A 72,089-nucleotide genomic window follows, 5' to 3' on the forward strand; every position below is an offset into this window, starting at 1 on the left:
CATATATCTGTACATTACAAATGATACCATTCAATCATTCATAATTAGCTAATCCTCTTATTTTGCATTAATGTAGATATGGGGATAGAAGATTCATAGATGAGAGACATAGGCATAGATACGAGGTAAGCGACATTGAGATAGGTTATGCTTGATCTGCAAACAAGTACACAACCTTAAAGTCCATATTTTGCAGGTAAACCCCGAAATGGTAGCACGACTCGAAAACGCCGGCCTGTCTTTCACCGGGAAGGACGAAACGGGTCAGCGCATGGAGGTGCCGACTCTTTGCTCTCTGTCTCCCACTTTTATTTATTCATTGGTACCGTTTGACACATTTTATGATACAGATTGTAGAACTACCTGATCATCCATACTACATCGGTGTTCAATTCCATCCCGAATTTAAATCGAGACCCGGAAAAACCATCTGCCTTGTTCTTAGGCTTAATAGCTGCAGCTTGTGGAATTAGAGGCAGTTGAAGGGAAGTGTGAGAATGGGAACAAGAAAGTGAACCAAAATGGATATGCGCCCACAAAACCTGCAAACATCATAAGAGATGGTATATACAGTTATTGCTGCAACGGTGTGCATTCCTGAGTTTGGTCGTGATTTTATGTAATATTGATGATTTTGACAAGCTAGGGTAGTTGGATCCCTATATTTTTACAAGGGTCGGGAGTACTTGTTTGTATGGTTTCAGTTTCTTGGAATGGATCTTCAGTTTCTTCCACATGCGCATGTGCTCGATTCCATGATGATAATACTAAATTAATAATAATGATGATGATGTCGATGGAGTTAAATCTCCATGTTCCATTTTCTTCTAAAAACTAAGGGGGAAAAACACGAGCTTTTCCATTTTCAAACCTAATACTAACTCATAATAATTTATCTCAACCAATTTGATAATTAAATTTAATTTTAAATTCTTATGTAGTTTAGATAATCAACATATGTCATCATCTAATTGGAGAGTAATAAACCTTAGATTATGACATATGTCATCATCTAATTAGAGAATAATATATCTTAAATGAGTTTGAATGAGATAGTGACGCGCATTATCATCTAATTGCATGTTCAATTTATTTAATTGAATAAAAAATAAAAGTAAATTGATAGAATATGTAAATGTTGAATACCAAATGTGTAATTATACTAACTTTTCTAACTATCAAGTTATCACCTTGTTAAATGTATTTAATGAGGTTTTGATTAACGACATTTAAAATAATTAATTGGTGTAATAATAAAATTAAAAGATGGATTATTAAAATAAAGAGTAAAATGCACAAATGGTCCATTGATTATAGAATGTTATTTTTTTTTGAATTTTTCGATTATTAAAAGTTATAAATTGGTCATTTGACTGTAAATTGTTGTTTTGTTAAGTCACTCGACTATTAAAAGTTATGAAATAGTTACTTGACTATTCATATGTTCCAAGCTTATCTTTTTTATGTTAAAAAATTGATGGCAGTCTAAGCTAAACTTTAACTTGATTATTAGGATATAATAAAATTTGATTTGTATATAGCTTAAATGATTTGTAGATCAAATTATATTATATTCCAATCAACAAGTTAACGTCTTGCTCAAAAGATCATAAATATTTTAATAAAAAGAAGACTGGTTTAGAAGATATAAAATTGAATGATACTTTTAAACTTTAAATTAATGAAATACTCACCAATAAAACTATACATATAAACAATAAATTATTTTTCAATTTTTAATAGCCTACTAAATTAATAAAATATTTTTCTATAACTATTTATATATTTTATCATAAAATAAAGCCTACTCTTAATTAAATCAACATTTTAGTGTAGGTTACCAAAAAAGAATAAAAATACAACTATGAGGGGACGTTTGGATGAGGGAATGTAGGATTTCCAGATGAATCGAATTCACATTCCCCCGTTTGGTTAGTCGGGAATCTCATTCCCGATAATGTAAGATTATTAATAGTAGATTTTTTAGAGAATGTTATTATCTTCCTTTCCTTAGGTATTGTTGGATTATCAGCGTTTTATACTAAAATGCCCTTAATTTTTTTTTCTTTCAAAAATATCATTATTCTGTCATTGAATAATAAAAATTCTACGAAGGTTAAATTACAAATTTATCCTTAAACTATTTTAGATTTATAAAAAAAATCTATAATTAAAATTTTATATAAAGTTCACGAGGTTAAAATAAAATTTTACCCTTTCATTAAACTTTTTTATATATTTAATTTTGTAAAAAAATTATATAAATTTTATGAATTTTTTTTTAAATATATAAATATTTTTCAACTTGTTAAAAAATAAACATATAATAAAGATAATTTGGTTAAATATATATTTCAATAATCTTTTATTTCTTTAACCAAACACGATAATCTTATATTTCTACTAAACCAATCAAACATAAAATATAACATTTCTAATAATCTTATTTCTGATAATCTTACATTTTTCACATATAATCTTACATGTGAAACAAACACAGTAACGACTTAAAACATGGGTATTTTTTGCCTAGAACCTAAGCAAAGTTGAGGACAGCTGCTGCTTCAGCCGCTACCATCGCTACTAGTGCCGACGCCGCCAACACCGTACGCCGCGCTTTTCAAAGAAATACTTTCAATTCCATTGTCTGCGGTCGCTTTCATTTTGTCTCGCAACGCTTATTCAACGCTGTTTCAACCAAAGCCATGTCGCACTCTCAAACCTTTGCTGCTTCTGAACTCCACCCTCAATCCTCTGCCTCCGGTACTGCTCGCTTTTCTAATATTTTTCTTTATCACTTCACCCCTTTTTATTTTTCCTGGTAAAGAAGACAACAAAATAATGTCTTTTGGCGGCTTTTATGCTCATTGTCAGGCAATAAGCAAGCACTAATATCTTTGTCAGACAAGAAAGACTTGACGTTGCTTGCCAATGGCCTTCAAGAATTAGGGTAAATAAATGAACCCCTTTGTTCTTTAGATACCTGCATGCTTCATTTCATCTTTTATCATGGACCTTAGTTGCTTGTTCTCTTTAGAAGAGAAAAGGAGGGAAAAATATAACCTTTAACATTGACTATTGAAGAATGCCAGAGGAAATGGGGGATTATACTTGAACAAAATGTCATGAATGCGACATCATTTACGTATTCAAGTCTTTAAAACCATTTTTTAGGACTTGGCTGGGTCTATGTTATCGATACGGCAGAAAATGGTAAGAGACAGATCGCTATCTACTCTAATTCGACTCGGTCAGAATTCAGTTAATATTTGAATAGATTCAACTTGAGCTTGAACTCAACTCGAATTCTTAATGAGACGAAGTCATCTACTTGATACCTTACTTGAGAAGCTTGCTATCAACTTGAAAAAATAATATATTAAATTTTTAAATTAAATTATTTTTCTTTTTTAAATACAATATAAGGCTCTTGTATACTTAGTTTAGGTTTGAACTTGAGTATGAGCTTGAACTGAGCTCAAGTTAGAGTTTCAATCAAGTTAAATTTGAGAATATTTTGAGGTCCAAGTTTTTTTCGAATTCAAGTCGAGTTTCAATTTTCGGTTTTGAGTCGAACTTGAAAATTTTAAACTCACGAGTCTAGCTCAACTTTAAATTTTTCAAATCGAGTTGAGCTCAACAATGTTTGAGCTCGACTCGTTTTCACCTTACTTATCAGTATTAATGTGAAATTTAAAGCAACCATTTTGAAGCATTGGTTTGGACTTGAAACTATAGGTACACAATTGTTTCAACCGGAGGAACAGCATCTGCCTTGGAAAATGCTGGTGTCTCTGTAACCAAAGTGGAGCAGCTAACTTGTTTTCCTGAAATGGTAACCTTGGTTCTTATTTTTGTGTTGTCCCATCCTACTTAAATCTTTTCTTTCCTCCATTAATATTACATGGCCTTGTTAGGGCATCTATGACTATTTAAGGGGATAAAAGAAGAATCAGTGGGAGTTATTACGATGACCTCACTGATTATTTGGGAAGCTTTTTTTTTTGCTACTTGACCTTTAAGTCAAGGCCTACTTATTTTCTTTTCTCTTTGAGTTTAGAGATTGACTGAAGTGCCTTTTACAGCTGGATGGTCGTGTCAAAACACTACATCCCGACATACCTGGTGGTATTCTTGCTAGAAGAGACCAAAAACATCACATGGAAGCGCTTAATAAGCATGGCATCAGTGAGTTCTAACTTCTAACCCCGTCGTGAAAAAATGGAACTCCTTAATGGATAAGTGCTTCTTTTCCAAGTATGATATCAGACTTTCCCCTTTTTTCCCCGTCTTTTGAGCTAAAATTGTTTTTATTCAGGTATGTTTGATGTAGTGGTTGTGAATTTGTACCCGTTTTATGATAAAGTTACTTCAACGGGAGGAATTGCATTTGGTGATGACATCGAGAATATTGATATTGGTGGCCCTGCAATGATTAGAGCTGCTGCAACGGTAACTGTTAAGTTAGTAGCGAAATGTTATTTGATTGGTGTGTTAATTTTGTAACACCCTAGACCAGTACGACACACAGTCGACCGATTTAAGGTACTACACGGAACCACCGAAGTGGTTAATCAACTTATTCTTATTTTCTTGTACTATAAAACGACTCTTTACATTTGAGAGCCATCAAAATATACAAATATCTACATACTGACTCTTGACTGACTTTATAACTCAATACAACTGAATTCATGAATATACTTGCCATTTAAGATACTTGTGACGGACTATGCACTGGATCTGGACCTCGGTCTCTCTAAAGCTTCTCAACTAAAACGTACTCTTAACATCCGAAGGCTGAGCTAACTAGCTTAGCGCTACACTAACAACTAAAATATACTAAAAGTTTACCATTTGAAATGCTCAAGCTATCAAGTCTACTGCTATCTGGTCTACTGGTCTGTTCTGTTCTGCTTTAGTGAGTATACTCATATATTCACTCTCTATTCTATGGTAGATATCATGGTGTGGTTGAGGGTTCTGCATCTCGAAGCTCACACACCTGCCGAGAATGTGGCTCCCGAAATTTCTGCATCGGACACCACACTCTCAACTAACCCACTCCTTGAGTGTTGGATCTTGCTTCCAAACTAATCAGCTTAAAATGTCTTGCACACTCTCTAAGGATATCTGGACTGAATCTATACTTTCGACTCTGCTATCTTTTCTAAAGGAATTTGGGTGTCCTGATCGTTTCCCAAGCATTTAACAAGGCTAGTCTTATTTGATCATACTTTATTCTCGTTTCTACAATTGGATTAAACATTAATAAATGTTCTCACTTGTAGTCTTATTTAAGAGAAATTATAAGCTTTTGGGAAACCTCACTTACCTCTATACTTTCTCTTGACTTAAAGCCCACTTCTCAACTTTGGTATCGATATTGGCCTTACAATATCGATACCCCCCCGCTTGCCTCTATACTTATTCGTGCTTTAAAGCTCAACCCATACCTTTGGTATCAATACTGGCCTTATAGTATCAATACCCTCTCTGCAGTATCGATACCCCTACAACTATTTCATCCATTTTAATTCAAATTTAAACACCTTCTATAGCACTTATTCTAGTGTTTTACACCTATTCGATCACATTTATGGTCATACTATGGGTCTAGGGCCTCTCGGGCAACGTTTTGGCTAAAACAGACTGAAAGTGTTAATACTAGCCCAAGAATATCGATACTCCTGCAAAAGTTTCGATACTTTATATAAGTACCAATACTTTTAAACATTCTGTTCTGCCCAGTTTCGAAACTTTCTGGGAGTTTCGAAACTATGACCCAAAGTTTTGATACTCTTGAAAGAGTATCGATACTTTTGCCCAGAAACTCACGGATTTGCCCAAATCGAAGAACAAGTAATGATACTATCCCTATAGTATCGTTATTCTACCTGAAGAAGTCATAAAACACATACGAAAATGCTATATCTCAATCTCAAAGACCCTAGTGAGGTCCCCAAACATTCTTTAAAGTCTTATGTGATTACAAGGATCATAAATAATGTTTTATATCATGCTTATAACATAAATCATGTAATCTACCATTAACATATAACACTAAGCTTCATAACTTACTCTCAAGCTATAACTCATTTCTAATGAAAACTAGAGGTTACTAACTTGTCTTTTGACTTGGAAACTAAGTTAAAACCACTCTACAATACTTAATATTACTCAAAACAAGCTTAAATCTCTAGGTTCCCTTCAAACTCCTAAAAACCTATTTTGAAAACAAATTCTAAAACATGGAGCTTGAAACAAAGCTTGAAGGATTGAGAGAAACATTCTTACCTTGGCTAAACAAATCTAATATTGAAATGCTTGAAACTTGGCTCTTGAAAGAAAGAAGAAATGGAAACTAATGGAAGGAAGAAGAAGAAGAGTGGGTGAGATATTATGGGGAGTTTGGTTATGTAAAATGATATGTAAAATGATATGTAAAATGATATAAAAAGAGGGGAAAGTTTTCAGCTTCAACAAATGGGTAAACTAGACTTTAGGTCCTTCACCTATTAACTCACTTTGAAACTCTCTCTTAGCTTTAACTCTTGGGCCTACCTTAAGTCCAAAACCTATATAACTTGGTCCAACTATCTTGGGAGGTCTAATTGACTTGACTTAAGGGTCTCGGGTTGACCCAAACTACTAACCCGGGTTTCAGGGTATTACACATTTTCCCAAGTTGTGTATTAGCTGTGGAATTATTGTTATGCAACTTCATGTTCTAGTAGATAGTCTTATATACAACCTATTTATTCAAACAACAAACTAAACATGTAATTGAATGAACTGCATTGGTAATAAAGGATAATCCAATCATTTTCTATTTCAAAATAACACGTTTATCATCCCTTGAATTCCTTAAAGGCCAAGATAGGAATTGGTTAAGGTGGTTTGTATGAGGTCCTGTTGGTGTGTTGTACTTTGTATTTTTTTTTTGTTAATAAATTTTTGAGGCGCTCTTTTCCTCCTTTCAATGTCCATTGAAATACTTTGGTATTTTGATGGTTATGAAGGGGTTTTTAACGATGCCTCTCTTTCTTATTAAAAAAATTCCTTAAAGGCCATTTATCATTCCTTAACATACAATAGGACATTCTTTGTTTTAATTATTCTCGATTGCAAAATAACACATTTACTTGAATAGAATCACAAGATGTCTTGGTTGTTGTTGACTCACAAGACTATCCTGCACTCCTTGAATTCCTTAAAGGCGGGCAGGATGATCAACAGTTACGGAGAAAGCTTGCCCGGAAAGCTTTTGAACATGTTGCTTCTTATGATTCTGCAGTTTCAGAGTGGCTCTAGAAACAGACTGCGGGAGGTATTCTCTTATGCTTTAGCTACTTGGTAATCGTAGTTGAAATGGTTGCCGTTTAATAATGTTTAGAAGAAAAGAAAGCTACTTTAACTACCATAAGCTTAGGTCTCAGCTAACGAAGTGTACTATTGCATAAAAAGAAGGCATAATGACAAAAAAACACCCTTAACGTTTGACAATAGTGTCATTTTGACCCCTATCCTTTTTTTAAACACTTTGATCCCTAACATTTCATTTTTGGGGCAAAATTTCCACTGGTTGGATGTAAACAGTTAGTTGTATAATGGTTAACGCTTTATGCTGATGTGGCACGTCGACGTGGATTTGAATGCTGACATGGCATGTCCACATGGGATTTAACCCCAAATAGACGCGGCATGTCCACGTCAGCAGAAAATGTTGGCCATTGGTCAACTAACGATTTCCATCCAACTAGGGGGCATTTTACCCCAAATGAAACGTTGGGGGTCAAAGTGTTTCAGAAAAAAGGATAGGGGTCAAAATGACACTATTTTCAAACGTTAGAGGTGTTTTTTTATCATTATGCCTAAAAAGAAAATATCTCATATTTTTCAAAAGAATCAATGCAACAACTCATTGAACTTTTTCTATCAAGTGCTACCTATAATTGTTACAAATTTAGTTTGACATAGTTCTTTTTTTGTCGGAAGATAAAGTCCCTCCCCACTTTACGGTGCCATTATCCCTCAAAAATTCACTTCGATATGGTGAAAATCCTCATCAGAAGGCTGCATTTGATGTTGACAAGAGTTTGTCTGAGGTCAATGCTGGTGGTATTGCAACAGCTGTTCAACACCATGGGAAGGTGATTTAGTTCTTAATCTTATTTTTTATGCTCTAAACCTACTTATGCTTGTTAATAAGTTAAAACAGTAGATAATTAAGGGATCATCTTGCCTGTTTTTCCTTGTTAGATGAACGATATGAATGATCATTGAAGAGTAATACTGCTCTAGTTAGTTATTCATAGTACTTACACCATTATATACAAGTGATCCATAACTACTTACAACAACCTAACAACTTCAGCAACTAACTAACTGACTACACCTAACTTCATACCAGCTTATACATTTGCACACTAACTACATTCCACATTCTCCCCACTTTTGCCTTCTCCTCCAAGAAACGACTGAACACAAACCTTTGCTCGAAACATCTGAAACTGTGCTGCAGACAAAGGCTTGGTCAAGCCATCTGCAACTTGATGACTAGCAGGCACATAATTAATCAAAACCTGTCTAGCAGCCACTTTTTCTCTAATGAAATGAACATCAAGTTCAACGTGTTTTGTTTTAGCATGATACACTGGGTTTGCAATAATGGCTACTGCACTATTATTATCACACCACACTATAGGTATTTTAGGTTGCAACATTCCCATGTCTGATAGTAGAGCACTTATCCACTTTGTCTCGGCAGTAACATCAACCACGCTCCTATACTCGGCCTCCATAGTGGATCTGGAAACAGACTTTTGTTTCTTAGAGCTCCACATAACCAGATTCTCACCAATAAACACACAGTTGCCTGAGACAGACCTTCGATCATCTGCATTCCCACCCCAATTAGCATCCGCAAAGGCCACAATACTCAGTCCAGCACTGGACGGTGTTATAGCCAGGCCATGGTTAAGTGTGCCAACCAAATACCTCAGGATGCGTTTAACTGCCACAGGATGCTAGGGCATCACAGGTTTCTTTAACCCGAGACAAGTAGACACGCATGCTTTCTTCTCCTTTTTTGAGAGACTGTAGTTTACAGTGAAGGTTCATCACAGCTGTGGACGACCTAGTGGCAAAGATCTGTAATACTGTGTTCCAAACTGCAGATGCAGTTTCTGCTCCAACGAATTGCGAGAGTAAATGCGTACTGATAATCGAGCAACCACGATGCTAACGCACTATCTTGAGCTATAAAGTCTTCATAGTCTTCTTTTGGAACCATCGTCCCATCTTCAGCAGTCAGGCATTCTGGTGGAGGCTTAAACGCATCGGTGAGCAACCATTCAAGCCGGTGACTTCTTACTGTGAGAAGCACTTGCTGCTTCCAAAGCAAGAAATTCGTTTCATCAAGCACAACATTAATCTTTTTGTTAGTGAACATCTTGATTCTGTTCGAAAGTGATTGTGAATCAACAGCAGCCATGAACACCGAAACTTCTTGCAGCAGAAACAACCTCTCCAGGACTTATGGCGATTGATACCGTTAGATGCACGATATGAATGATCATTGAAGAGTAATATGCTCTATGTTATTCATAGTACTTACACCATTATATACAAGGATCCATAACTACTTACAACAACCTAACAACTTCAGCAACTAACTAACTGACTACACCTAACTTCATACCAGCTTATACATTTGCACACTAACTACATTCCACATTCCTTCATAGTTTTCTTTTCCAAGAAAGTATTTGCTTTTACTATTTTTTTTATCCAGCTTGCTCTGCTGATAAACTCAGTTACGGGATATTAGATTTTTCAGTCGGTCTTACTATTTTTTTTTTCAATTTGGTTCTTATCATGCAAACACGGGTAGAATTTATATTGTTGCTTATGTCGAAGAGTGTCTTGTTTTGTTTCTGTCCTTTTCGCTTTGGTGGTTAAGGACATGAAATCCTTCGCAAATTGGAATGCTATGATTATATTCGTTTCCGATTTAGTTCCCAGCTGTGTTATTCCCTAACATAGCCTTGTCTTTTTTATCTTGGTGCAGGAAATGTCGTATAATAACTATTTGGATGCCTATGCTGCTTGGAATTGCGTCTCTGAGTTTAGGAACCTTACAAGTGTGATTGTAAAACACACAAATCCATGTGGGGTAGCTTCTCGTGATGACATCCTTGAGGCTTACAGGCTTGCTGTGAAAGCTGATCCAGTGAGTGCATGTGGAGGAATTGTAGCCTTCAACATAGATGTAGATGAGGCAAGTTGATAAGTTTTTTTTTTGGAATCCTTGTATGCATCTGTGAGGTCTTTGTATCACACGTCGAAAATCATCTTATCCGTATGCTACCTTCAAAATCAAGACAAGGTACCGTTTTTTACGCTGTTTTGGATTTAGGCTCTTGCTAAGGAAATCAGAGAGTTCCGGAGCCCAACGGATGGTGAAACTCGGATGTTTTATGAGATCGTTGTGGCTCCCAAGTATACAGAGAAGGGACTTGATATCCTCCGTTGAAAGTCAAAAACATTGAGAATCCTTGAAGCAAAAAAGAACGAGAAAGGGAAGCTCTCACTACGACAGGTTGGTGGTTGGTTAGTCGGCCCAGGATTCAGATGACTTGACCCCTGAAGATATCCAGTTCAACGTGGTATCCGAGAAGAGTCCACAAGATAGTGAGCTTCGTGATGCAGAATTTGCATGGCTGTGTGCCAAGCATGTCAAGAGCAACGCTATTGTAATAGCAAGGTTTGTTATTTCCCCTTTTCCTCTTGAAAAAAGCTGGGATAATTTACTGAGCCTTGGACATTATTATTATTTCGCAGGACAACTGTATGTTGGGTATGGGAAGCAGGCAGCCAAACCGTCGCGAGAGTTTGAGAATAGCTTTCAGGAAAGCAGGAGATGAGGTCAAGGGAGCTGCTTTGGCTAGCGATGCATTCTTCCCGCTTGGTAATTACGACCTCGAAAAGTTTTTGCGCCTTTATGTTGTTACGAGTATAAAAGTGAATGCGTGCAATTGCTTGGCCTACATAACCTGTTTGCTAACGAATATGTTTCGTATTAATAGCTTGGAATGGAAGAAGCATGTGAAAGAGGGATCGGAGTCATTGCAGAGCCTGGTGGGAGCATTAGAGACGGGGATGCCGTCTATTGTTGTAACAAGTACAGTGTTTCGTTGGTTTTCACAAATGTGAGGCACATTAAGCATTGATGATTTTGCACTTGCATTACTCCATGGATTCAACTTGAGGATGCTGCAATGTTGTGCAATTTATATGGCTGTAAGCTTAACAACTGATAAACGTTGGGTTTGTACTGCTCCTTTTAGTTCACCAAAATAATAGAATGAGATATCTGAAGTTATATATATTGGCCGGAGCTATCACCTTTGACCTTGATGGATCACCGGAGTTGATAAAAGCAAACATAGGTTTAGTCAACAATTTAACATATTTTTTAATGCTTATCTTTTAATATTATATTGTAAAGTTGATTTTTCATATGATATATAAAAATAAAGTAATGCAAATATGTTATAAATTAAAAAATCCGATTAAGTTTGAACTTTAAATGTTAAACTTGGAATCTTTAAGTTATACAAATATAATATTTTTTATGTAAATTCTTTTAAATTTCAGATAAATTCATATATATAAAAGCCAAATTTTGAATTCTTAACTTATGATCATCTAAAAAAGAATAAATATAAATTGTTTTTGAAATAAGATAAAATGTTTGAATCTTCACGTTTATAAATAAACTAAATTAAATTAGGTTTAAATGTCTCATTATCCTCTGAATTATATATTTATATCGAGTTATTCCTAAAATATTTTTTAGAACGTTTTATCCCTTGACTATAAATTATTATCTAGTTTATCCCATTTCGTTAACACCGTTAAAAAATTCTCACAGATCAATCAAAACATGGCACATCACCCGTTAATTTTAATTTTCTTTATCTAAATAAATAAATATCAATTAAAAAAATAAAATTATATAATATGTCCAAAATACCCCTCCTCCTCCACGACCGTCCACCCTCCCATTCCCCAACACCAGCCCGTCTATTTTCCTCTTCTCCATTCTGTACCCTAATCACTCCCCAACTTTCTTTACCCTCTCCATCACTCATTTAACTCCATCAACATAAAAAAAATTGCATCTTTATTAGTCTGCCTTTGATTCCATGTTTCAGTCCAAAAACCCCAATAATTTTGCGAAGCTCGGGAGTAAACTGAGGAAGAAAACATGGATGGGGTGACATCATCAATGGCTGCCAAGTTCGTCTTCTTTCCACCCAATCCACCTTCGTACAAGCTAACTGAGGAAGAAATCATGGCATGGTTTGTATTAATGGGGTTTATGCTTTTTACATGAATGATTGTCGTTGGGGTTAGATTTGTTCTATTTCCTTTTGTATTATCTAATACACTTCCTGAATCCTTTATATGCTTAAAAAAGATTTTAAAAAATCCATGTATAATTGAATCACCAAAAGCCTTACTTACTCGAAAACATGCCTAGAAAATGAATTTTAATTTCCTTTTTTCACAAGTTCTATTATTAATTCAATTGTTACGAGCTTAACAAGAAAAATAAATCAAGAAATTTTACTTACCCGTGATATTAGATTTTGAAAACCCAGATGAGATCAGCCTTGAATTAGAGTCGCAAAGCATCAAATCAGCAAAAGATTCTTCTTCACCTTCATCCATGGCAGAGCTATGGTTATCTTGATTCAAAACAAGATCGCATTTTTCTAAATCAAAACCCCTCGTAATAGAGGAATAGGCGGAAAGGGTTTCTGGGTTTTGGAGAAAGGTGTTTAAGTGGAAATATCCATACGAAAAATCAAAGCTTTAGCAGTGTTTGGTTTGCGAGAATTTTTTTATATTTTCTGGGATTATCCTTTTCTTAAGCCACTGAAGAGCAAGATTGATAGAAAAGAAGGAAAAACGGGTGTTGGTGTTGGGGGATGGGAAGGTGGACGGTGACGGTGAAGGTGAAGGTGAAGGAGGAGGAGGAGGAGGAGGGGTATTTTTGACATATTATATAATTTTATTTATTAGTTAGTTTTTTATTTATTTAGATAAAAAAATAAAAATTAAGAGATTACATTACGTGTTCTGATTGGTTCATGAATTTTTTTAAACAATATTAGTGAAATAGAACAAATGAAATAATATTTTATAATGATAAAATATTTCAAAAAATGTTTTAGTATAACTCAATACAAATGATATAATTAAAGGTTATAAAAATTGTCTTTGTATAAAATCTCTACCGTACTCGATTTAAATTAGTTTATTAAAAGAACACAAAGCAGCCCTTCTAAGATTATGGGTTTAACAAAGCCCAGAGTTTGCAATTTCATGATAAATGGGAATTAATAAACGGAAAGGTAAGAAGAAAGCAGGAATGGGGAAGGGAAAGGTTGTAGTGGAGAAGGTGAGGGGAAAGTCAACAGTAACAAGAAGCTTCTCAAATTATCCACTTAAACTCATTTTCCCCAGAAAGGTTCTCTCCCTTTCTCACATCACAAAAGATTAAATGTCTTTGTTTATTCCTCTCTACTGAAGCTGATGATTGATTGATTGATTCCTCAGGTGGGTCCTTCCGAAACCGATGCTGTCTGGATTTACACCCTCACCTATGGCGGTGGCATTGTCTCGGTACAACTCGATCATCAGTCTTTGTATCATTTTCTTGTTTCTTTTTGTGTTGGGATGAATGTTTATAATTGTTCCATGTTAGGGAGATTCTATTTCAGTTGAATTTACAATCGGAGATGGCTGCACTTCTGTTCTTACTACCCAATCCTCCACAAAGGTTTGATCTTTATCTTCTAATCCGTTTGTCTTTGCGATATACAAACTGGGTTTTGACTGAATTGATTAGTTTCACGTCTGATCTGGTTTAGGTCTACAAGTCATTGGGATCCAAGTGTTCTGAGCAATTCTTGGAGGTAACTATCCTTCCTAAACCCTAAACCCGAGATTGATGAATAATCACTAATTTACACTAAAATCTTATTCGTGTGACAAGTTTTTAGAGAAGGATTCAACATTTTGAGTTCGTTTAGATGAATGCTTGTAGTGGAAACGGCTAATCTTTGCTTTACTGTGCAGTAGGCAAGAATTGGTAGTGGTGCTCTACTCGTAGTCATTCCGGATCCAGTCACATGTTTTTCCACCGCAAGATATTCTCAGAAACAGGTGTTTAGGTTGGTGTCTGACTCAAGTTTGGTCGTTGTAGATTGGTTTACCAGTGGTCGTCATGAAAGTGGGGAGAAATGGGATTTCGAACTTTATCGGAGCACCAACTACATATTTGATGAAGGCAATCGACCTGTATTTCTCGACACTGTAATATTCTCATTATTCCCCTTGGTTATACTGTTAATCTGTTAATGATTATAATGCATTTAAGAAATGGTGCCCTGTGGATAATTTATGTTTTTTCTCTGTGATGCCCTCTTAATGTGTTCCCCTTCCATTCGTTGATTTTGCCTCCTTTTTAAGTTCTTTCTTTTTTATCTTCTCAAATCATAGGTATTGCTAGAACAATGTAGCCCTGTGAATATAGCGGAACGAATGCACGAGTACCAAGTCATAGCAATGATGATAATCTATGGGTAGTTACTTCAATGTCCTTTATTTTACTAAGGTGTATTAAATTCATGTATGCTGAAAGGATTTTGTGACAGAAGTAACTTATTTGTAGCCCAAAGCTGAAGTTTGTTCAAGACCAAGTTCAAGAGAATGTGAAGAGGCTGATGTCTCAGCAATTACACATTCCTTCGACCAACACGGGGTGTCGTGCTAAAACAAACTCGGATAATTTTTCCATCAGGCCAGCTTTTATCGCATGCTGCAGTGCCTTTGGTCCTAAGGTATTTGCTGACACAATATCAGCTGTGTTATTGCATTGAACTCGTGCTTGTATTACTCAAAATGTTGAAATCTTGTAAATAAATGTTGATGCATGTGAAAGTTGAGGAAACGTTATTTTTTGCAGGGAATGGGTGTTGTTGTTCGCATAGCTTCTACGACAACTGAGGCAGTTTATAGGTTTCTGCACCATCAGTTGGCTGGGATGGAGCCCCTTCTCGGTGTATCACCCTATTCTTGAACAAATATTGTCATTTCATTTGAATTTCAAGCGCAATTGTCTCCTGTTATGATTTGTTTTTGGGTATTGTAATTTGTATCAAAATATTAATATCAGACAATCGTAAAAAAATGTCATTTTCATGTTGTAGGACTTATTCTCTCATTAATAAACGCAATCACAAATGTTTTAACGTGGCGTATAACAAAATATGAATACAACAGCATGCCCGAAATGTCACGGGGTTTGAGTTTCATCTATCCATCCGTGTTGCCTTAGACGAAAGATATTGCAAAAAATATCTTTATTTCCTACGTCTTCATCTCCATCCACTCTTATCCATGCCATGCAATGTACCTTGTATTCTAAATCAAATACATGATAAAGCAAAATCTAAAATGCAATTTCACAGGGTGCGTGAAATGTTCTTCCACGGCATATGGACTCCAGGTTTTCTCCAGCGTAAGAACAAAGCGGCGACACCTCCACACCTGGGTTCATATAAGATGTCAAAGCATACCGAGACACCATCAAAAACTTTGGAATCCCCAAAAAAACAAAAATGAATGCTAATGCAGCAATGTCAATCATGAGAATTACCAGTTGCATATAATGGCACTGAATGAGTCAAGAAGCCACCGGCAGCGGCTACCCAACGCGAGTGTAGCCGCAGAAGCAGCAGCCTCGCACTCTCTGGAGTGTCATAATTTGAACCATTGGCATTTTTCACTGGTGCAAACTCTTCCTCTCGTAATACCTGTGAATTTGGAAACAAAAAAATACGGAGTAAATTAATCCCTTGTTTACATTTTCAACAGACGGGGAAGATGAGGGAAAAAAATTAGTTGGAGCAGGAAAATAGAAGCGAGGGGAAGTGATCACCTCAAACAAAGCAGTTGAAGGTGCGTATGGAAATGCATCAAAGACGAACTGCTCCAGTTTCAAACCCATTGTATACCCATGTAAACACGGAATCTTTTTCTCCGCTACATGGTAACTGCAGTCAGACATGTATAAATATTAACACCCTTAAGGGATAAGTGCGAAGGTTTTAACAAGCAGTGACACGCATCCTATTTATATTGGTAGGTAGGTACCAACAGATATAACTGATGTCAGATACTATACTCTTCAAGACAGAAAAACATAGCTCAGTCAAATCTTCTACAAGTTTACTTGATCCTTCACCGCATCACAGCTTGATAAGTAAGTGTAAAGGAAACAGCAAACACCCATTGATCATGTTTGTTTTCAGGTCAACGAGAAACACGCAGAGAGGAGGAAGCAGCTCATGGATTTTGCATTTGACAAATATATCACAATTATCTCAGAAACAGCACTAATTGACAGAACAATGTTCAAGGCGTAACAGATCAAAACATGCATCTTGAAGGAAAGGAAAACATCACTTACATGCTGTCTTTCTCGAGGCCATCTGCCACTTGGCTGAGAAAGTCCAAAGTGAACATGTGTAAGCACACCTGGAAAGCATAAAGCCATAATAGCATAAGATAATCACAATATTTATATTCATTTATTAATGCAAATGTATTCTAGGTATTACAATTTCACATTTTTTGACAACACGATAAATCCGAATTGAAACCTGTGGTTTACTGGTTTACATGGATAATAAACTGCCATCAAAAAACATGGTTGGTTTTAAAATTTGAATATTCTCAAGTATTATCTGTTAGTAGTGCTTCTCAATTTTCTATAAAATAAAAAATCAGTAAAAATCATCAAGTCTATGACAAATTGTGCAGCCTATTCACATGGATTCACAAGCAGCACAAAGTTTCCATGACCTTCAAATTTCTTCTTTTTCTTGAAATAGTTTCAACAATGTTTTGCACTCTTACAGGTACCAACTCCTACTCCCAACTAAGCCTACAAACTTAACACTGAAACATCTGACATGAAAGCAATAAAAAAGCCCAAAGATGCAGGCATATTGAATCAAAAAGTAATGTATTTTGCAAGAAAGAATCAATATTAAATCAAAATTGGTGACAGATAGTATACATTACTCCAGCAAAAACGAAGGCGTCCAGTTTGCTGGTTGATTGCAGAAGCCAGTGACGAATCTAGTTCACTGTATTCAACCACAGTGAGAGGCCCACCTTTACCACGCCTTACAAAAACACCAACCTTTTCCTGGGGATAGGCCTGTAAACCATTTATTAGGAGATATTAAGACATTATAAAAGCCTTAAAAAGATTTGAAGTTTATAATCTACCTATAAAGTATAATATATATATAATTTGGAGAAATTTTTAAACCAATAAAGATATCCTTTATTTTCATTAATTTACTAAATTGACAATAAAATAACATTTTCTTTATTATGGACATGAAACTCTTATCTCTAACAAAAGCAGATATTTTATTATGGTAACTAGGTAGGACTCCTAATAGAAGCAATTCTATTATCATTAGAAGTCGTTTGTTACTCTTAAAATAGATTTTTTGTTCTATAGAATTTTATTTAATTATTTTGATCTCTATTTAAAGTGACTAACAGAATAATAAAAGTTAAGCAGATCATTTAACATATAGTTTAGAGAACACAGAGATCAAACAAATGCTACAAACTGTTGCAATCCAGCTTATTAATACCAGTCTCAAATATTAATAGTATAGTCAAAAAAGAATTAAGCAATTCATATAACTGAAATTCTCAGATATACTTGGAAATTGAGAACACTAACTACCTTTCGCACGACTTTAGCAGCAGTAGCTGCACCTTTATCAATGAAATATCCCAAGAAAGTTGGGTCAGCTACACGAACCTGCATCAGAGACCCCAGACACTGGCTCTTTAAAAGAAACATGGAAAATTTTAACCAAAGAAAAACAGAAAAAAACTTACCAATGCATTATCAACACCATAGCAATCTACATATTTAATCCCTCTCGTGGCCATATCCTCGAACAATCTTGAAGATTTCAGAGCTGAACAAAAAATTAGGAATCCAATTAAATATTCATATAATAGAAGGAACCAGGACATTTTACTAGTCAGCTGAAAAGAAAAGACTGCCTATTTCTGCATTAATCTTAAAATACCTGAATATACTCCTCCATTCCCATCTGGAGACTTTGCTACCTGGCTAAAAAATTTACTCAAATAACACCAAAGTTGAAAATTTTTGCTACTTAGAACAGGAAGCAAATTGTGAAATAAAATTATACCGGTCAGCCAAATGAAAAACCTTCATGTATTACAATCAAAGGAACTCTTTACCTCCTAAAACTTACAGAAAGGTAAATTATACTCGACCTTTTTTCAGCAACCAGCATCCATTTACAAAAATACTCAACCCAAAAGTGAAGGTATGATGTTATAATAGTATTACTTAGCATCTGATGCAAATCAGTTATATTGCAAGTTGAACAGTTTAAGGACTGACTCCTCCTAAAAATGCTCTGAAATTTCTAAGACAATATGTACAGCTGAGATTGTTAATTATAGGCTTTGTTCACGATTCAGTCCCTGAACTATACCTGTTTTCCCACTTTAATACCTAAACCTTCTTTGGCCACTTTGGTACCTAAACTCTCATTCCATCTCAGTTTATCCCAAAAGTTAATAGCATTAAAAGAAATCACAATTTTAGTCAATACCAATGCGCCACTACTTATCCAATCGTGGATAACGTCATATACCACGTCACGTACTTATTGGCTGGCATTTTCAGTTGTTTCTTAAACATAAGGGTAAGCAGAGAAGGAATAATAGTTTAGGTACCAGGAGTGGGACAAAATAGAGTTTAGATACCAAACAGGAAAATGGGTATAGTTCAGGGACCAAATCCTAAGTTAAGCCATAATTGCGACTTGAACTTTACTCAGCCAAAAGGATGTCACTCTAAATTCAAGCTCATCCACAAAAGAACTACACCTTGAATGGAGTCTCCATGATATATCTTCCATCCTTTGAAATGCAAGGTCTGGTGCCTTGCTGGAAAAAGGTAACCTGAAATGTGACCAGACTGAAGTCAGTAATATTAACAAAAGATAAACCTTGAGGAAACCAGAGAATCAGAAATGATCTTACTTGATCTGCTTCAAGACCAAAGTATTTATGATTCTCAAAGAACTTGCGTGTTGCATCATCAGTAAATGGGCTTGTCATTATGTACCAGTGTATTGTCACTGAGCCTGCTGAACTTGAAGATATGAAATTAACAGGATAACATACAAGCATAAAAGAATCATGCACAGCAGACAGAAAAGTTTACCCTCATTCTTGGCTTGTGCGGCTAGTTTTTGAACACACAAAATCCGCTCAGCTTGCAGTTGAAAAAGTGACTTCCCAGAAGGAAGTCCAATGTCTAAAATCAAAATACAAAAATAAAAATATAAACAAGGAATTCCAAGTATAACATACAGGCTAATAAACAACTAAAGCTGTTCAAACAATATGTAATTAATTATCCAACAGGTTCATTACATCTTGAACCCAAAAAAAAATTATTACATCCTCATTTGCTTTGTAATTTACAAACATGTTTCCTGCAAAAATGTCTGATTAATCATCCATCACACTTGACACTTTTCAAGAACCTTATCATCCTCAATTTTATATCAGTTCATCGCATGGCTTAGAATTAAACAATAATCTCAGATCCAGAGAGTTTGGCAAAATAGAAAAGTGAGATAGGAAAGCATTAAACATGGTTAACTGTTTTAAGTTCCATAAAGGACATTCCCTAAACATGTCCTGTTCAACAACAAATATTAAGTGAAAAGTATCATCCGAAGAAGCTTGAATGCAGCATAAGATTTCAAAAACAAGCCAGCAATGAGTAAAAAGTACTCACTGAAACATCCCTTGGGATCTGAACTTCCAAGCCGAGTCCCCTGCAGCACATTTCAACCATAAGGATATACACAAAGAATCATAAAAATGGGAAATATTCGAGTTACTTGACAAAGGTATCTTATTTATTTATTTGGATAATTTGGGTCTATTGTTCAAAAAGCAGATTTAGATTCCTTTTTCTGAAATGAAAGACTAGAGAATTTAGTAAAGCATCTTTTTATCTAAACAATTATTATTTGCAGAAACATATTGAAGCATCGAATTCCTAAATTTAACATACCTTTATCACTAATTATCATTACTAGACATCCAATAAAGCAACATCATACCAAACTTTAAGAATCCATGGGCCCAGCTTTTTACATTAATAAAAAAATGCCAAATGAGGGAACCATTTTAAAGTAAAATCATTCCAATATTATGGCCAGAGATAGAAAGACTCATCGGCCAGGATCCAGTGATAACAGCATCATTAAATCTTTCTAGGTGAGACATGAAATACCAGATCAAGAAGCAGCAAAATGAAGACCCACAACATTAACTGTTGTATGTTGTTATAAGTGACAGCTAACATATGTAATAAATCTATGTATCTAAATTACAAAAGGAAAAAAAATGGACATAGATAATATACCTGGCCACCAGAGAGAAGCACAACAGCCAATTTACCTTCCGATATGGCCTTCAATCCCATCTTCCACCACCTTTCCCGTTCCTCCATCGTTCTCTCCTCTACAGACGACACGCAACTCTCGGGAACTGGCTCTATTGCTGCCACCGGCAGTCCTAAAATCCCCCGCAAGAAACACAATCATATTAAAAATATAAACGAAATCGAAGGGATAAAAAAAGAGTGCAATCTGAGGATTTATACACATATAGACATACCTTGAGATCGAAGGGAGCAACGAATGATCCGATCTGTACTCGAAAGATCCAAACTCTGAAGTAACACAAACCAAAGTTGAATAATTAATTAAGAAACCAAAACTTACCAGATTCAGAAGCGAGATTGAATACTCGGAACCGTGGTAAAACATTGACCTGGATATCGTCGACAAGTAGGAGGCGTTCTTGAGGGGAAAGCTCGTCCCAGAGGGCGAAAACGTGTTCCTGGCCGTAGTCCTTGAGCCTCTCGATTAATGCTTGCGGTGGTGATGACGACGGTGGAGGGAGAGCTGATCCATCAACAACACCACCAGCAGCGGCATTGCCGTCGACGCCCACCATGGTTGGATCCCTCATGCTTAATTTGTCTGTTTGGGAAGACTAATGATGCTTTTGTTTTGCTTTAGATCTCTGTGTTTTAGTTCGGTTGGGGATGAGGACTTTGGTTATGTAAATAAATACTAGTTTGCAAGAACAGTGACAATGAAATCCAAAATCTCTGTCTTTGAGTAAACTATCTCTACAGGACTACAGCCTGTACATATGTCAATTACCTTATACCATACTCATTATTTTAAAAATGCTTAAATATAAAATAAGTACCCCAACTATATCACTTTTAACGAATCTGTACTTAAATTATTTTTCAAATTATTTATGTGTCTAATGTTACAAATATTATTATTTTAGGTGTCTCGATACTAATTACCTTTAAAATTATCCGTTAAGTGACATGTTTCACAATTGGATAATTCTGAAAATTTATTTTTTTAAAAAAAAACTTAAAAATATTTTATTTTCAAAAAAGCTCCAATTTTTCTAAAATAAAAAAACTCTTAAATTCTCTTATTCTACTCTCATTTACTCTAACTGTCGATTATCTCCGGCCACCCATTCATCGGAGACCACTAACCATCCATACGTAGGGATGTTCAAATTCGGGTACTCAGTTTTCGGGTATCCGAAATTCTTGATACTCGAGTCCTCGAGTACTTGATTGGCCGGCCCGTGTCTCAGTCTAGATGTTACGGGTACCCGATAATCGGGTACATGAATTTTGTGGGTACCCGTAATTCGGGTAATAGGCTATCATTTTTTATCATTTTCAAATTATTAATTTTAAAAAAATGCAAAAATTTAAAAGATCGAATTATATACTTCAACATACAAAACATATAATTTAAAAGTAGTTTTTTCCTGTGGGAGTTTTTTTTTAAATTTTATTAGTTTAATTTAATATATAAAATTATTAATAATCAAATATGTAATTTATATATAGAAATAAATATAACTGGGTACTCATGTAACCGACTATCCGAAAAAATTTAACTTTGTTTCCCGGGCCCGAGCCAAAACTTGAAATTCTTTTTAAAAAATACCTGTATTTTTTTATTTGATTGGCGGGTCGGGTGATTCGAGACAGGTATTTTTTAATAGCTCTACCCATATTACCGACCACCCACTTATCAATCACAACCCTTACTATCATTTCAAAACTCAAAATTTACAAATCTTACATTTCAATCTATAATCCCTAAAATCTCAAATATTCCTTAAATTCTTTTGGTCAATCATGGTAATTGATCATTTAACCGACTGTGATAATTAACTATTTGGTCAGTCGTTTCATCGGTCGTTTGGCCATGGAAAGTTTGGAGCTGCAGCAGGGAGAGGGAAAGGAGTCCATAGAAGCAGGGGAGGGAGTGGGGGGTGGGACGCGAATTGGAGAAAAGTTTTTTTTTTTTAATAAAAATTTCAAAATTCTAAGATTATGAAACGCATCATTTAATAGGATTTTATACAGTCATTATAACCGAAACACTTAAAATGATAACGTTTGTAATATTAGACACATGAATAATTCAAAAAATAGTTTAGCACAAATTCGTAAAAAACGGTATAATTTATACATTTATTTTATATTTTAACCTTTTAAAAATAATTGTAATATTGTTAAACCCAAATACTGTTGGAGTGTATTTGAATTTTTTATGATTTATTAGGAGTTTTTAATTAATTTAAATTCAATTAATTATGAAAAATTATCACATAAAATTTAAGTAGAATTATAGTTATAAATACTGTTAGAGTGAACTTGAATTTATGATTTATATAAGTTGGGTAAATTTAAAGTTACACAAGACTTATTTTTTTATTTTAATTTTGCATTTAAAATTTTAAAATAAGATTTTTAATATTTTTTATTCAAGGTTTTTAGTATTTCAAATTTTAGGAATTTAAATTTAAATTAATATATTATACAAAAATATTAAACACAACATGTATACTAAATAACAATCGATCAATTATTTATATTTATAATCATAATTCTACTCAAAATTTTATAAAACTATATGCATATTTTATATTTATAAGGATAAATTCGTGTTTAGTACCTAAACCATCGGTATTGATCTTTTTCAATACCTAAACTTTTATTTTTTTCAAAACTATACCTAAAGTTTAGTTTTTGTTTCCATCTTAGTACTTTCATTCAAAATTTAACATTAAATTTTGAAAAATTGAAAGTTTAGGTACCAAAACGGATAAAAATTGATAGTTTAGGTATTAAGCGAGTTAAGTTTTTAATGGTGAGATATTAAAATAAAATTGAAATTAAACGTTAGGTATGATTTTGAAAAAAATTAAAAGTTTAGATATTAAAATAGACTAAAACTGATAGTTTAAGTATTAAATGCATAGTTTACTCTGTTTATAAATAATATTTACTGTCTTTATTATTAGGTATTGAAAGAGAAATAAATTTTAACATTTGAATTTATTGTTAACCATTGATGACTTGTAATAAATTTATTCTAATTAAATCTAGCAATAAATGTTTTACATTTCTACATTTCTTATACATGGTATATGATTTATGATATAACAAGGGTAAACTACATATTTGGTCACCCACCTATTATTTGGTTTTCATTTTAGTCATTCAACTATTATTTTTTGAAAATCATATATAATATTAGATTTTGGTTCATTTTTTTTCATCCGTTATTAAAAATTCTTTGATACTAATTGTAAAATGTTTATAATTGTTTCAATAAAAATATTTTTTCAATACTATTATTGCTATAATTTAAAGTCTTCTATTCCGAATTTCCTCAATTTTTTAGATTATCAACGCCTCTGAAGTTCAAAAATAATATTAAAAAGATTACTTTATATTTTAAAAAAATTACTCCTATAATTTCACCCTCCAAAGTAAAACGACAACTGGGGTTGGCTTAGGGAGGGTATGGGTCAGGATCGATCAGATTTTCGGCTTATCGATCCGACCCGAAAGTTATAAATCCTTCATCTGACTCGAGTTCGACCTAAATTTTTAGATAAAATTCGAACTCGATTTGACCGAAATAACAATTTATTAAAATATTATTTTTATTCAATAAAAATAGGGATTTAATTGAAAAAAAATAATATATAAAGGGTATTACTACAATTATCCCTAAATATAAGGTAAACTTATAATTTTTCTAGGTCAAATCGGGTTGGGTATTTTTTACCCTAAACCTGAACTCAACCCGACCCAAACCAAAAAATTTTCTTTTAAAAAAAACCCTACTCGATCATGTTGGTCAAATTGAAATTTATCAGATTCGGGTCCCATACTCACCCTACTGAAGTTAAAACGGAATGGTGAATATTAAATTTGCATTAAATTGGAACGGTAAATGTTGACATTGGACCGAACCTAATAGTGGTTGGCATATCATTTTCTAATTTTATTACAAACGAAGAAGACATTATGTATTAATTCAAAGCAAGTGTAATGCTTGTTTTATCTTTCATTCGAAGCAAGTGAAAATTCTCATTATCGAACCCATCAAATTGTTTTAGTAATAAAAAAAGATTATTCTTTTAGACGGATATGTCTACAAGACGTGTACATTGTAAATTGATTAATAAAATTAGACTATCAAAACAAATCTCATAACTTCTATAAATTCATTTAGTTAAGCTTGAATATATACTTTCTTTCTCTTTTGTTTCCCTTTTTGTGATCTGTTAATCTATTTTAAAAGTTATATATATTTTTCTTAGGTTTGGTTGGCTTTATTATTTATGTACCTAATTCTTCCGCCATGTTTATATAATATAGTTAAGAGGCCAACAGGTTGGTGTAGAGGAGAAATGGCAGTCACATAGCCCATGCATGCGTGCACTTGAAGATTAATATTGCTTTTACCCACATCTGATGTTGCACTTCAACTATATATCCACACCTTCATTCATGTTCCAAATTTGTATCATTCCCTCACCATAACTTTAAGAATTTCTTTGGGTGAGTTAAAAAAATGAAAGGAGAAAAAAAGAAGAGTAAAAAAACATATTAATATCAAGGGCGGATCCAAAAATATTTTTCAGGATGGGCATATATTTACTAATTACAAAAAAATTTCGTGACGAGGACAAATAAAATTTCAGGTGGACACTTTCAATAAAATAAACAATTAACATAAAGAAATTTGGATTTAAAGGTGGACACCAGACACTACATACATCCGGCACTGATTAATATATTATGTGTTTAGTGGTAAAGAAATGTAAGAAGTTGGAAAAATATTTTTTTAAATAGGGTGTTTGTTACTGTAATTGTTGAAAAACGTTTAGATCACTTGGTGTATTTTAGATTATATAGTTTTCTATTCTCAAAATCTCTGTTACCAATCTGCATGTAATACAAGAAAGACATCGCATCTTTTGTGCGTTCTTTTAAAAGCATTAGATGATCCACGCGATTTCCTATTGAAAAATTTTAACCTATAAAATATGTTTCTTTGTTATGATTGAAAAGTACTTTTGGAGTCAACAATACTTTTAGTCTTTTACCGTTATAAGCAGTGAAGAATAATAAACTTTTATGATGAAAATATTTTTCAAAATAACTTTTTAAATCAAATGCAAAAAATTGAAAAAAAAATATTTTTGAGTATAAAATTCTAAAAATATAGTAATTTAATTTTTATATTTTATAATTAAATATACCAATTAACAATACTGAAAATAAATATTATAATTTCTTACAACATTTTTTCAACAATATCCAACGCTTAAATCAAACTACATTTGTTCTAGTAATTTTTAAAAGCATTTTCTTAAAATACACTTTTTAACCTAAAGCATGCTAAGTTAATAGCTCTGGGAAATTGTTCCAAATCCCTAACATACAAGAATCCACTGTGCAAATAGTTGTTATTCCTTAAGGTTTCAGGTTCGAGCAATAGAAATATCATAGGTGTGAACGTTTAATGTCAAATGATTGAGAATTATCTTTAAACATATATTACCTTAAACTTACCCCAAATTAATAAAAAAAAATAGGTTGCACTAATGGGTTATTGAATATTGTTCTAAAATGATTTAATTTTCAGCCCATTTCAATTTGTCCCACTTCATGCATTATCTCTTAAGATAGTATTTGTCCAAAAAGTTCTTGATCAATTGATAACGCGCATAAACACTGAGTAACACCCTGAATCAGTACGACACACAGTCGATCTATCAAAATGCCGCACGAAACCACCAGAGTGGCTTACCAAAGATTTTCTTAAACTTACTCAATTGAAAATATTCATTTGAAGTTACCCATGATAAAATAAACAACAATATTTACATAAGTCAATTCACATCGGGAGCTCCCCAAATATTATTTCAAAATATACAAACCATTAATTTAAAATGAGTTATGACTCATTTTTCACAATTTTCCCCAATTAATTCCTTAGGGCCGAATACTATAGTGGTTAGGATTCTTGATTTTCACTTGATTCAAGTATGAATTCCACCTCTAAACAACATTTCAAAGCTTCTACAATCAAAGTTCTAACATAATTTAACCAAATCACAATTTTCTCAAAACCCTAGGTCATGGCCAAATGGAATTTCACCCAATTTCAAGTAGTTTTAATCATCATACAAGCTTTATAATTAATCTCCAACATAAAAAAACATAAAAATCTTTCATCAAATCCTACATAAACCCTAATTTCCAAAGTCATCATATAAACATGATCTCCATGTAATATTTATACCAAATGATAGAGAATTTCTAAGAGATTAATTCTCTATCTAATAGTTTAATCCAAAAATAAATTGAACAAGATTAAAAATGAACTTCCATGGTGGTTCACGTTTGGGGTTGGAAGAAGCTAAAATTTTCTGATTTTTTCTTCAATTAAAACATAATACACTTAGCTTAATCTAATATAAATGAATTTAAAGTTCTATTAATGTGAAATTATCATTTTACCTTTAATAAAATTTTGAACAGTATACTAAAATGAAATAGAAACTAAACTTTAAATATAGTTTTAAAAAAATTAAAAATTTAGGTACTAAAATAGAATAATATTGATAATTTAAATACTAAACATATAAGTTACTCAAACATATATTATCATGTAATTTAAAAGTTTAAATATTTCATCAAAATAAACCATATTCACTTATGCTTAGATAATTCACCTAACCTGTTGGTACTCTAATATTTGGATTAATATATTTTGTTTTGAGGTGGCATGGAAAGCGTTGCAACTCTATTAATGATGATAAATAAAAGGCGTGGAAAGCATTTGGAGAGAGACGTCAAGGAAATTGAATAATCCACTCGTCCTACGATGACTAGTTTTCTTTATTTTTTTTCTTTTTCTTTTAATTTGCCTACAAACAAAGTGCGCCGAGTGAGGAATGACGATGAATTCTGATACTTAACTATGCGATTGGTTCACGTAATATAAGATTATCAGTAGGAATAAAAGATTATAAGTAGGAATAAAAGATTACTAGGGAATAGGATTATTGAGAATGTTGTATTTCGTGTTTGGTTGGTTTAACAAGAATGTAAGATTACCGTGTTTGATTAAAGGAATAAAATATTATTGGAATGTATATTTGACCAAATTGTCCTTATTATATATGTGTATAATATTACAAGTTGAAAAATATTTATATATTTTCTTTAAAAAAATTAAATTCATAAAATTTATATAATTTTTTTACAAAATTAAAAATATAAAAAAAGGTTTAATGAAAGGGTAAAATTTTATTTTAACCCCTGAACTTCATATAAAATTTTAATTATAGATTTTTTTTGTAAATCTAAAATAGTTTAAGGATAAATTTATAATTTAACCTTCGTAGAGTTTTTATTATTCAATGACAGAAGAATGATATTTTTGAGAGAAAAAATTAAGGGCATTTTAGTCCAAAACGCCGGTAATATTACAATGCCTAAGGGAATGGAGGTAATGATATTCCCGGTAATATACCCCAAAAAATCCACAATTGGTAATAAAACATTACCAGGAATGACATTCCCGGCCAACCAAACGGGGAATGTGAATTCTATTCTCGGGGGAATCCCACATTCCCCCATCCAAACGACCCCTAAGATGATAAAATATCATATATTTTCTTATTGGTATCAACATATAATTTTATGGTATGATAAATTTATAAAATTTTATGAAATATAAAAACATATTATTCATATAAAAATATGCTTAAAATATATAAAAATTTAAATGTTTTAAAGAGACAACGATCCGCTATAAATCTATTCCTGCTTTTCCACTTGAATAATTTAGACAAACCACCTAAAGTAATATTAGCATAGAGGAGTTGGAAGCCTAATACCAAATCATAATTGCAAATGGAGTTGGAGTTGTTTATGGTATGGGTGAGACGGATTAACCAAACATAACTAATTCAGTTCAACGACGTCGCACCAACCTCCTTTGACCAAAAAAATGTAATGACCATATATTTTTCCAAAATAAGATAAGCTACGGGAGTGGTGGGTTAAAGAAGATGATTGTTGTTTTCGATCGTATATAAAAGTTGTGCATCATTGTTGTTTTTCTTCTCCTAATAAACTTCTCGTCTTTAGCCTGTTTAGTGCAAGTAAGGTCATCTTTCCAACAAATCATTTATGAATTGTAGTTTTCAAATAAATAAATTTCTTTTGGAAAAAAGTGGTCGTTAGATGATTTGGGTAAATTATTTTTTTATCGTTTGATAATTTTTTAAAACATTTATTGTAAATATCAAATGTAATAAATAATAATCTTAATTATAAAAATATTATTGTTTTTAACATATTAAAATAATTACATGATAATTTTATGTTGTTGTTGTTGTTATTATTATTACTAAAATACTTTTTTTTTATAATTTTATAAATACAATATTAAAACTAACGCATTTTATAATCTTATTAGTTACTTACTAAAATAAAAATATTAATAATCATATTTTAAATGTTTGAATGATTACTACTTTTAAAAATGATATTAAAAAATATTATATTAATATTAAATACGTAAAATGAGGAGTATTATTGATATAAATAATTATGAAATATTATTTATATCAATATTAAAATATTAAAAAAATAACTTTTTTAAACTTAGATAGTACAAATTATATATTTATTGTTGGATAATAATATTTAAAAAAATAATAAATAATAATGTCATGACCTGGTTTTAGGGCTAGATATTTCGGGTTAGAAAAATCGAATCATGGGTTTATGTTAAATTAATAACAAGACTCGTTGAAAAACAAATAGATACATTGCTACTAAAATATTGGGCAGGAGAGGTATGGTTGAATGCATGGAGTCCGATCTCGAGGGATTGAGGAGATGGTTCTGTTGATTAAGAGCACAATTACATTGAGGTTACGGGGAAGTGTTTGTGGAAATCCCCTTCTTCTGTGCTTGCTATTGAATGGGGATTGGTATACGTTTTGTTTCATTTTTTTTCATTCGTTTTAATGTTTATAGGTAACTCTTTCTTTTGAAGTTTGTTTGTACAGAGGTTCTTTTGGATGAATACATATTCAACAATTATCCAATATATATATATATATATATATATATATACTAAATAATACCAATTGGGAAAAAAATTAAACAGAAAAATGACGGAAGAAGATATCAACGCAAGAGTTACATGAGTATATCAGATAATATTTTGCAGAGGATACAAACTGTTTCATTATTATTGACGTCGTGAATAATATTTTTTTCTTCTTTTTCATTTCTTTTTTTTTTATGTATATTTGTGAATTTTGATTTATTCAAGTGTTTGAATTTTGAAATTGAGACAATTTTTTTTTTATAAGTTGAATTTCATTTATCCAAGAAAGCAGAAATTACTACCACAAACAAGGGAGATACCCCAACCAGGAACTAACTCAACTCCCAATTAATACAAAGTCTATCATTGACAATATCACCCATATCCCATCTCCTAAGAAACAAACGTGCACGAACAACAAATTTTATGTGAGCCAAACTATCCTCTGCACGCAACTCCTGCCCCGAAAATAGAGAGAGTTTCTCTCCAACCAAATGAAATACACAAAAACATTCCAACCAAGTTTCAATAACACAACCAACAAGGACCTACCTTTGAAACAATCCGCAACCCAAGCCAATTCCTCAAATCACCTAGTAACCACTCGAGGAATGTTACACAACCCCAACATACTAGATCATTTATTCGCAGTAAAATGACAACAAAAAAATATGGTCCCTAGACTTAGGAGCAACCCTGTAAAACAGACAAACCGTATCAACCACCATTCCCATTTCTGCAACCGGTCAAAGGTAGGAAACCTATCCATAATAACCATCCAACTGATAATTGCATGCCTAAGAATATGCAAAGGGCACCAAATCAGTTTATGCCAAACTACCTTAACCCTCTTAGTTCGAACCTCCTTCCAAACCCATCTAGCAGTGACTAAACGACCTTCATCCACCACAGCAAGCACCCTTGCAGCCTTATCTCTCAAATTTAAGAGCTTCTTCAAAATCCAGCTAAATCTCCCTTAATTTCAAGGGACCAAAAATCATCCCCTCCCAACATATATGTGTGAATCCAAGCAACCCATAGAGACCATTGGTTGGCTAGAATATTCTTGGTCAACATAATTAAACACACTTTATACCAACATTCAAGTCTCTTCAACCCTAAAACTCTCTCAGATTTAGGAAAGCAAACAAGATCCCAGCTCATCCTCGCCCTCTTCACAGAGTTCACAACCATTCTAGAAAAATCTAGAATAAAGTTTCTCAACTCGCTTAACCACTGCTTTATGAAGTGGAACATGTCTACACGGAAAATTTGAGATACTACGAAGAATTGACTGAATCAGCTAGAGCCTACCCCCATAACTAAGTCACTTACTAAAGTACCCTTCAACTTATTAGCAATATTCAAGAGCAAATGAGTGCAATCTTTAATAGTGAGTTTTCTGGCCGAAAATCCCCAAATAGTGAACACAAAGACTCCCAATCTGGAATCCCATAACCTAAGCCACCTTGATAATATACTCACCACATATCCCCGATGCGAAGAATTCAAACTTAGAAACATTCAACCTTAATCCAAAAATCTTGTAAAAAAATCAAGCACACTCACTACCCCAAAATCAAATCCAAGTCCTCTTGACAAAAAATCAGGAAATCGTCAGCAAAGCATAGATGGGTGAGCCCTACTCTCTTACATTTAGGATGAAAGCTAAAAACTCCCTGCGCAACAGTCGAATTCAATATAACAGATATAATATTCATAACTAAAACAAATAAATAAGGGGACAGTGGATCTCTTTGTCTCACTCCCCTCTCACACTTTAAATAACCAACCAGAGTCCCATTAAAGCAAACAGAGAAATGAGAGGTAAAAATACAAACACTAACCCATTTCCGAAAAGCCTCAGGAAAACCAACAACTTCCCTGAGCAGGGATAAAAACCAAGACCAAGTGTCCCTATTCTCCACCTATACAACAGCCCATGCTATTGGGAAAATTTTGTTATTGTCATCTCTACCTACAACATCTAGTAATTCACCCTTAAATTGTGCTTTTAAAAAACAATCATCAAGGGACAAAACATGCCTACAATACCTAATAAACCCTTCCTTCATGCCATTGAAACATAGAATCTTCTGAAAATAGGTTTATCAAATGGAGTGGACTTTTCAACTACAAGGTCAAATGTACCATTAGGATTTGTTTGTCTCAATGCAAACACATAATCGAATAATCTATTAAACTCATGTTCTAACCTACCTCTTATTTGTTCTATAGCCCACTTCCTAACTCTACAACAAATATTCCTGGTAAGATCTACTCACAGTGTAACACCCCCAACTCGTATCCGACCCGGATCCGAGTCTGAGGTGTCACATTAACTTTTCAAAACTTATATTTGTATACCAATATAAAAAAATTCCACTTTTATTCAATGTAAGTTCATAATTCATATCATTAAAATAAAAATATCTTCAAAATTGATCAGAGCGTATATAATTCAAAACATTAATTATATGTCAACTATTTCCAATAACCACATACAAATAATTCTAAACTCTTTTATGATCTGATCATAGGAAAGGAGAGGTTGACCTATCTTGCCTTGACTATCGATGCTTCGCTTCTCTATTTGCTTCCAGAAACCTACGTGTAAAACACTCACAAGTCGATGACTTAGTGAGGCATATAAGACGTATAAGGTACTATAACTCTTAACAATTAATGCATAATTTATACAATCAAATCATAAAATCTCATTTCCAAGTATAATTCTATTATACTAATTGATCCACAAAGTGTATTCCCACTATACAATCATAACTATTCTATTCATATAATCATATAATCCACAATTTTATTACATATACCTATACTTATGGAATTCACAACATTTCTCATGTAATTACTTGAAACATATCATATAAGTTCATTATAATCCCATATATTTCAACATATCAAACTAATATAATTTTTAACATAGATAATAACATATGCAATACATACAACCATTACACTTATATTCAAACACACAATTACATAACAATCATATCAAATTGATTTCTATTATCTCTTTATTAGCCCATGTACATATATAAGAACTGTAGATATGTGAGTCTATTGAGGTTGTGCACTATGTTGTCACCATAACTCGTATGGGGTCCCATTAGGGGCTATGAAATTTAGTCCCGAAGGACCTATGTATTGTATTTGTCCCGAATGACCACTCCTTAAGATCCATATACATATTCCAATGGATAAAATATGTCTCAAAAGACCCTGTAAATGTTCCAAAAGATACATATACGTCTCGAAGCACCACGTAGAACCCTCGACTCTTGGCATGCCAACTATACCTATAGCTCTCGTATCATATAACATGGGCATCTTCACTTATATCATTTCACATATACGCTTTCATATTACATGTCATATAAGCTCATAGCTTCTTTCACATATACAAATAGTCACATATCTTCTTTTCATATTCTCATAGGATCACATAACTCATATTTTATACCTTGTTTTCTCATGTTCACATATATCATGTCATATGGCTCATATCTTTCTCATTCAGTCACATAGCACATACTTCTCATATCATTACATTCAAAAGCATGTTAACACATATAATCATGCATACATACAATTCATGTCATTCATATACGTATAATCATATATTCATGCATTCTAATATAGGAAATAGACTTGTCGCAAATATTGTTTTCATTTAGCACCATATATTAACTAATATGCACTCACCTGGGCCTCACTAAGTTCCAATCCAATTTTATGATTTCCTTTCTTTCGATCGAATCTTAACTTGATAATCATTCCAGAACTTGTTCATGTTCTATATCTACATAATCATACATTGATACATATCAGTATCCCATTGATATACTCTAATCTATCATTTCTTAAACCAAAAGAAATGTCTATTCTATTTCCCCTTGAAGTGCATCGATACATTCTACAGTGCATCGATGCATTCTTTAACATGTGCATCGATGCACTACCCATGCATCGATACACAAATCACCTTCGATGTTTTCATTTTAAGGGCTTGCATCGATGCACTCCTTATGCATCGATGCACTAATTGTATTCGATGTTTCCATTTTTAATGGGTGCATCGATGCACTTCCTGTGCATCGATACACACTGAACAATTTCTAGAAATACCCTTGATGCATCGATACACATTGAATGTGCATCGATGCACATAGCCCAAAATTCATTTTTATGCCCGAAAATCCACTCTTTTTAGCTTAATAACTTCATATATCATCCCCTTTCTTATTCTTAACTTACATACTCATATTCAAACTCATTTCCCTTCATTAATCACCTCTTTAACATCAAAATCCTATTCTCCATATGTAATTCAAGAATTACAATAAATTTTCAACTTGTTCCAAATTCAATTCTATTGCTTCTACCTTCTTAATTAGACCCTTGACAAGTCAAATTCATCCTTAGAACTTCAAAAACCTTTTTATAATAAAAGTTCATTTATAAACTCTTAATAGAAATTCCTATCTAATTCTCTATTCTTGGTGTTTTAAACTTATATAAGCTTTCCTTAAGCTTATATAACCCCAAATATTCAAATCCAACTTAAAAATTCAAGAAATCAACAGATAAATCAAACTTACCTTTGCTCCTGGCTTCCACGTGAAGAAGATGAAAGGAGAAGAAGAGAACTCAGGAGAAATCTCTCCCTTTCCACGTGGTTCCCTTTTCTTATAAAGGAAGAATAAAAATCTTACTTGTCAATTAACCATTTTACCCTTTAATTCATTCCATAATTACTAAATAACTTTCATCATATATTTGCAATAAATCATTGAACTATTCAATTATCCTACTTTAATCACCAATTTCTAAAAATTTTCAATCTAGTAACTAACCCGATATTGAGGATGTTACACACAACTCTTCTTTAGCAAGTATTTGCATGTCTCTCAATTTTGGGTTGGACATTATTCTCAACTTACTAATAAAATGTTTCCCAACATACTTACAATCTACATTTCTATTTTTAAATGTTACAAAGCAAGAATGTTCACTCATTAGTGTCTTAACCTTGTATAAACACCATCATGTTTTCCATTACCATGAAAAATCATGAAGGGACACCCAACACCCTTACACCTTGCTCTAATTCTAACCTCTCCATTCCTAGTGTACCTATAATCAAATCTGTTAGCTACTGCAAAAGACCCCAATGCATCCTTAAACTGTTTGTGGCTTTCTAAAATTATAGCTTGAAATGTGTTTGAAGTCGTATATAATCGTTGGAGATGTTTTAGAGCCATTTGGGGATGATTTTTCTATTAAAAAAAGGTTTCCCGTAATAGGGTGCATCGATACATCATTAAGGTGCATCGATACTCCTTCATTAAATTCAAATAAACTAGCCGTTGCAGCCTGGGTACATGGATGCACAACAGGGTGCATCGATGCACTAATTGCATTCGAAATGGAGTGCATGGATGTACTCATGGTGCATCGATGCATAGTGCATGGATGCACTACAGGGTGCATGGATGTACTTTGACACCCTTTAGTATTTTTGCTCAAATCCGAATTTAATGGACTTTGAATTATTTTTGAAACCTTTTTAAAACCTTGAATAAATTCAATTCAAGACCAAAAACATTTTTCCTTAAATTTGTTATATCGAAACATAATTCAACAATCTCCCCCTTTTTGATATAACAAAACATTTGAAAAATTGTTTTTTTGCAAAACTCCCCCTTAATAAAATGTTTAATGAAAAATATACTAATTGTTAACAAAATGATATCAATTGTTACCAATTGTTTGAAAATATATGAAAATGTTTAATGAAAAATATACCAATTGTTAACAAAATGAACCAATTGTTAACAAAATGATATCAATTGTTACCAATTGTTGGAAAATATATGAAAATGTTAAGCTCCCTCTTTTTCATTAAGAAATTAAATTTTTTTAAACCAAAATTCTCCATCTTTTTGTTATATAAAAAATAATTCAATATTTGAAGTTCAAAATAACTTTGGAGAGTAAGTAGTAAATTTGACATTTAAAAATCATTTGAAAAATCAAAGCTCCCCCTCAATAATAACATTCCAAACAAAATTTAGCTTTAAGAACTTGACACTCAAACAAAAATTGAATTTCAGCAAATAATAACAAACATGTTAATAGTACATGAAATTCAATATACCAAAGTCTAAAATACTTTATGCAATATCAATTATTGAAATTAAGTGCATATGCATAAAGTTTTCCAAAAATATTATGGATTTGAAAAAATTTGATATCAATTGTTAGAGAGATATCATTTTCATTTAAACCACATGCATAAGCATTCAAATTTAGGTCAAAAATTTAAAATTTATAAAATCAAAGTATTTGAAAAGTTGATATTAATTGTTAGAGAGATATCATTTATATTTAAAACCAATTTTGACCAAAATTCCTTATGATGAACTAAAAATTCTGAAAAATCATTAAAACTTTAAAACGTTCATTATAAAACCTTTTTAACATACATAAGATTAAAACAATAATGTATAATTATTTAAAAACAAAACTCATGCATGCTTAAAATCAAATGAGCAACCAAATAACTAAAATTAAAAACATTAAGCTTAAAGGTTACCCATTACTTTTCATTTGTGGCTAGAGTATTTTGAATATCATAATTTTCATCACCATTGCTCCTACACACCTACAAGAAACATTTAAGTAGATTTTGGTATCGAAATTGCTTTGGATCTTGAACGTTAGTTTCAATGCCCCTTGTTCTTTTCGGAACCCATACTTGTCTAATTTTAAAATGTTTTACTTTCTTCAAAGGACAAGTATGTTCCAAATGACCATGATAATGGCAATGTGAGCATTTTGCCATTTTTAAACATAATATGTTGTTTTTAGAATTTAATTCTTTTTTTATTAAGCTTTCAAGCTTAACTCCTAACTCAAAAATTTTCTTTTCTAAATCATTTATTTTGATTTGTGAAAGCTCTAAATCAGTTTTCAAAATTTCATTTTGATTTTCAAAATCAACTCTAGCTTTCAAAATCAATTTATTTTCAATTTTGAAATTAATTTAGTATATTTGGAATTTATGGTCTCAAATCTCAAGTACAACATATTATAAGCATCTTGCAACTCATCAAAAGTAAATGAATTAAACTCATTTGAGTTAGAAGATACATCTAATTCTTCATGAATGTCCATTAGGCATAGGTTGACTACTTCATCATCATTGGAGTCATCTTTATCACTCCAAGCTGCAACATATGTCTTCTTCTTGAAAGATCCCTTCTTTCTTAGAAGGGGACATTCATACTTAACATGCCCCTTTCTTTGACAATTGAAGCACGCCGGGGGACTCTTCTTCTTGGTTGATTCATGCTTTACTTCATTGGAAGTCATGATTCTCTTTAATTCTTTTAAGAGCTTGATCATCTCATCTTCTTGTTCATCATTATCTTCATCCACCTCATCACTTGAATCTTGATAGCTTTCATTGGTGGATTTGAAGGCAATGCCTACATCATTCATCTTCTTCTTCTTGTTTTTCTTCTCTCCCTTTTCTTCATCTTCCTTCACAATCATCTCATGAGTGAGAAGGGAACCAATTAGCTTATCGAGAGTAAGAGACTTTAGGTTTCTTGCTTCGATAATGGTCGTCTTCTTCGATTGCCACTCCTTTGGAAGAGAGTAGATCATCTTCCTCACAAGTTTTCTCATTAGGGATTACTTCTCCATACCCCTTGAGACCGTTAACAATCATGAAAAATCTATTCGTCATACCTTTGATGTCTTCATCGGATTTCATATTGAAGTTCTCGTAGCTATGGTTGAGAATACTTTTCTTTGATTCCCTCACTTCGTCGGTTCCTTCATGAGTGACTTGGAGCTTATCCCAAATCTCTTTGGCACTGGAACAAGATGATATTCTTCCATATTCATTTGGGCCTAAAGCACATAAGAGAATATGTATAGCCTTAGAATTAAGCTGGAAATTTTTCTGCTATTCTTTACTCTAATCGTTGTACTTGCCGGGTGGAGAGGAGTAACCGTTCATGATTGAGTTCCAAGCTCCTATATCATAGGCTTGAATAAAGTACATTATCTTATTCTTCCAATGAATATAATTTTCTCCAAATAATAAGGGTGGCTTGTTGAGCGGACACGACTCCATAATAGGTATATCTTCAAAGTAATAATCACCGGAGGTTGAAGCCATTTCTTTATCGGTTGCGTCGGGAATTGGTAGAGCTTCTTCGAGGATGGTCTTTAGGTGGTTAAACCTTCTTAATGAGTTAGGCTTTGATACCAATTGTTGGTATTTTCGGAAGCTCGAATCGATAACCAGAACGGTTTTTGTGTTTAGGGAGTAAGGAGATTGAAAGATAGAAAATTGCACATCGATTTATAGTGGTTCGACTTCTCAACCAAGTCTACATCCACTACCTTAGCTCATCGCCAAGGATTTTCCAACAAATTCACTAATTTGTTCTTTCTTTTTAAGGACAAAGAGATAACCTTTACAACTTCCTAGTTTTTTCAATGGCTAAACTAGAACCTTTCACTAGCTTTTACACGGGCTTAGCTAGAACCTTTCCCCTTTACAAAGGATAAGAAATGTAAACAAGAAAACCTCTCTAAGGTAGGTGTTTACAAGAATTAAGCTCACAAGAACAAATATTTATAAGAGAAAGGAAAATAAGAATAAAAAGCTCTTCTCTTGTGTTTGATTGCTTGGATAGTTGTTCTCTTGCTTCTTCAAGTGTCCTTAGCTTGTATTTATAGCTTGGAATGTGTTTGAAGTTATATATAACCTTTGGGGATGTTTTGGAGCCGTTTGGGGTTGATTTTTCTACTAAAAAAGGTTACACATAATAGGGTGCATCGGTACATCATTAAGGTGAATCGGTACCCCTTCATTAAATTCAAATAAACTAGTCGTTGCAGCATGGGTGCATGGATGCACAACAGGGTGCATCGATGCACTAATTGCATTCGAAATGGAGTGCATAGATGCACCCAGGGTGCATCGATGCATAGTGCATGGATGCACTGCAGGTGCATGGATGCACTATAGGGTGCATGGATGTACTTTTACACCCTTTAGCATTTTTGCTCAAATACGAATTTAATGGACTTTTAATTATTTTTGAAACCTTTTTAAAACCTTGAATAAATTCAATCCAACTCCAAAAACATTTTGCCTTAAATTTGTTATATCGAAACATAATTCAACAGCTACCTTCAATCGACCCACCATCATCACTATCAACTGACCCATTATCATCATCGAGATCATATTCATCTTCCTCATCTTATGAGGTATACATACTTCCAGTACCTACAAAATCTACATTTTTAAACTCTAACATATGGTTAACATATATGTGTATCTTCTCTTTACTACTTAAATTTTGAATCATATTTAAATAGTTTGCATTATCATAACCTAATGTCCTCAAACCTTCATCTAAACTGTAACCTGGTTCTAAATATGTTAAATAAGCTATTTGGTTTGTTGGACACCCTGTATCCTAAATAAAGACAACTATAGTAGAATAACATATATAGTCAGGATCAATTTCCCTTTTAATCTTTTTGCCCCTAACATAAGACAACTTAGGTTTCCAAGCAAAGGTCCCCAAAATGATTACCAAAGTATACTTAAGCCAAGCCATTTTACCTAAATAATGAAAAATTTACACATGAATCTTAACATTTTAGATAATAAACATTGCAAATGCAAATGTAACCCAAATAGTAAACTTGATGATTCACACACGTGAATATTTTACATAATATTAAAATAATAAACTTATATATGCAGAGAATCTTAAAAAATATTTACTTTATGTTTTGTCTTTGTTAGTCAACGAAAATCTTAACAAATGCACATTTCTGGTTTGACTTTATCTTCAACTCTGAAAAGAACCGGTCAATGGAATATTTTGAAACCTTCAACTTTTTTGTCACAAAAAAAAATGAGTTCATCAATCTCGGGATTTAAATCGATATAGATCATAAGTAAAATTCATCAAACAATAATTAAATAAATAATTTTAAAAAACATACCTTTCTTTTTCGAGTTAAGTTATGATTTAGGGTTTTCAACAATCACCATGATCAACAAAGTTTCGTTCAACCAATCTCCTTCGTTGCCAAAATAAGTTAAAGAAGAAGACGAGATCAAAATCGATTGTTAAAGTAAAAGAGCAAGAGAAGAAAATCATCTGTTGACTGAGAAACGAACAATTAAAGAGAAGAAGAGAAGAAGAGGACAAGACGACCTGTTAAGAAAAATGGGAACTGAACCAGTTCAAGCATTTTATTTCACCCATTTTTTATTAATAAATGTTTTATTTTCATTTTTAATGTTTTAATAAAAAAACATAATTTTTGAAAAAAGGGTAATGTGGCGTGTTCTGATTGGTATGTGAACTTTTTTTAACAGAGATAATAATTTGGGGCAAACGAGGTAACAATTTATATTTTAGGAAATAAAACGTCTCGAAAAATACTTTAAGGGGCAACTCAGTACAAATGGTATAGTTCATAGGGCAATGGGCCATTTAAGCCTTTATTTTATCAAATTCAATGATATTAACTAGGGTAAATTAGACATTTAGTACTTAAACTATTAGTTTTGATCCATTTTATACCTAAACTTTCAATTTTTTCAAAATCACACCTAATATTTAGTTTTTGTTTTATTTTAGAATCTATCTTTAGAAATTTAACGGAACTTTTGCACGTGACTTTTTTATGGGTAAATTGCATCATTCACCACTTAACCATCTCCTCACACTTATTTTGGTCATTAATTTTTTTTAATTTAATTATTTAACTTTGAAATTACTCATAATTTAATCATTCTTTATTTTATTATATATTAATAAAAAAATAAAAAATATCATATCATAAAATATTATCAATAAGATAATTTAGAGTGATTAAAACATGAGCAATTTAAAAATTTAGTAGTTAAATTAAATTTGTTAACTTTAATGACCAAAATAGGAGTGGGAAAATAATTAAATAATGAATAATATAATTTACCCATAAAAATAAGTACAAAAGTTTAGTTAAAAATTTAATGACGGTTACTAAAATAAAATAAAAATTAAACTTTAAATATAATTTTAAAAATATTAAAAATTTAAGTATTATAATAAATCAAAATTGATAATTTATATATTAAAAATTTACCTGAAGTAATGTAACTGCTTGTACGACGTAACAATAATGAAAACTGGGGTTCACCAAACCAGATAAAGCCCCGTCTATACGTACCTACCCTTGACTTTTACGAGAAAAGCCGCCCACAGCAAACGTCCTGCCCCTAGTTTTTACCAACAAAATGTACGAGGAATTGAGGAACAATTTAATCTTTAATGTTGGTATATTTTTATTATCACCTTTTAATAAAAATTTACCAACAATTTATATAGGAAGGTTAAAAAAAATTCAACAAAAAAATTAATTAATTTTTTTATAAATAGATAAATATAAGATAATGTCAGCTTAAGATTTTAAATTATTTAATAACGAGTGCTCATATCCCTATACATACAGTGTTTAAACTTGATATCTCAATAAATAATAACAAATTTCTTAACTACTGAAATATTTTATTTATGTTAAATAACATTAACATGATAATTTACATGATACTTTGCGTGATAAATTAAATATACTTTTTGCAATTATTAAATTATTTCTTATAATTTAAAAGCTATAATAAAAAAAATAGAACATAAAGTACACAAATTGTCATACTAACGGTCCTATCAACGTTTTTAAAACTTTATCTTTTATTTTAAAAATAATAGTTCAAAAGTGTTAAAACTTAAAATATATATAATAAAAATTCAATCTATCATCATATATTAAGAAAATTTCAATTAATTGTTTTTTACACGTGTTAATAAGATTAGTGCTAGAGAATAGATTTTGTAGCAACTTTGTGGTTGCGAAGGCAGCGGATAAGTTGTGATCATTTACTTTGTTGGTTGGTCAGTAACTGAAGGGTAAGTCTTTGTTGGTGTACATTCTTAAATTTGCATAGATTGATTTTGTATATTTTATTTGAGAGGAACGTAATTGTAGATGTTTTAGAGGCGTGATGCGTTCGGTAGATATTATTATAAATATCATTAAAGAGGTTGTTAGAATCAAGTTGTATAGACATTATATGAATAGGTTTGATAGCGTAAATAGACAGTTGTTTATTGACTGGGGCATACTCTAGATGTTCTTTTGTACTTTGTAGCATCTTGTTGCTTTCATTTGATGAAATTCAATTTGTTTATCCAAAAAAAAATATTTATTAAAATATAATTTTTAATCATTTAATATTTAATACTTAAATATTTAATATTTATGATACTAAAATCTAATATTTTAAAAATTAACAATAATTTTTATCATTGAAATTGTTTGATCGTTGTATGAATCGCTGCTATTAAAAGCAAATAACGTTGTTCACATGGTATTCATATCGTATAATTTTAAAGCACGAGGTTTAGTTATTAATTGGATTGTCTCATTCATACATCATAACTATCATAACTGGATATTTGGGAAATCGTCAGAACAAACTATAATTAACTTCACGCTAAATTTTAATTTTATCTCTAAAATTGTAAAATCAATTAGTAGATAGTGTTCGGTAAATGATTATAAATTAATATTTATTTATTTTTTATAATTATTAATAACTTCCGTATATTATTGAAACAGTTATTTAAATTCAAACTCTTTAAAAATAACACTTGCTTTTATTATTATTATCGTTTAATAATTTCATAATAAATTAGACTATTTATGCGTTGAACAGCTCCTCAAAAACCAATGTGTATATGGATTCGTCCAAAAATAGAAATATTATTGTTTGGGGAAGATATCCGTTCGATGTTTCGGGATCGATTGTTGTAAAAACAAAGGAAGGATAACGTTAGTTTTAAGGGTAAATCAGGGTGTTTGTTTTCACTGTTTAAGGTTTTTAAAGTTCTTATGTCTATGCTGCACAGATCACGCACAGACATTAAATTTCGCAGACCGTTTATTTTTTAAAAGACATAAGTTCTTTTAACGTCTGCGCGTTTTCTTCTTGGCGCATACGTAGGGATGGCAATTGGTCGGGTCGGGTCGGGTTTTTGGGCCACCCGACCCGACCCGAGAAGAAAGGGTTCTCCACCCGTGACCCGACCCGACCCGACAAAATTAATGTTTCACCCGACCCGACCCGACCCGAATATATGACTTAGAAACCCGACCCGAAATAATAAAAAAAAAATTTAATTCAATGAAAACAGTGACTTAATTGAAAAAAAAATCATATATGGAGGGATATTATTGTAATTATCCCTAAATATATAAGATAAAATTATATATATTTTTCGGGTCAGGTCGGGTCGGATTTTTTTTACCCTAAACCCGACCCGACCCGAACAGTGCATTTTAAAAAAACCCGACCCGAACCCGAATTTTTTTTGAAAAATCCGACCCGATCGGGTCGGGTCGGGTCGGAACCCGTCGGATTCGGGTTGAGTTGCCATCCCTACGCATACGTTGACTTATGTCTTCAAAGCTCTTCTAACCTCTTCAAAGAACCATTTTTACTATTGATTTTTTAAAATTATAAAATGCCATTAAATTTAATGAATTATTACAAAATAGTCACTATAATGTTGTAATAAATTATAAAAGTTCAATAATATAATATTTATTTTATAGTATTTAGATAAATTTATTAATAATTTTATAATCTTTTAATAAATTTAATAAGTATTTTATAAGTTTTTAAACTTTATTGACGAAAATGATCATTTGTATATAACTCAACGATATCTAATATACTTTATTTGAAAAAATATATTAAACTTAGTAAAAAATATTATACAATTAAACTTAGTAAACTTTTTTGTTTATATAAAAACTTAGAAAATCACGGGACATACAATTATTAGCATTAAAAGACAGAATAAATGTTTTAATAAAAAGATATTCACACTATTGAAAAATCTGATTCTTATCATTTAATTCTGGTAAAGTACGAAAGACCCTTTATACAGAATAAATAAATAAATAACAAATAATATTTTTTAAATAGAAAAATACTAATTGATGTATATTTTATGGAGTACACATTATATATATTTTTTATGTTACTAGAATCGGATTGTACCACTTGAATAAATTAAGATGATTTAAATGATATTATAAAATCGAGTATTGATATATTTGTAAATCGATAATAATTGAGAATTAAAATATATTTTTTTAACAATTACTTAAACCGAAACAAACAGATTGAATTAAAATCAAATTGATTTCATTATCGATTGATTTAATAATAATTTTTAAAATGATATATAATATTAAAACCAAAATCTAATAGTCCGTAGATGTAATAATTTATAATAATAAAATTCGTATAATATTTATTTAATATATTTTTTAAAATAAAGTATATTAAATATCGTTGAGTTATATACAAATGATCATTTTCGTCAATAAAGTTTAAAAATTTATAAAATACTTATTAAATTTATTAAAATATTATAAAATTATTAATAAATTTATCTAAATTCTATAAAATAATTATATTATCAACTTTTATAATTTATTACAACATTTTAGTGACTATTTTGTAATAAATCATTAAATTTAATGACATTTTATAATTTTTAAAAAAATTAATAGAAAAAATGGTTATTTGAGTATAGTTTAAAAAATTAGTTTATTTATATTTCAGTTTATTTTAGCAGTATGCAGACGTTAAAAAACAAACAGTCTTCTTCCTGCAGACTGCAGACTTTTTGTCCACCTCTTCTGCTGTAGATGCCTGCAGATGTGGTCCGCATACTGCAAACCTTTTACCTCTGCAAAAACAAACATCACCTTAATCTTTTATTTATTCATACACTTCTATTTTGATAACTTAATTATATGCTTTAATTACTCATCGTTAAAAATAACTAAACTTATTTATATAATAAATTTTTAAAAATAATTTAATGATGTTATATTAAAATTCGGGGACAAACGGAACATTTCGTATTAGATGGAGAACTAATAAAACTTTAAAGAGAGGAAAATTTATCAAATTTAATGAGGTCAAAACATATCTTTTAATATAAAATACAAATAAAATATTTAAAATATATACAAATCTAAAAATTTTAAGGGATAATCGTCGTTACATGTCCATTCTAAGTTCACCCTTATCAATATCATCATTAATTTTTAATAACATATGACTAAAATAAAATCAAAATATAACATTAAACATGATTTATAAAAAGACATAATAACACAACTATCACATTCGTTTGCACAAATGGTTACTTTACCCTTATTATTATTATTATTTTAATTTCACCTCCTAAAATTTTAATTTTTAGTCAAAATAAACACTGATGAAAAATGTTCACAATTAACACATATTATTAATATAACATTTTTATATATGATCAAATAATGATACGATATGTATCATGTCACCAAAAACATTATATGTATCACATTACCTTAAACAGTGACGTAACATGTATGCTATCATCTAAAGTGATGATTTGATACGTGACATATCATAAAAATAAGGATATAACATATATCATGTCATTTGTAATAATGTTATGACACATGTTACATTAGTGATTAATTATATATAAAAATACCACGTTAACAATATATATTAAAAATTAGTTAATTAATAATTTTCATCAAACATGATCTGTTTTGATAAAAATAAATTATTAAAGGTAAAATAATCTAAAAAATAGAAATAAGTGACTATTTATATAAATATTAGGAGAATTATATCATTATACCTTAAAAATAGATTAAATGAATGACTAAACGTGCAAGTTATCTTAGGTGGAATTGAATCGATGAGGGAAGACCAACACGAAAATAGAAACGGGGATTTGGTGCAAAGACAAGGCCCCACACCCCGTTGTGTAGTACAACCTGTACAGTTTCAGCAAGTACAAAAAGCGGGGCTAACGGTAAATTCACAAAAACAGCAGGGACAAATTGGGTAGTCTAATGGAAGCCATTCAGCCAGCCAACCCGAACTTTGTAGTTGAAAAATTGCTGTCTTCACCATCTCCCTCGGAAATCTCTCCAAACACACTCATAAATCTTTTACACCTTTTTATTTTTATTATATCTATATAAATACACACGCACTTCCTTGTATTTCCCTCTAATTTTCTCTGTATCTTCCGGTTTTTCTATTTGCTCCATTCTCTCCTTTCTTCTCTACCCTAATGTCGCCGAGTACGACGGACCTGCAGCTGACGTCGCAGGCGGACGGCGGCAGGAGATCGTCTTATCCCTCGCCGGTACTCTCTGACGATCCCGTTGACATGGAGGAAGGTACGCGGCTTTTAGATTCGTACGATAAAGGAGATTATAAGCCGGCTAGTGTGGATGAAGGTAGTATGAGGGGAATTCAGGTCACTGTAACGGGTATGACGTGTTCAGCCTGCTCCAATTCCGTGGAGGGTGCTTTGAAGAGCATCAATGGGGTTTTTAGAGCATCCGTGGCTTTGTTGCAGAACCGTGCGGATGTTGTTTTTGATCCTAATTTGGTTAAGGTTGCGGTCCTTACCTTACCTTACGTTTCGTTTCCTTTTTCTCTTCCTTTTAACTGAGTTTTTTGGGTTTACTTAATTAGATAGATTTAGTTTATTTTATTTTTATTTCATGGTTGGATTTAAATTTTGACTTTAGATTATGCTCCTGGTTCCTTTAATTAGTGAATATTAGCTTCATTAATGTGCTTCAGTTGATTTAATGTATAATCTTATTTCCTCACTTTCGCTCTGGTATAGTGTTGTTTGTTCTTTGGCTTCGAGCTTTTCCGAGTTCTAATTTTCTTAAGCTCTGCTGATTAATTATATGTATAAGTATTGCTTTTAAGTCTGATTTTACTTGGTCTTATCCATGATTATAGCAAATTCTTCGAGAGAATGACAGCAATGTCTGACTTTAAGTCGATGTTTCATCATTATTGCACATCGATTTGCAGTGTGTAAATTGTTAGTTTCTCTATTTTATTGAACCGAAAAAGACCTGATGAACGTTGATGTTTGATCTCTTCACTCTCAAACAGCATCTATGGTATTTGTTTTTTATCCAGTGTTGTAATCATATTACCATTTTTCTAAACCTTGGTTTTTAATATCGTAAGGGTCAAATGGAAGGCAGAAGATCTCTGGAGCCTAGGCGCAAGGTGTCAGTCAAAGGGGCTCGCTCTGTTTGTATTATATATAAATATAACGAATTATTTTAATTTTAAAATAAATTAATGAAATCTCTTATTATTTTATTTAAAAATTATGTAAATTTTGATTTAGTTAATATTTTATATTTTTTCTTATTATAAATAATAAATTATAATGATTTGTTTTTAAAGTTACTTATAAGTATGAGTATATTAATAAAAGTTAAAAAATATTAGTGTAAACAAATTTGTTTTGAAATAAAAAAATTGGGAAAGTGTTGATAGGGTGTTGTCCACACAAATTAAACACCCAAATTAACAAAGAATAAAAACAGTAGGAGACACTTAGGGTGAGGGGAGTCCGAGACAGACGGGGTGGTACTATCCTATTTATGTTTTAATTATATATTTATTATTAGTTTATTTATAGACTATCTTTATTATATTAGAATTTAACAATAATAAAATAAAAAAAAGATCAGGTAGTGACATTATTCTATTTAGCCGCGACGGTCGATAAAGACGGTCGATAAAGAACAAAATCACAGGAGAAAAGAGACATGCAATAGAAAAAAGATATTAAAAATTATGTTTGATGATTGTATTGTATATTTTTTTAAATTGAGTTTTTTTAATATTAAAATATAATAATTTATTAAAATAATAATCTAAAAACGAAAAGCGTAAAGGCGCTGCCCGAGGCGCCTTTTAAAACCAAGTTCTAAACTAATAGTGGCTCTAGATTAAATTCATTGCTATTGTGCCTTAACCGATGGTGTCTCTTTTCGGTTCCCTTTATATATATACCTCTATCTATTTAATTGATCATGCTTTCTTTACTTCTTCATGGGGAATTAGTTTTGCGTCAGTCTACATGCTTTTTTTCTCTGTTTTGCTTTGAATATGTGGAGGAGAAAATTTGTTCTTATGTTTCACCTATTTTCTTCCATGAGGTAAATGTGTTTGGCTGAATGCAACTTTCCAATAGCTTTTTCTTTTATTAATTTATTATTTATTAATTTTTTTTTTGGGGGGGGGGAACCGGAAACTGCTGAACTATTTTCTTCTTCTTGGGTGGTGGTTGGGTTTTTACTGTAGTCTAAAGCCTGAAACTTGAAACTCTTACTTATCTAGGGTTATATTCACGTTCTTGAGTCAAATGTATTACTTCGAAATGGAGCTTTTGTGAATCAAATGATCTCGAATACCTCCTTGAATTCAGGATGAAGACATAAAGAATGCCATTGAAGACGCAGGGTTTGAGGCTGAGATTCTACCTGAACCCAGCAATGTTGGAACGAAGCCACGAGGAATGCTTGTAGGGCAATTACAATTGGAGGGATGACTGTGCAGCTTGTGTCAACTCCGTTGAAGGCATTTTGAAGATCTTCCTGGTGTTAGAAGGGCCGTTGTTGCCTAGCCACTTCGTTAGGGGAGTGAATATGATCCCCAGTAATTAGTAAAGATAATATAGTCAATGCAATTGAAGATGCGGGTTTTGAAGCCTCACTTGTACGAGTAGTGAGCAGGATAAAATCATACTTGGGGTTTCTGTATTAATGAGCTAGATGTACAGCTTCTGGAAGGCATACTTAGCAGCTTGAACGGGGTTCGGCAATTTTGTTTTGACAGAACTTCTGGAGAACTTGAAGTTCTTTTTGATCTGAAGTTGTCAGTTCAAGATCCTTGGTTGGTGGAATTGAAGGAGGAAGTAAAGGAGATGTACAGCTTCTGGAAGGCATACTTAGCAGCTTGAAGGGGTTCGGCAATTTTGTTTTGACAGAACTTCTGGAGAACTTGAAGTTCTTTTTGATCCTGAAGTTGTCAGTTCAAGATCCTTGGTTGGTGGAATTGAAGGAGGAAGTAAAGGGATGTTCAACTGCATGTTATGAACCCATATGCAAGAATGACTTCTAAAGATGCGGAAGAGACCACAATTATGTTCCAGCTCTTACTTCCGGTTTGTTTCTTAGTGTGAGTCTTTTTTTCTCTTCTTACTAGTGGTCCAGTTTTGGAAATATGTTGGAGCATTTATTTTCTTCTTGAATATAGGATCTGTGTTTGAAACCATTTAACATTTTTACATTGAAAGCATATTATGCCTCTTATGGCCTCCAAACCTTAGCATTTTTCTGGGATCTTGCCACGCCAAATGTTGTCTATGTAGTGCAATGCATGTTGAAAATTATTAATTGGTTCTCCCTCCATTGTATTTGATGTGAACTTATTGTTGGCATGTTTTGTACAGATTCCTGTCTTTCTAATTACTATGGAGATGTGGACCTTTCTTAATGAGTGATTGGTGAAATGGGCATTAGTTAGTGTGGTTCAATTTGTTGGGAAGCGTTTTACATTGCAGCTGGCAGGGCTCTTCGAAATGGTTCAACTAACAGGATGTTTGGTTGCACTGGGCACTTCAGCTTCTTATTTCTACTCTGTTGGTGCACTTCTTTATGGTGCAGTAACTGGGTTTTGGTCACCAACATACTTCGAAACAAGTTCCATGCTGATAACATTTGTGTTATTGGGTAAGTATTTGGAATGTCTGCGAAAGGGAAAAATCAGATGCTATCAAGAAGCTAGTAGAACTTGCACAGCTACAGCACTGTGGTGGTTAAAGACAATGGTATGGTTTTCTTAATCTATACTTTATTTTGGTAAATTGTTTGAAGTGTATCTAGGACTTTACTTTTGTTATTCGTGCCATCAGGTCTTATTCAGATATTGATTGTATTATACGGTCTTAAATGGGATCAAATATATAGCCAAAATTGAATTGAAGGACTGATGCTTTCTATTTATCCTTTATGCAGTTGGAAACCTTATTGGAGAAGGGAAATCGATGCGTTAATTCAGAATGGTGATACATTAAAAGTTCTTCCTGGTGCAAAGCTTCCTGCTGATGGTATTGTTGTATGGGGTTCAAGTTATGTAAACGAGAGCATGGTAACTGGTGAATCTGTACCTGTCAAAAGAGATTGATTCACCAGTTATTGGAGGAACAATTAATTTACATGGCCTCTTCACATAAAGGCCACAAAAATGGTTTCTGAAGCAGTTTGAGCCAGATAATTAGGTTGGTTGAGACAGCACAGATGTCCAAAGCTCCTATCCAGAAATTTGCTGATTTGTAAGTTTCTTTTATGGAACTTCGGTTTTTTTGGGTGTCCTGAAGAAAGACAATGCATGTTTACCTGGCTCTAGAACAATTATTTTAAAATCTTCTGAATTTCATGGTTGATTTGATAGTAATATTTGAAAATCTATCCTAAAGTAATTCTTTTTTTGATAGAATATGAAATTGAAAGAATTAGCATTTTAGCAGTGTGGGGAGATATTGGAAGAGAAGTGGGAGAACTTTTGTTGTAGGAGAAACTGGTAAAAGTAGCTGCAGTTAACTACTAGTTTCTTCTTTTTGGAGTACTAATTTTCATATTTCAATTATTGCCTATAAATTTTTTAAGCAGTTTCTATCAAAAAATATCAAATGGTTTTTGTTAAGTTTGGAATGGCTGGGACGAAGTTCAATGCAAAAATACTGGAGGTTCCCTTATTGCATGAACCACCCTTAGACTTACTTTTTTACTATTTTTCATAATAAACATTTATGTTGAGCATTGTCGCATCTATGAGGTCATACTTTAAATTGGTGGAAGATCCTTTTTACAGGAATTTTGTTGTCTTGCTTGTGTGTGTGTTTAGTGCTTAATACTATGTTTTGCGGCTTGCAGGTAGCAAGTGTCTTGTTCCTACCGTTGTTACATGTCCTTGATCACATGGTTGGATGGTAAGATCTGAAGAGCTTATTTCGTTATATATATATATATAAATAAAACGTGTGACCTCAATCTAATATTGGGTACTTTTGTTGATTGATTGCAGGTATGTTGGTGGAGTTGCTGGAGCCTACCCAGAGCAGTGGCTACCAGAAAATGGCAATTACTTTGTTTTCGCCCTAATGTTTTCGATATCTGTGGTGGTAATTGCATGTCCTTGTGCTCTTGGCTTGGCTACTCCAACCGCTGTCATGGTTGTACAGGGTTGCAGCTAATAATGGTGTGTGATAAAGGGAGGAGATGTGCTGGAAAGAGCTCAGAAGGTCAAGTATGTTATTTGACAAGACTGGAACTTTAACACAAGGAAAAGCTAAGGTCACAACTGCAAAAGTTTTCTCAGAGATGGATCGTGGACAATTCCTTACGCTGGTGGCTTCTGCAGAGGTAATTTCTAACAGCCTGACTAGTTTCAAAATAAGATTTCATCGTGTGTGTTTCTTGAGCGTCCAGCTTTCAAGTCCCACAAAGAGGATTTAACAACAAAAAGAAAAAAAAATCTATAATAGACTACATTGAATGGCAGAGTAGTTGTGCCTCTTCGGTTCTTTGATGAAAATTTGCTAACTGAAGATGCCCAAAACAGCAGCGAAGAATCATCTGTTCCTTATGCATTTCTACTGTCACTGAATTTCCTTTCTTCTTCTCATTCCTTAGGCTAGCAGTGAACACCCATTGGCCAAAGCAATAGTCGAATGCACGCCACTTCCATTTCTTTGATGAAAATTCACTAACTGAAGATGCCCAAAGCAGCAGCAAAGAATCCTCTGTTTCTGCATGGCTTCTTGATGTTGCAGAGTTCTCTGCCGTGCCAGGAAGAGGAATTCGATGTTTTATTGACGGAAAACGAGTACTTGTGAGTGCCTGGCCATAACTATTTATAAATTCTGAGGCTTGGGAAGTTGTCTTTATTACTCTGATCAAACATGGTATTTGTGAATAGATTGGTAACAGGAAGCTGCTTACGGAAAGTGGAGTTAGCATTTCTACCCATGTAGAAAAATTTGTAGTTGATTTGGAAGAGAGTGCCAGGACAGGCATACTTGTAGCCTATGACAGTAACGTGATCGGAGTTTTGGGAGTAGCCGATCCATTGAAGAGAGAAGCGGCTGTGGTCGTAGAAGGCCTGGGGAAATTGGGTGTCATACCTGTCATGGTTACCGGGGATAATTGGAGGACAGCTCGGGCTGTTGCTAGAGAGGTTTGTATGCTTACATGCTATGCATTGCATTGTTTTTATGGGTTTTTTTTTTAAATACTCCCTTTCAAACCAGTAATTAGATCGTATGAGAGTTTATGCAGACTGTAGATTGAACAAAAAGTATTTTTATTATGGACAGGTGGGCATTCATGATGTTAGAGCAGAGGTAATGCCAGCGGGAAAAGCGGACGTGGTACGATCATTCCAGAAAGACGGAAGCATTGTTGCAATGGTTGGTGATGGGATCAATGATTCTCCTGCTCTAGCAGCTGCAGATGTTGGTATGGCAATTGGTGCAGGGACTGATATTGCCATCGAAGCCGCGGACTATGTTTTGATGAGAAATAACTTGGAAGATGTGATAACGGCCATCGATATCTCAAGGAAAACATTTAGGCGTATAAGGTTGAACTACGTTTTCGCAATGGCGTACAATGTGGTTGCAATTCCGATTGCTGCTGGGGTATTCTATCCCTCATTGGGGATTATGTTGCCACCGTGGGCAGCCGGAGCGTGTATGGCTCTTTCTTCTGTTAGCGTGGTGTGCTCGTCTTTACTTCTTCGGAGATATAAAAAGCCGAGACTTACCACTATACTAGAAATAACCGTAGAGTAGAAAGAAAGAAAGAAGATTTGAACAAGTAATTGTGTCCCGACAACTTCCTTTAATAGGAAGAAAAGTGAGAGTGCGAGTTGAACATAAATTTGTCAATTTTGTGGAGTTTGTTTTGTTCCCATCCTTTAGTCGTAGGGAATTGAGGGTGCAAGTTTAACACCCCATTTAATGTAAATGTACTTGTATATCATACGGTCATCGTTGCGTTGTTTCCCTTTTCTTCCTCTATGCGACTGAATTAAGATTGTAAACCAATTGAGTCTAGTTTTACTCTTGATTTAAAAAGTTTAAAATTGAACTCGATTCGATTAAAAAATTTGTCACGTTAAGATTGTCAAATTTAACTCGAATTTGAAATAAAAAATTGAAGATTGATTAAAGTTCGAAAAAATTTATCATATTTAGTTCTATTAAAGCTTAAATTTGAGTTAGGTTTAGGTTTAAACTCGAGCCCGATCATGAACTTTAAGTACATTGAAATCTTATACTATATTTTTGAGTTTGTAACGAGTTTTTCGTGCTGAGAATTAAGTAGCTCGTTTTGATTCGTTAAGAATTCGATTAGGATTTATTTAAATTAGTGTTGATTGAACTTTAACGAAATCAAATTCGAAGAATTTACAATCGTATTCCGTCTCATTTACAACGTAGGCTGAACGGTGCAGTAAAACATATTGTTTTGTAGCACCTTGCAACTGTGGCAGGGCCAGGATCGGGATGAATGACTCCGTATGGGTTTTTGCTTCTTAGAACTTCAAAAAATATAGAAACTGAAACACCATGCTTATAATCTTTTTTCCAGACACGCAACGGTTGAAAGAAAATCTGGATAATTAACGGAGTCTTTAAAGTTTCTCTGATTTCATCGACATAACAAAATTAATTAAATTTGAATTCATCAATGTAATTGATGTCTCTTCTGTTGATGTAGAAAAGGTCAGATAAAAAATAGAAAGTTATTTTTCTTCTTGTCAACTTCAACAACTATTTTTTTTATGCAATTTGTCAATTTAAATTCATTGTCATCAAAAGTCATTGAAATCGAAAATTTCTATGAATATGCATTAATGACGAGGAGTTTATCTAGATACAAAGGCTTATTTAAATAATTTTATTTAACAAATTGAATTGCACTAATAAAATTGGAGGAATCAAAATTATAACGAGCTAAAGAGATACGAAGAGAAAGAAACTTCCAAATATCAAAACAATCCAGTAACCTTCATAAAACTCTTTGTCTCTGTCGAACGTGACGTTTTACGATGTAATAAAGGAGCGGTGAGCGAGCCAAATAATTTGACAGATTGTTTCGCTACACAATTCTAATTATATCGGTAAACGACCATTTACAAAAGAGGACATCTGACAATACGCGTCTACCAACAAGCCAATCATAAAACAAATACCGTGAGCATTTTTGTGGAAGCACCTACACAACTGCAGAAGTAGGTGAAAAACTTACAGAAAAACATAAGGAACGTGCCACAAGAACAGAGAAAAAGCGCGTCACAAGAACATATATTCTTATTTAAAAGGAAAAAAAACAAAGACATAATATGAAAAAGAACAAGAAAAAAATAATCGCAAACGGTCGGCAATCAATATTAATACTGGTGTCATTGCGGCTAAATAAAAGAAAGAGAAGAAAAATAGATTAGAGTAGAAAAGTGCTTATTTAAAAAACATATTGTATTGTGAAATTTTTTAAATATATAATCCTATATAATTTATATAATAAAAGACAATTCTTTAATAATATAAGTATTATAGTATGAAACATTGAAAAATATGTTAAATTGTTTAATTAAAAAATATGTAAAATTATAAGTATTAAGATTATCTTTTATACATTATCAATAAAAAAGTTTTACACAAATATAAGTAAAATCAAGCCAAGTGAATACGATCCTTGGATCAATGTTGATCATTAATATTTCTTTTTCATGATGATGCTATATTATTTATTCCATGTGAGAGTGAGACCATTTATGATGTTGGTCAAAATCAAAGAATATAGTAATAGTCCTTTTCACATTGTGAAACTTCCCCATTGTTTCCTCTTCGGAGAACCAATGCATTTGGCTTAACAATCAGTAAAGCCAAAATTGAAAATAATAATAAAGCAAAGAAAACGGTGCCGAAGAGGAAATTCATCCAAACTATTTTTTTTTTTACCGATGCCTTGTAAATCGGTAAAAGTATTGAAATTGTAATTGAAAATTTATTTTCTAAAAAATATTGAAAATGTTATTATATTTATAAAACATTCCAAAAATCCCAAATCCTAACCTTAATCCGTTGTCGCCGTCCTCTCCGACCACGACCACCGCCGCCGATGTAGTCCTTGCCATCATCCAAGTTATTTGTTGCCATAGTTGTTGCCGATTCACCATTGGAATCGCATGGGATCATGATTTTCATCCTAGGGTTCGCGGGATTTAAAACGTAGATTTATCATCGATCGGTCACGATTTCACAGGGGTTTTAGTTGTCGGGGGGAGGGGAGGTCGAGTGGAACTTCTTCAATGGCAAAGTGCGGCGGTCGGCGTGGGTTTAGGGGTATAAATGAAGTTTTTTAAAGTTTAGGGGTTATTTCAAAATTTATGCATTTTCTTTTTTAAAAAGTATATAATTTTATTTTTTCAATTTTATATAAAAAAAATTTAAAATTACCAGATCATGACATGTGTCATTTAACGGGGAAAACTAACGCCGTTGACGGCCCGAACACTTAAAATGCTAACGTTTGAAACATTAGACACCCGGATAGACAAAAAATGTAGACACCTACTTGGAACAAAAAGTATAACTTGGGCATTAAGCCAAAATAAAAATTCAAACTTAAGCAACCAACAAAGCCGCGTTTATAATGTCATAATTAATGATTCGGTGTAAGTTGAAATTAAGAATTAGGGTTTAAACCTTGTGTAATTTATCTACTCTTTGGTGAAGTATGGCTGTTTGGGTTTGGTGAATATTAATATGATTCTGATTCAAAATAACAAAATTTTGTTATTTCAAGTACAGCAGAAGCAAATTTTACCATATCGAATAAGTATAAGAATTGTTACATACAAAATTCTATTCTCTATTTTCTATTTCTATTTATAGGGATAGGAAATCTTGTTCACCAAGAAAACAATCGTAGAAAGAATTCTACTCCAATTATATTTCTTTTCTTGACGAGCATAAAAAGAGGTAAAAGAATTGTAGATTCAAACAGATTATACTTCTTCGTCCGCTTCTACTAATAGCACATATGCAACTTAATGCAGAAGAAAAGGAGAACATCAGCGGAGATTAATGTAAAACCTATATTTAAACTCATTTTGTTTTCGAGGAATAGGTTGACCAAGAAGCAAAGACCCACCCAAAGGCAAAATGTCTAAACTTAAACCAAAACGCATGGGATATGATGATGACACATTTGATATTAACACACGAGGTTTCCAGGAAGATCATATGCTTGGGATCAAGCCATTTAATCTTCCGTGCAGGCAGGTCAAAAGTATACCTTTTACTTTGACCACAGATTGTCACTATTTAACCATGTTGAAGCTAAGGTTGTTTCCTTTCTATAACCAAAGCATAAAAAAAAGAGCAACCAAAATTACTCAATGAACACCTCTGGGGGAACCTCCATTGGATGGATGCAATTCTATGAGCAGACGAGTGCCGATGAAGTGTCGGCACCGTCTCCTGGATTCTCCGATGCCACTGCGGTAACGGCAAGTATCGTCTCTTCCTCGAAGCCGATAAGGCTGCGGCCAAGAGTTTCGAAGAGAAAACCGACCACCCTTCTCAATGCCGACGCCAGCAATTTTCGAGCCCTGGTGCAACAGTTTACAGGTTGCCCAGCAACGCACGTTTCAGCCAACAGGAGATGCCCGATTAACTTGAATTTCGCTCTCGGTAAGGAACACAATGTAAGCGGCACTGCAACTTGCGTAATGCCAGCCGCTGGCAACCACTATTATTATAAAAAAGTCATCGAGAGAACGCATCTCAGCAACAGCAGCAAACGTTTGGGAATGTTGGACAAGATGCCTTGTTTAGCTACTCTAGCAGTGGAGCTAATGCAGAGCGGATCCTGGACGAATTTGAGTTGGATGATATTTCTTTACAGGCTTTTAATAGGGACGCCCCTTACTCCAATGAATATGCAAATGATGGAAATTACTTCTTGTAAGGATGGATGTCGATTCATATATCACTTGGTTTCATTGTTTGTGCGTCTGAATTTGATTAGGAATATGGAAAATATGTCTTTATTCATGTGCTATATCTTTCCCGTCAACGGTTTTATCTGCCCTTATTCAATGCATATGGTATAATAATACTTGCTTCGGCATTGGTAAAGGCAGACAAGGCTTACTTAATTATGTTATTACGATGACGGATTCATAAATAATTTGTAGAATAAATATGTACGTATATTAATAAACATAAGTTCTTTACGATGGACGGAATTAACAAAATAATTAACTATACATACCAACTTTACACATTTACGAATATCATATTAAATCATCGAAGTAATCTCAAAATTTTTATTATGAAAATACAATATACAAAATATGAAAACTATAAAATTACAAAAGTGAAGCTCTTTTATTTAAAAACCAAAATATATAAATAAATTATTTATAACAAACTCAAACAAAAATCACAACTTTTACATATCTATTTCAGTTCTCATCACTATATTTCAGTACTTTCACTTAGACTCCTCTGATAATATCGTTGTCCTATCATGATCCTCTAAATCTGTAACATGCAAATGGAGAAATCCGTGTTGCGGAAGACGGCTATCGGATAGAGCAAAATCGCAACTGATAATTTGAGAAAATAAAAATGAAGATAAAAAGAGACACAAAATTTACGTGGAAAACCCCTAAATAAAATAGGGTAAAAACCACGGGCAACGGTAGAAGAATTTCACTATGAGAAAATAGGAATTACAACCTCTCTCGATCTACCAAGGAGAAAAACAATGATAATTCTCTCTCAATAAAAAGGAGAAAACAACTCTCAAGAAACTCTCTAAATTCTCTCTAGTATTGGAAGAAAGCTAGAATGCTTTGGGATGGTTTTGAAGCTAAATGGGATAGGGTATTTATAGCTAAATCTTAAGGACTTAATATTGCAAATACCCTAAAGTTTAGTGACTATAGCTTGTAATTTATCCATATAAAAAATAAAAAATTATGCACCTACTTTCGGTGCCTTAATTGCATCGAAAGGTGCTTTGACATTCTACAATCTCCCACTTGAAGATTTGATTGGAACAATCATATCTTCACACCATTCTTTCTATCTTGTACCATCATGTTGCTTACGTTTCTGACAGGCCACAAGAGGATCGACACCAAGTAAATTTATTGGCATTGATCGCCTTCGTCATGAAATCTGCTATGTTGTCTTTGGTATGTATCTTCTGCATATCTATCGTCCCTTCTTCCACCTTTTCACGAATGAAATGGTACTGAACTCGTATATGCTTTGTCCTTGAATGAAATGCTGGATTCCTTGCTAGATGCAAGGCACTTTGACTGTCACAAAACAGAGAGACATACTCTTGATTGTGCCCAAGCTCCTCCAGTAGCATATTCAACCAAATTGCTTCTTTACTGGCTTGTGTAGCTGCTACATATTCTGCCTCTGTTGTGGATGTAGCCACAACTGACTGTAATTTTGAAACCCAGCTTACAGCTCCACCAGCAACTTTGAACACATATCCTGTAGTAGATTTGTTTTTATCCAAATCCCCTGCATAGTCAGAATCTACATACCCATTGATTAGTAAGTTTGATCCTCCGTAACATAATGCAACATTTGAGGTCCCTTTGATGTATCTCAGGATCCTCTTTACTGTATTCCAATGCTCTTTGCCTGGATTCGCCATGTACCGACTAACCATTCCCACTGCTTGTGCAATGTCTGGTCTTGTGCATATCATAGCGAACATTAAACTTCCCACTGCTGATGCATACGGTACTCGAGACATCTCCATATTCTCTTCTTCACTACTAGAACTCATAATGGAGGATAATTTGAAGTTAATAGGAAGAGGGGTAGAAATTGGCTTACAATCTTGCATGCTAAATCGTGACAAGATTTTCTTCAAGTAATTCTTTTGTGAAAGCCAAATCTTCCTATTACTTCTATCTCGGTGAATTTGCATCCCTAGAATCTTGTTTGCTGATCCCAAGTCCTTCATTTCAAATTCCCTAGCCAGTTGTGCCTTCAATTCTTCAATATGATCTTTGTTGGGTCCTGCAACCAACATGTCATCCACATACAACAGCAATATAACAAAATCGTTATCACCAGACCTCTTGAAATAAGCACAAGGGTCTGCATTAAGTCTGTTATATCCAAGGCACATAATGAAGGAATCAAATCTCTTATACCAACACCTCGGCGCCTGCTTTAGACCGTACAGAGATTTGTTCAACCTGCAAACCAAGTTCTTCTTTTCGTCTTCTTCAAAACCTTCAGGCTGGAGCATATAAATCTCTTCTTCAAGATTTCCATGAAGAAAAGTTATTTTAACATCTAGCTGTTCCAAATGTAAATTCAATGTAGCACACATTGCCAAGACTACTCGAACTGTTGTTAGTCGAACCACAGGAGAAAAAATTTCATTGAAATCAATACCTTCTTTCTGAGCATATCCTTTGACCACCAGTCTTGCACGATGCCTCTCCACTTGATCGTCACCATTTCGTTTGATTTTGAAAACCCATTTGTTACCAATTGTCTTCCTTCCTTATGGTAGTGGCACAAGGTCCCATGTATTATTTTTATGAAGGGCTTCGATTTCTTCTTGCATCGCCATCATCCACAGTGAAGCATCTGAGCTGTTTATTGCCTCCTGGTATGTTGATGGCTCGTCGTCCTCTGTTAAAAGGCAGTATGCAATATTACATTCTATAACATAATCTGAGTGCCAATTGGGACGTCTTCTTACACGATCTGATTGACGAGTTGTTGGAGCTTCAGAACTCTCTGGTTCTTGTTCATCATGTACTGGTTCTGCTTCAGAAGAATCTCATTCTTCAAACTCTTTTTCCACATGTATCTGAGTAGTCTCTGACTTTTCAGCGCTATCATCGTCTTCTTTTCTTTGTAGTTTATCTTCTACAAAGATAACATCCCTGCTAATGATCACTTTGCGGGCAGTGGTATCCCACAAGCGATACCCCTTTACTCCATCAGCATACCCCAAGAATTTGCATTTCCTGGATTTTGGATCCAGCTTTGAAATTTCTTGGGCGTTGTACATCACGTACACAATACTTCCAAATACATGGAGGTTTGAATAATCAACTGGTTTACCAGTCCACATCTCCATTGGTGTCTTCAGCTCTATTGCAGTTGATGGAGCTCGATTCACCAAATAACAGGCGGTATTGACTGCTTCTGCCCAGAATGATTTTTCTAGGCCTGCGTCCCTCAATATTGCTCTTGTTCTTTCTAACAAGGTTCTGTTCATCCGCTCTGCCACTCTATTTTGTTGAGGAGTGTTCGCCACTGTGAACTGTCTTTTGATGCATTCTTTCCTGCAAAAGTCATCAAATTCTTCGCTTGTGTATTCTCCTCCATTATTTGTTCTGAAACACTTGATCTTATTTCCAGAATCAAGTTCCACCCGCGCTTTGAAGTTTTTGAAAGTTGAAAACACGTCTTACTTCTTCTTAATAGGGTGCACCCAATATCTCATGGAGTAGTCATCAATAAATGAGACAAAGTATTTTGCTCCACCTAGGGACGTTACTGGTGCTTGCCATACGTCAGAGTGAACCAATTCTAGAACACTTTTGCCTCTAGAATTTGATGTGTTGAATTTCAACCGGTGCTGCTTACTTGTTATGCAATGCTCACACAAAGGAAGTGATACCTTTGTTAAGCCTGGAAGTAGCTTTTGCTCCACAAGGACTTTCATTCCTTATTCTGACATGTGTCCAAGTTTCTGATGCCATAGCATTTCCGAATCTGAACTACATGAGGCAACAGAGGCTTCTGCTTCTAGCAAAGTCTCTCCCTTCAGTATGTACAAGTTTGCTGCTATCTTTTCGCCTTTTAGCACCACAAGCGCTCCACGGAACACCTTCATGATTCCTTTCCGTGTCTCAATCTTGCTTGCATTATTATACAACAATCCGTAGGATAATAAATTTTTCTTCAGGCCTTTCACGTGCCTTACATCTCGAACAACTTTAATTGTTCCATCATACATCTTCAATTTGATGGTTCCCACACCAACGATCTCTAAGGCATAATCATTGCAACTATACACAGATCCTCCTGAGACAGGTTCATAATGATGGAACCATTTTCTTCTTGAGGTCATGTGATATTTTGCTCCCGAATCAATGAGCCATATATCTGCAAATCTTTTTCTGCCTTCCACGGTGGTTGACACTTCACAGCATAGAGCATCTCCATCATCTGAAGTGTTTGCAGTATTGCCTTTTGGATTGGAGTTTTTATTTAGACTCCAACAATCCTTCTTCAAGTGACCCTTCTTTCCACAGTGGTAGCACTTTAAATTCTTCTTGCTCATCGACTTCGATCTACCATGTTTATGACTGCTGCTTTGGCCACGTTCTGTTGATCTCCCTCTCATTGTTGTCAACGCTTCTTCTTGTTGCAGATTTACTTGTCTGTCTTCTTTGTTCTTACGCTGCTTTTCTTCTTGTAGAACAGCAGCTGCAACGTCATCGAAGACTAGACTGATGACATTGCTGTTTGTCAAGTTGATGATGAGTTGATCGTACGAATCCGGTAGACTTTGAAGTAGAAGTTCAGCACGTTCTTGTTCTCCTATTTTACAGCTTAAGGATGTAAGTTGAGAAAATAAGGTGTTCAGTGTATTTAAGTGCTCCGTCATTGAAGTAGATTCTGGCATACGGAGAGTGTACAATTTCCTCTTAAGGAAAATTTTATTGTGCAGCGATGTGGCCTCGTACAATTTGATGAGATGATCCCATATCTCCTTAGTTGTCTTCTTCTCCTCGATACTTGACAATACTTCATCTGCTAATGCTAGATGAAAGTTTGCCATAGCATTCCCGTCCATCTCGTTCTATTTGATGTCATCTGCGAAATCCATCGGCCTTTCATTGATAGCCACTAGACACCCGTCTTTCCTTAGGATGGCCTTCATCTTCAATTTCCACAATGAGAAATTTCTCCCATTGAATTTTTCAATATTAAATTTCGTTGCTATAGCTTATTCTACGGATAGCTCCCACTATTTCACTATCTTGAATAGTTCTCTGGAACCTTCAAAGAATGGGTAATAACTTCTTATTTTCTTATGTTGGAGGATCCACCTTTTGGTGGCAACCACAAAGACAATAAGCAGATATTACACACTCTAATCTAGCTCTGATACCAATTGTTGCGGAAGACGACTATCGGATAGAGCAAAATCGCAACTGATAATTTGAGAAAATAAAAATGAAAATAAAAAGAGACACAAAATTTACGTGGAAAACCCCTAAATAAAATAGGGTAAAAACCACGGGCAACGATAAAAGAATTTCACTATGAGAAAATAGGAATTACAACCTCTCTCGATCTACCAAGGAGAAAACAATGATAATTCTCTTTCAATAAAAAGGAGAAAACAACTCTCAAGAAACTCTCTAAATTTTCTCTAGTATTGGAAAAAAGTTAGAATGCTTTGGGATGGTTTTGAAGCTAAATGGGATAGGGTATTTATAGCTAAATCTTAAGGACTTAATTGCACCGAAAGGTGCTTTGACATTCTACAATCCGAACATTGAGCTAACAATGTTCAGTGTTATACATCTAATCTACTATATTTCAAGCAAACTAGTCAATTAAAAACTTATAGTCATTATTCATTTACTCTTTTAACCTTTTGGTCTCTTATTTGGATTTATCACATTTAGTCCAAGTCTATAACATAACCTATCTAAGACCATCACACTAACTTACTAGATCAAGTATTTACATTTATCTTATTTATTTAATCACGATTAATGGTAATCATATTCTAGATTTATTATGCATAAGCATTATAGTCCTCTATATCTAGAAGGCCACATTTATTTATAAAAGAGAACATTATCTCAGGAATGACAAGTAAATCATACTTTCATTGCCATATATGAATCAACATGCATAGGACTAACAATATCACATGTATGTGTGTAATGCATAGGACATTAATAGTAACATGTCATGCTTAAACATCATGAATAAATAAATGATCACGAGAATACTTGAAGTAACATGGAAGAATTATCTAGGATACACGAGTAGAGAATGACAATAATACCCACGATGCATCTAAGTGTCACGATGCACATGAATATGCCACGATGTGCAATGCACCACGATGCATGGAAATGCTATGATTGTGCATGAATGTGCCATGATTACTTGGACACAATATAATCATTATAATACATGTCAATGCAACACGGTATACAATACCACACTATCATGCTTTAACAAATGTGAACCCATAAGATTCCATGTATAATACAAATATTACATGAACTTGATAATATGATACAATTTGGAAAGTATAATTGTAACGTGTTAATCCAACACGACCCGAAGATCATCAGACTATGACGTCACATAGACCATCAAAGTGGCCAACCAAAAATTTTCTTTTAAAACATCATATTCCTTTGCAATAAATCCATAGTTTGTCATAATAAATTCATAATATTTTCTTTACAAATTCGGGAGCCCAAAAATAGTTTGAATTTATAGTTTACAAAATATTTGAATACATACTCTGGACCTGACATATACAATTCATTTACAAATACATGTCACTAATACAAAAGTCACATATTCAAAAGTTGGCGACTGATGCTAGTCGATCTAGATAAAGGCTTCCCCAAGCTCTTGCTTCTAACCTGCTCACGAAAAAACAAATTCCGAGCGAGCTCAGTGCCACACTAATAATCAATCTAAACTACATGTATCCTCTAATAATCATACTTAAAATGTACTTAAACATACTTAATTCATACTTGCTAGCATACAAGTATGCTAACTAAACATACATACAAAGGTAGGCATCATGATACAGCTGATGGGCTACATCTCGGAGCTCACACACCCTCTATCCTACCTAGGGTGGAAATTTGAAATTCTACATCGGATTGTGTCACCCGCTAACTTGCTCCGTTGAGCCTTAGGACATCTATGTCTAGTTAGCAAAGATGTGCCTAGTGTACAATCTTAGGGTTGGCCAATCTTAGCATACAAACATTCCTTATTCTAGAGTGATTCACATGTCCGTCTTATTTCCCGAACATCACATAAGGCAAGTCTTATGATTCCCTAAATTATAGGTTTCTAAGTGAAAATTAACTTTTTTTTATCGTTCTCACTTGATGTCTTATTGAAGGATTAAATAGTGGTTTGGGTCCCTCAACCATGATTCTAAAATTCCCAAAGTTTCTTACCTTTGCTCATGAAGTAGTATCGATACTGTCTTATCAGTATCGATACCCCCATTGAAGTATTGATACCAACATCTTAAAATAGACCTTGAGAAAAAGGGGTAATATTGATACCCCTATAGGGAGTATCGATACTCAACCCTTGATATTGATACTCCCATGAGTATCGGTACCAAAATGGTATTTTGGAATTAGTATCAAGACCTTTTCCTTAGGTATCGAGATTGATCCCAGAGTATCGATACTCTAAGCATGAGTATCGATACTTCTACTTTAAGTTCTTCAGATTTCCCCCCTACTTATGAACAATATCGATACTCAGTCATCCAGTATCGATACTGACACCCAAAAATACCCTATTCGGGCATTTTCAAATCTTCCTAACTTATTCTAAGGCCTTATGGAGGTCCCAAAACATTGTTAGTGTCTTATTTAAGTTGTTTAGGGTCATAATAAAGCATTATATAACTTAATAATACATAAACTTGAGATTTGTCATGAACATACTCTTAATCTTTCAAAGCTAGTGAAGTTACCTAAGTGAGTTAAGGCTTACAAATGGTATTAGGAAGGTTAGAAGAGTACAAGTTACCTTAATGATTTAGCTGAAGAAAACTTCCCAAGAACACCCAAGGGTCAACTTCCCTTTCCCCTTGCTTTGGACCCTTCTCTACTTTCTTTCACTAACGCATAAGAAATGATGTTACTAACTTATTTATGAGGTTATTGGGAGCCTAAAAACACTTTTTTAAAGTTCATCCTACACCAAACATAAATAGGAAATCCTTAAATTTCATAACCCTCACTAAAACCCATTTTTGGTTTAAAGCTTAAAACTTAACATATGAGGCTTGAAATGAAACTCTTGAATTGGAGAATAGTTTCCTTACCTTAGGCAAACTCAACTAGATGTTGAATCCTCTAAATCTTTACTTGAAGGATAGAAAAATGAAGAGAGAAATGAGAGGAAATGAGGAAGAATGTTTGGTGAGTAAAATAGGAGTGGTTCATGTTATTATTGTAACACCCCCAACCCATACCCGACCCGGATATGAGTCAGAGATACTACATTGACTTTAAAACACAACTCTTAATAAATAATAGTAAAATATTGGGACTTGTATTAAGAAAATACAATAATATACATACTGTAATATAAGTTTACAAAAATATTCAGAGCATACACAACTTAACTCTTTAATTACATGCCAACTGCTATTTACATAACAAAATAACCTACTGATAAGTTGCTTCTGATCTGATGGCTGCAGGAGTAATACTGTCAAGCTGCTTCACCTGTCTCGTCTAATATCCTCGAATCCTACGTGTGAAACACTCACACGCTAAGTCATCGACTTAGTGAGGCAATAATAATAACAAGGCAATGTATTGTAATGAAAATGTCAGGATCATATGAGATGAGATGCAAACATGTAACTAATCAATGTAGTATACTTCATCAATATCCATACCTGTAAGCGTATGACTGTAACATTCATTATTCAGTATTAATAAGTTTATTGGCCCATGATAGCATATTGAGAACCTAAGGTATTTGAGTAATGTGAGGTTGTGCACTATGCTGTCACCACAGCTCGTATAAATGCACCGAAGTGCCCGTAGAATTGCACCGAAGTGCCCGTAGAATTGCACCGAAGTGCCCGTAGAATTATGTCCATAAGGACCACGTAGAATTCTTTAAGAATCATATACATATGCTATGGATCAAGTATGTGTCTTTCAAGACTTCACACAGGTTCCAAAGGATATACATATGTCCTAAAGAACCGAGTATACCCTCTACCCTTGGCATGCCAACTATACCTATAGTTCTCATCTACATAACATGGGCTTATACATTTCCCGTAGTTCATATCGCGTAGACATAGTATTTCCATACCTTTAACACATAGGCATATCATTTACATACCTTTATCACATAGTGCATATAACTTTTCTGCATAATCATGTCATGTAATACATATAATATGAATTCATGTCATGTAATACATTTAATACAAATTCATGTCATGTATCATAATATGGAATGTAATCATATGTCAAAATATGGAATCTAGACTTATCACAAGTCTAGAACTGAATATACTACTATATTCATGCTATGCATATGCACTCACCTATACTTCTTTGCCTTTTCCTCGATCGATCCTACTTGTAGATTGTTCCCGAACTCGAGTAGGCTCGGTATCTATATAAACATAATTTTCAAGATGATCATCAGACGTCTATGTCTTGAAATTAAGCTTTAATAGCTTACTAATTAAAAGAATTAATAGCTTAGTCTTGCTTTCTTTTCTTTCTTCTTCTTTTTCTCATGGGGGAATCGGTTCCCCCCCTTAGGGGTATCGATTCCCCTCAAGCAGTCTGGAATTTCATATACGATGAGGGGGTATCGGTTCCCCCCATGGGGGTAACGATTCCCCTCTAGCATTCTGGAAATCATATTCGTTGAAGGGGTATCGGTTCCCCTTGAATGGGTACCGATTCCCCTAACCCAGAAATCCTATTTTTAGCCCGAAAATCATCTAATTTCAACTCAAACATACATATCTCAATCCCTTTACTACTCTTAGCTCTCATTCACTTACTTAAACTAATTATTATCCATTAAATACCTCTAAAACTTAGAAATCTAATTCTCCATGTAGCATTTAAGAATCCAACTCAAATTCCAATATGTTCTAATTTGAATTCTAACCCCTCATACTTCTTAATTAGCTTATTGACAAGTCAAAATTCTGATTCAAACATCAAAAACTCATCCATATCAAAATCTCATCTAAAAACTCATTTTCCAAATCTATCTCTAAAACACTAATCTTGTTGTTTTAATGTCATATAAGCTTTCCTTTAGCTTATATAACATCCAAGCTTTCATTTCCAATCATAAAACATCAAAGAAACTACCAAGTTCAGATTCTTACCTTAAATGCAAGCCCCACGTTGAGAGAAGGAAGAATGAAGAAGAAATGGGAGGTTCTGGAACCTAAAATCACACGTGGGTATCATATATACCCCATAACATTTTATTTTAATTAAAATTCCTTACCAATGACCATTTGGTCCTCACCTTAATCTCATATTTACCAACCTTTATTTTTAAACTATATAATTGTTCTACTTTAATCACCAAATATTGAAACTTTGCAATTTAATCACTAACCCGGCATGGAGGATGTTACAAATCTCTCCCCCTTAAGAAAATTCGTCCTCGAATTTTCATTGCACGAACAAATGAGGGTATTGATGTCGCATATCTTCTTCACGCTCCCATGTTGCTTCTTCTACTTTGTGATTTCTCCACAACACTTTGACCAAAGGAATGGTCTTGTTCCTCAATTGCTTAACTTCATGTGCTAAGATTTGAATCGGTTCTTCCTCATATGTCAAGTCAGGACGAACCTCAATCTCTTCTGGTGTCACGATATGAGAAGGGTCAGATCTATATCTTCGAAGCATTGAAACGTGAAAAACATCATGTATCTTTTCCATCTCATGTGGTAAAATTAGCTGATATGCTACTGGTCCTACTCTCTTTACAATCTCATATGGTCCAATAAACCGAGGACTCAATTTTCCTTTCCGACCAAATCTCAACACCTTCTTCCACGGAGACACTTTTAAAAACACCTTATCTCCAACTTGGAATTCAATTTCTTTCCTCTTAAGATCAGAATAGGACTTTTGCCGATCAGAGGCCACTTTGAGGTTATGCTGAATTTCTCGAACTTTCTGTTCTACATCTTGAATTAAATCCGGACCAAGAACACTTCGGTCTTTGAGTTCATACCAATTTAAGGGAGTACGACATTTTCTTCCATATAATGCTTCATAGGGGGCCATCTTTATACTAGACTGATAACTATTGTTGTAAGAGAACTCTGCCAGCGGTAAATACTTTTCCCATGGTCCTTTAAATTCCATTACGCACGCTCTCAACATATCTTCCAATATCTGAATAGTTCTCTCTGATTGCCCATCAGTCTGAGGATGAAAAGCCGTACTAAAGTTTAAACGAGTCCCCAACGCTCCATGCAAAGATTTCCAGAATCTAGAAGTGAATCGAGGGTCCCGATCAGAGACTATGGAAACAGGTACTCCATGCAATCTAATAACTTCTCTAATATACATCTCTGCATACTTCTCCATAGAGAAATCCGTTCTAACAGGGAGGAAATGCGCTGACTTAGTTAACCGATCAACAATTACCCAGATTGATTCTCTTTTGTTCGGAGTCAAGGGTAACCCCGAAACAAAATCCATCGTAACATTTTCCCACTTCCATTGAGGAATGAACAGCGGTTGCAATAATCCTGATGGAACTTGATGCTCGGCTTTGACTTGTTGACATATCAAACATTTAGACACAAATTCTGTGATGCTTCGCTTCATCCCTGACCACCAAAATCGATCCTTCAAATCCATATACATCTTGGTTCCACCCGGGTGCATCGTTAACGGACTGCAATGAGCCTCTGTTAATATTTCTTTCTTCAAGTCTTCATTGTCAGGTATTACAATTCTTCCTTTACAATATAGATTTCCATCTGACTTAATCTCAAAGTCTTTAATCTCTTTGTTCTTTACTTGCTCAATTCTTTTCAAACACATTTCATCTTTACCTTGCAATTCTCCTATTCGTTCCAACCATGCTGGTTTAAGGGTTAATTCTGCACAAAGACCACCATCTCCCGTTAAAGATAATCTTGCATCCATAGCTCGTAAAGCTGCAAACGTCTTTCTACTCAGAGCATCTGCTACCACATTAGCCTTTCCGGGATGATAGTCAATTATCACATCGTAATCCTTTAAGAACTCTACCCATCTACGTTGCCTCAAATTCAATTCTTTTTGAGTCATCAGGTACTTCAGGCTCTTATGATCCGTATATAAGTAACAACGCTCCCCATAAAGATAATGACGCCAAATCCTGAGAGCGAATACTACAGCAGCCATTTCTAGATCATGAGTGGGGTAATTCCTTTCATGTGTTTTCAACTGTCTCGATGCGTACGCTACCACTTTTCCTTCTTGCATTAGTACACACCCCAACCCGTTATGGGATGCGTCACTGTATACTACAAAATTCTTGCCAGATTCCGGTTGAACCAATATCGGAGTTTCCGTCAGAATTCTCTTTAAAGCTTCGAAACTTTCTTGACATTCAGAAGTCCAAACAAATGGTACGTTCTTTCTCATTAGCTTTGTTAAAGGCAGCACAATCATAGAAAAATTCTTAACGAATCTTCGATAATAACCGGCAAGTCCAAGAAAACTCCGAACTTCAGACACATTCTTAGGAACTTCCCAATCCATTATAGCTTTAACTTTCTGAGGGTCTACTCTAATCCCAACTGCCGAGATCACATGCCCCAGGAAAATTACTTCCTTTAACCAGAACTCACATTTGGACAATTTGGCATACAACTTTTTAGCTCTTAAAATTTGCAAGACGATCCTCAAATGTGTGCTATGTTCTTCATGGGATTTCGAGTACACCAGTATGTCATCAATAAAGACAACAACAAAACTGGTCCAAGTAGGGCTGAAAAATCCTGTTCATAAGATCCATGAAAGCAGCAGGTGCATTCGTTACTCCGAATGGCATTACTATGAATTCATAATGACCATATCTCGTTCTGAAAGCTGTCTTCGGAGTATCTTTCTCCTGGATCTTCAATTGATGATAACCCGAACGTAGATCGATCTTTGAAAATACCGAAGCTCCTTTTAGTTGATCAAATAAAATCATCAATGCGCGGAAGGGGATACTTGTTCTTGATGGTCACCTTATTGAGCTGTCGATAGTCAATGCAAAGACGCATTGATCCATCCTTCTTCTTAACAAATAACACCGGAGCTCCCCAAGGCGATACACTTGGTTGGATAAATCCCTTCTCTAGCAATTCTTGTAATTGATGCTTTAACTCTTGCAATTCTTTCGGAGCCATTCGATAAGGTGCCATTGCAATCGGAGCTGTTCCCGGCATTATTTCTATTTGGAATTCTACCTCTCTATCCGGAGGTAATCCTGGCAATTCAGCAGGAAAAACATCAGGGAACTCTCGAACTATTGGAATTTCCTCTAACTTTTTCTCTTGAGCTCTTGAATCAATCACATTTGCCAGAAAACCCTGACATCCTTGTAGCAATAATTTCTTGGCAGACATCACTGATATTACATTCGCTAACGGATTAAACTTTTCACTGTTCACACTTATCTCTATTCCGTCTGGACTTTTCAGAGTTACCTTTTTCAATCTGCAACTAACATCTCCATAATACCGGAACAACCAATCCATTCCCAGAATCACTTCAAACTCGTCAAAGGGTAATTCCATCAGATTAGCAGGGAATTCAATTCCCTGAATCTTTATGGGACACCCCTTACAAACTTTATTCACCCGGGCACTCTGGCCTAACGGAGTTGTTACTATATTCTCATTACTCGTAGCTTCTAAGGGAATCCCCAACTCCTTTACTAACTTACTTGTAATATAAGAATAATTAGAACCCGGATCAATCAGTACCAGTACTAATTTATCATACAACTGAAAAGTACTTGCTATAATATCAAGGTCATCACGGTCTTCACTTGTCTTTAGGTTGTACACTCGAGCAGTGGATCGAACTTCAGGTTGAGCAGAGAATTCAGACAGGTTCCTTCCTCTGCCTCTTCCTCGTCCTCTTTGTGAGAAAGAACCAGCTCTTCCAGATGGTGCCGGCTCACCAATAATCAATGGACAATCACGGACAAAATGTCCGGCCTCTCCACATCGAAAACAAGTCCCAGCTGCCATACGACAAGTTCCATAATGGTTTTTCCCACACTGCTGACACTGTCTCCCTTGACCCGGAGTAGATCTCCCAACACCAGATTCCACTGACTGCGTCTGTCTAGGTCTTGCCTGACTTGCTCCCCTAGCAGACGATGCAACTGATTCTGATCTAGCTTGTGATCGAAATCCCGAGTCTCTTCCCCTTTTTGTTGGTGTTGAACCAGAATAAGTAGTCGTCCTCTTTGATGTCTGAACTCTCGAGTCCCCAAATCTTTCATTCTGAGCCCTTTCAAGAGCTTTTGCACGATTGATCACCTCCTGGAACGAGGACAGGTTTAATACTATCAACATTTCTTTAAGTCTAGGGCGCAAGCCCTCCACGAACCACTCGCAAGCATCTTTTTCAGTAGGCACAAGCTCAGCTGCAAACCTGCTCAGCTTATTAAACTCACATTCGTACTCATACACAGAGCGGCTCATCTGCTTCAAACTCATAAATTCCTGCTTCATTTGGCGGATAAACTGATCTCCAATATACTTGCTTTTAAATTCATCTAAAAACAAAGACCAAGTCAACTGGTCGGTTGACATCCTCATGGTGACGTTCGTCCACCATATCCTCGCCTGACCCCTCAATAAAGAAACAGCTCCATCTAATTTCTCCACTTCGGAACAGTGGAGACCATCTAACATGATTTTCAAATCATTCAACCACAGATCCGCTGACACCGGACCTTCCTCAGCTTCTCCCTTAAACTCGGGAGCTCCTAAACTTCTCAATTCTTTTGCTACATTAATTCGTGGAGTTAGTGGAGCAGGAGGTTGAAGACGCGTCAGAATAGCGTCTAACGTTCTGAAGAACGTATCTTGATCTTGCACAGGCACTCCTTGAGATGCCTGTTCTTCACCTTGCCTGGCCAGGGCAGGTGAATTACTGCTTTCAGCATGTCTATCTTCTCCCGCTTCACTTCGGGAGCTATTATGTCCGGACATCTAATAAGAATAACCACATTATCCTATTAGCAAAACAGCATACTCATACTATACCAGATCAGAAGTTCTCACTATTTGTTGGCATGTATTCCATTTGAAGACTCCATAGACTCTGGTTTATGCCTAAAATCGGCTAAACCATAGCTCTGATACCATTAATTGTAACACCCCCAACCCATACCCGACCCGGATATGAGTCAGAGATACTACATTGACTTTAAAACACAA

General features: G+C 33.8%; 3 protein-coding genes and 3 pseudogenes across 3 annotated transcripts; 5 read left to right on the forward strand and 1 right to left on the reverse strand.

Moving 5' to 3' along the window:
* Positions 1 to 76: 76 nt before the first annotated feature.
* On the forward strand, positions 77 to 727 carry LOC120209922 (annotated as a pseudogene).
* Positions 728 to 1,903: 1,176 nt separating this feature from the next.
* On the forward strand, positions 1,904 to 11,234 carry LOC120209929 (annotated as a pseudogene).
* Positions 11,235 to 13,312: 2,078 nt separating this feature from the next.
* Positions 13,313 to 15,203, forward strand: LOC120209925 (urease accessory protein D-like). The gene is made up of 8 exons (XM_039208807.1): positions 13,313 to 13,543; positions 13,633 to 13,698; positions 13,781 to 13,855; positions 13,947 to 13,991; positions 14,158 to 14,391; positions 14,578 to 14,660; positions 14,750 to 14,918; positions 15,044 to 15,203. The coding sequence occupies exons 1-8, from the start codon at positions 13,406 to 13,408 to the stop codon at positions 15,155 to 15,157; spliced, it is 924 nt and encodes a 307-aa protein (XP_039064738.1). The 5' UTR covers positions 13,313 to 13,405; the 3' UTR covers positions 15,158 to 15,203.
* A 130-nt stretch (positions 15,204 to 15,333) lies between these two features.
* Positions 15,334 to 21,257, reverse strand: LOC120209924 (UDP-N-acetylglucosamine diphosphorylase 1-like). The gene is made up of 15 exons (XM_039208806.1): positions 21,010 to 21,257; positions 20,854 to 20,908; positions 20,600 to 20,751; positions 19,964 to 20,003; positions 19,382 to 19,474; positions 19,198 to 19,310; positions 19,042 to 19,116; positions 18,207 to 18,246; positions 18,010 to 18,092; positions 17,852 to 17,929; positions 17,162 to 17,305; positions 16,550 to 16,617; positions 16,019 to 16,133; positions 15,737 to 15,893; positions 15,334 to 15,627 (listed from the first exon to the last, which is right to left on the reverse strand). Exons 1-15 carry the CDS (start codon positions 21,208 to 21,210, stop codon positions 15,530 to 15,532), a joined length of 1,512 nt encoding a protein of 503 aa, XP_039064737.1. The 5' UTR covers positions 21,211 to 21,257; the 3' UTR covers positions 15,334 to 15,529.
* A 24,644-nt stretch (positions 21,258 to 45,901) lies between these two features.
* On the forward strand, positions 45,902 to 52,819 carry LOC120209926 (annotated as a pseudogene).
* A 3,385-nt stretch (positions 52,820 to 56,204) lies between these two features.
* Positions 56,205 to 56,940, forward strand: LOC120209930. Its single transcript, XM_039208808.1, has one exon. The coding sequence runs from the start codon at positions 56,224 to 56,226 to the stop codon at positions 56,938 to 56,940; it is 717 nt and encodes a 238-aa protein (XP_039064739.1). The 5' UTR covers positions 56,205 to 56,223.
* Positions 56,941 to 72,089: the final 15,149 nt, after the last annotated feature.

The sequence above is a fragment of the Hibiscus syriacus genome, unplaced genomic scaffold, assembly GCF_006381635.1.
Source record: "Hibiscus syriacus cultivar Baekdansim isolate YM2019G1 unplaced genomic scaffold, ASM638163v2 tig00020895_pilon, whole genome shotgun sequence".
NCBI lineage: Eukaryota > Viridiplantae > Streptophyta > Magnoliopsida > Malvales > Malvaceae > Hibiscus > Hibiscus syriacus.

Bases quoted from the DNA above. Each gene is read 5' to 3' on its own strand.
- LOC120209925 (XM_039208807.1), top strand. From the start codon at position 13,406: ATGGGAATTAATAAACGGAAAGGTAAGAAGAAAGCAGGAATGGGGAAG. The intron at 13,544-13,632 runs GTTCTCTCCCTT...TTGATTCCTCAG, and splicing joins AACTCATTTTCCCCAGAAAG to GTGGGTCCTTCCGAAACCGA. The intron at 14,392-14,577 runs GTAATATTCTCA...CTCAAATCATAG, and splicing joins GACCTGTATTTCTCGACACT to GTATTGCTAGAACAATGTAG.
- LOC120209924 (XM_039208806.1), bottom strand. From the start codon at position 21,210: ATGAGGGATCCAACCATGGTGGGCGTCGACGGCAATGCCGCTGCTGGT. The intron at 19,117-19,197 runs GTAAGATCATTT...GTCACATTTCAG, and splicing joins TTGGTCTTGAAGCAGATCAA to GTTACCTTTTTCCAGCAAGG. The intron at 16,618-17,161 runs GTATACTATCTG...TATGCTTTCCAG, and splicing joins TTCGTTTTTGCTGGAGTAAT to GTGTGCTTACACATGTTCAC.
- LOC120209930 (XM_039208808.1), top strand. From the start codon at position 56,224: ATGAACACCTCTGGGGGAACCTCCATTGGATGGATGCAATTCTATGAG.